The following is a 72,089-nucleotide window of genomic DNA, read 5'->3' as shown; positions in this document are numbered from 1 at the left end:
TTTTGTGAGATAATTAGATTCATAAAACATTAGAGTTATGTGTCCATGAATATTCTCAATCTTTAAGATAGATTCATGGAACACTCACAAAGTGTTTCATTTGACAAACAACCACTTAATGTATCTCTTCTTCCAAAATTACTAATTGGATCTGCATTTTGTGAGAATCCAAGTATTTGAATTTGGATTAAAATTGAAAATTGGACTACATCCAAACCAAATCACACCACTAGAACCAATTACAGAATCTAGCTAACAACAGCCCGGTCATGAACTTTAAACGTCTCTTTGCCATGATTGAAATTTAAAGTATAAAGCAATGTTCTCGAAAACTTTAAGTGCTGCCGGTGGACGAAGAGCATATGTGAAGAATTTGACCTTCATACAACCATGCACAATTATAGTTTCTCGTTTTGAATCCTGCATGCTTTAGTAAGGAAGGATGACCTAATTAATTACTAGTAACCCTTTGGAACATTTACAATCGGCAGCCGTGGTTAGACGATATCCACGTTACAAGATTGACCATATCAAGCTGACAAATATTGAAGACCACCTGACTTTGATACAAGTTTTAAGGATCTTTGAAGGTACATATGGATCATATGCTTTGTGCCTGCAGTGTATGTGTTTGTGATTAATGGTATACCTGAAATGCATTATTAGTTTATTTGTGCTCTTCTTTAGATGCTTTGGCATATATTCCTTGAAAAAAAGGAAAGCGAAAAGAAAAGTAAAAGATGCTTTTAGCACTTGCAATCTCTTGTGTCTGAATTTGGAGCATTAAAATTGTTTGTGCAAATCCTATCTTTGTTGGGGAATGTATAGCTGTTTGAAACTGTCAAAAATGAGCTCTCTTAGAATCAACATAACGTTAGTCTAATGATTTTAGAACCATCAATGATTGATGAACCACTTCAAGGGGAATTTGTTCTGAGAAACTTCTCATATAAAGTATCATAGATGGGCTGAAAAACCTAAAGAGGTAAACACTTCGAAAGAGAAAAGAAAAATTTATAGAAAGGCCTCTAACTTTTAGTAATACAACAGAAACATGCTCAAGCACAGGTGTGGTTGATGAATCTAATGTCAAACTAAGGCTCAACCCAATTAAGCCCAGATAGAGCTCAGCAAATATGATAAATGAGACCGGCTCAAAGCAATGCTTTGAACTTGAGTATTAAACTAGCCAAGCTCAAGTTGCCTTACTCGCTTCTTAGCTCAATTAGGCTTGTAAAAGGCTATATATAGGTTTCTTGTTTACAACCTTTACTTTACCTTGTAGTACATCTTTTTAGAACACAAATGAAACTTCATCAGAAATAGCTTGGCTCTGGCGAGTCAAGCTCCAAAGTTGTTCACCTAGGTCAGGCAAAGCTCAAGATACAAAACTCAAGTTGGGTTCAAACTGCAAAACATGAGCTTGCCTCATGTGAATGCCAATTCAAACACGAGCATGTTTGTGCTATTCCATTTGATGCAAGACTGCAGGAGAGTAGGTATCCCAAACATTTTATTAAAGAAAAAGAGTTGTACAAATAAAATTACAAAACAAGGATAAAACCAGTATTGTTAATATAAAACGCACTACATATATCATTTACAACCTATCCAATTAAAAGTATAGGGTAATCACAGGATATACTGAAGCAAAAAATGGTGAACAGCTTCGTGCAATAGAAACAAAATGAAACAAGATTCTAGTTATACAAACCCAAGGCAAGTGATTGTATGCCATGCGTCAATTAGTTCATCGATGAAGCATTGTTAGCCCCATTACACATCAGAAATGTTAATCTACTATATATATTGATTCAGTATTCTCATTTCTCAATAGATACAATCATCTATATGGCTGCAAGATCCTTCATAAAGAATCTCATTTTAAGGTCTGCTAATAGCAACACCAATGATCTTCCTTTCTCCAATCATGAGCGTAATCATGTGAAAGAATATATCATGACTATCCAAACCTGCCCAGCATTCGGTCATCAAGCTAAATTTGAGTCATATCAACATTTTCTCTAGTTTTCCAATTCTAATTTAAAATGATATTAACAGATGATTTCCAAGCAGCATATTTGAATCGAACAATTGATAAGTTTGCCTACGGTGGATAAGTTTCCAACGTTTGCTTAGTCATCCTCTCTTGAAGGGAGGTTAAATTCTACCTCTTAAACTCCTAAGAGACCGAAGAGTGTGAAATGAACTTCCTAGTTATATCGAAAAAAGTATTAGAAGAGAACTTGCATTCCAGAAGGAGTTGGCAAATGTGCTCCTTATAGTTGCAGTAGAGAGTAGACCTACTAGGGAACTAGAAGCCAAGCCTTTTCATGTGCTCTTGGCAAGGAAGTCTATTCTCACACACCATATGGAGTGGGCACTTGTATTTTGGAGGGCAGGGGTTATTACAAATGTCATCTCTTTGATTGGTATGAGCCTCAAAAAATTGGTCTCAAATGTCATTCATAGAAATGAAAAGAACATTATTTCCTTTCTATTGAAAGGATTCTTGTTTACCATTATTTTCAAGTGGGAATTTGGAGCCGTTCATAGATAATTTGCCTCATGTCCCCATTCTAGTTCATCTCTATCAAGTATTGGCTCATATGGAATACAATAGTATTAAGTTAGAGAAAACATGCATAAGGTTATTATCTTGCACTAATTTCATTAAGACGTTGACATTTCATTGATAAATCCAAACATTTACTTGCCTCCAAATATGTAGTTTCCACTCAACCTGGTCTTTGAAGAGAGTTCAATATTTTATCATATGCTTTCAATGTCTTGAATAACTTTTTTTTTCTCTTACAAGTTCAAAATCATAATTATCACTAAAGAGATAGTTGTTCCTAATGATATAATTGTAGTCTGTTTGTTTACAACAGATTTATATAGAAAAATTCTTCATGCATACCTATACAAACAGCTTTTTCAACCTGCCAAGTGGTTGGATATTTGGGATGGCAATGAGATTATCACATGTTCTTGTGAACAGTGGAATCTCAAGATAGTCGGTAGGAATGGATGCTTTCTTCCACCATAGTATCTTTCATCTATATAATAGGGGCCTTGGATTTATCAGCTATTGAACGAGGACTTACCTTTGATTTCTGTTGGGGTCTCGTCAACATGCATTGACAAATTTTCATAGCAAAAATAAAAAGATACAAGGATAAAAGAAATCCCTGACTGATACCTCTATAGGTTTTGATATAATCGCCTACAATACAATTGCTTAATATCGATAAAGGCATGGTGGCAATAAGTTGTGTGTTGAAACTGTCCTAATGTAGACCTTTAGACACGTGCAGCCCCCAAACATGTCCATCCAATAAGAGTTGAGCAAGCAGCAATCAATTCTACATATGACTCTTTCATGCAGGGGCGGAGCCAGGATTTTCTTCAAGGGCGGGCCGGCAATCCGATCTCTGGATTCAGGTAGGGCCAAACTGAATTTTAATACAAAAAATACATTACGTAATTAAAAGATATTATTTTTTTCAATGTAAAAAACAAAATTTTCATTGGCTGGGGTGGGGCCATGGCCTAGGCGGGCCCCCCTCCCTTCGCCCCTGCTTTCATGTCTAGACTTGTTATTTGACCAGGTGAAGTTCTTTCTGCATTCATCTAGCATTTTAAGACTTTAGTCATAAATGAATAAATTAAAAATGGAGCAAAGTCTTTGATTGAAAAGCCAACCAATCTTATCTTTCACGTTCCTTAGAGAGTTGAAGTTGCTCATGAGAGCACACGATAATGAGATATTACTCGTAATTTGTCAGAATTCAATAAACTGTCAAACCATTTTCATAGGGTTGAGAATGAAATAAGCACCAATCATAATAAATTTAACATTATCAGCTTTCCGCTCCAAACCACATATGATACCAAAGGAAACATGTTTAAGATGCCAACATTTAATGGAAAAGGGGCATCGAGCCAAAACAATTTTACCTGAATATCAACTGTTGACCATGTTTATAAACCCATCCACATGTGAGTGTTGTATTTTAAGGCAATTAAAATTTATTTCTAATAACATAGAATTAAACAGAAAAAGAAGGTTAGGTTTTTCAACATGCAACATATGTCTAAGGGTTCACCTGACTTCATTGCAAACCAAACCCCTCATGTTCCCCGTAGGCTACCTACATAAGCTCGACTAATTTGTAAACAAGTCAAAATTGAAGCTTAATTGAAAACTCAAGATTACAAAATAGTTGAGTTCAAGTTACATGAACTCAACTCGATTAAACTCAACCTAGCTCATTTAATCCAGGTTAGCTTTTTTTTTTTTTGTAACATTCACACTTAAAACCAAGGAAGGAAATCAAGTCAAATGCAAAACTACTAAACAAGATTAAACGAGTCGAGCTCGAGTCGGGACTTAGTCTATTGAATTGAGCTCGAGCTAACCCTGTAGAACATGTCTCAAGCTCGCCTAGGCTGAACAATATATGAGTCAAGTTGAGCTGAGCAAGCTCAAGCTTGACTGGACTCTTACAGCTCCAGTTCCACATGAAGAACTACATAAAGTATCATTAATATTAATTTCCATTGACAAAGGAAAAGTCTCCTGTTATCACCCCAAATTTTTCAAAAAGGGGCTATTGTTTTAGTATTTGGATCCAAATTTGAGACCCCAAAACAAATTTGCAACTATCCGATTTAAAATGAAGTTTTAAACCCAAGTTTAGATCCAAATCAAGTATTCCAAGCTCAAAATCTAAAATCAAGTTCAAAACGACAAAGTTTGGTGCTATGAGCACCACGTGTGCATGCACAAAACTTTGCTTTTTTTCGCTCACACATCGAGATGTATTTTTGAACCTTAACCCACGTACGAAAACACGTCGGCGGCCAATTGAGTTGAATCTGGATTCAAAATGAGGCGGAGCCACTCAAAGACGAAATCAGATGCCCATTTATAACCAAACCTATTTTAAAAAAAAATGTTTTATGCTTTGGACCTAAACAACCATTTTTAGATTTTACTTGATTTTATTTAAATTAAAAAAAAATTGCGTCGACGGACGCAAGCGCGCATTCGCATGTCGCGTTATGTGCAAGCGCGCTTTCGCTCGCTCGCGTTTGCGTGCGAGCTCGCATTCGCGCGCTCGCGTGAGCATGCTATTGTGCAGCATGCCAGCCGCTGTGAACGCCAGGCACACCGAGAACCTCCCCCTTTCATTGTTATGAATAAAACTGCCCTTCAAGGAGGCGGTTTTGGTATTTTGGGTGGGCAATAGCCCTGCCCACACCCCAAAAGGGTGTTTGCAGGGTTAAAGGCCAATCTCACTTAGTCAAAACCTATTTTTCTTAAAAAAAAATGAAAATAATTCAAAACTATGTGAAATTCGGATGAAAATGTTAGAAAATTAAAAAAAAAAATTAAATTTTGAGTTTTGGCTCCAAAACCCTCTATAAATACCCCTACAATCCTCCCTCTTGGGCAAGAGTTGGCCCTTGGGAGAAACTCTAGTGCATTCTTACTTGAAAACTTAGAGTTTCTCTTGAGCTCTCTCTCTCTATCCTTCTTCCTCTTTCCATTTCTCTCCAACTTGGAGCAAGCTACAACTCTTCAAGAGAGCACCAAAGATATTTTGGAGGACTCATCTTCATCATCTTGGAGCTTCATTCAAGGTGAGTTCAAGATTATTTCAAGCATGGCTGTTCATTTTCCCTAAGTCATCTCTCATTTAAAGGTATGTAATCATCATCCCTCTCATTTCTCTCTTATTTTCTTTTTATTTTCTTCATCTCCCAATGGCTATATGAGATAGTTTTTACCTTTTATTTTAAAGTCAATAGGCTACGCTCGAGTGCACCGGGAGCATAAGAGGAAAGGTTATTTCATTTTATTATTAAATCATGTTCTTTCTTTTCTTGAATATATTATTCTTGTGGTTTTTCTTTCTATTCATGAATATATTCTTGTTGTTATTGCTATTTCTTTTCTTGAATATAGTCTTGTTATTGTTCTCTTATTTCCTTCTATTATTCTCTCTCTTCCTCTCTCCATGGCCAAAGGAGATTACACTCAATCTCTATTTTAGAGACAAGAGACTATACTCAAGTGCACCGAGAGCATGAGAAGATGAGATGATATTTCATTTTCATGCTTGAGTCATGCTATTTCGTTTATCGAAATTAGTCTTGCATTGCTTCCCCTCTTTTTTTCTTCCTCATTTCCCCATGGCTAAAGGAGATAGCTCTCAATTTTTATTTTAAAGTCAAGAGACTATGCTCAAATGCACCGAGAGCATAAGAAGATGAGATGATATTTCTTTTCATAGTTAAATCATGTTCTCCTTCTTAATTGAATCTCTCTACTTCTTTTTCTTTCCTTGAATATTGTCAACATATTATCCATGCATAGTTGTTTGGTTTTCTGTTTATATGTGAATATATAGTGAGAATGAGAGTATGATTTAGGAATCTTTATCTTTATATTAATTTTTGAGGTTGGGACTTGTTCAACCTGGAGAAAACCCTTACGAAATTTGTACATTTTAATATGCTTTTGCATATCATTTTGCCCGATAGTTTTCTTTTTAATTATCCGATTAGAAACCCTAATGAGCACATTATCGCGTGGTTTGGTGTAAGAAACATATTCTCTTGCAACCAATTGAATAATAACATTTTATGTTTATATAAATCATATTTCCAAAACATTTTCAAAAGAAACCTTCTAATATGGCTTTGGAGACTTATCTTAGACTCTTGCATGAGTCCAAGCTCCCCTTCGACCTACATCAAACTTGAAGTCGGATGTTTTAACTTATTTTTAATCTCATGAAGACATACATGTATATACATGCTATATACATATGTGTGCACATGATGATTTTTATCGTTCTCTCTCTATGTTTATATATTTCATTTTACAAATTTTCGTATCAATATAAATGCATATGTATATATGAATCTCTCACTTTCTCTCTCTAAAATCTTTTTCTCTTTTCAAGTCAAATGCCTTCATCTACAAATTTTATATATATATATATATATATATATATATATATATATATATATATATATATATATATATATCCATTTCTTTTCCTTTAAAATCTTTTTTTCTATTCAAGTCAATGTTATTTTTACAATTTTTCATATATGTGTATATGTGATACTATATACACATGTATGTGCATCTTCTCTATCTCCTTCTCTTTTTTCCTTTCTTTTGAAAGTTTTATTTTCTTTCTCTACTTAAATTCAAACCTCATTTTCATAAAACTACATATATATATCTGTACATATTAGATATACATATATATACATATGTATATGAGTATGAATGCATATCTCTTTTTCTTTAAAATCTTTGATTTTGTGATTTTCATGACCTCACTCTCTCTCATTCTCCATATTTTCTTATGATCAAGCATCTCATCTTTTGTATTCTTTTGGACATTTTTCTTCTCCAAGATCATTTTCATTTACCGACTTCACTAAGACCACAACTCAAGTAGTGACCTGGATCCATACTTGATGGTCTACAATCTCAATCCAATTTTAAAAACTTTTCTTTCTTTGTAAAAATATTTATGTTAACTATAAAACAAAAATCTTAGTTGTATGTTGTGGTAGGAATGTCTTTATATATATGTTGTGATGGGAATGTTTTGCTTTCTTTCAATCATATAGGATCAATGCCACTTCCACTTAATATCACAAGTAAGCACAGTCACATCTCTAAAAGAAGTTAAATAAGATGAGATGGAGCTCTAAGTAGGTGGTAACCGAATTAGAGCAAAACCTCAAATTTACTTAAAGTCTTAAGAGAACACCAAAGTGATTCCCAAAATGATTCCCTAAGCTTTTCAAATGATATTTACAAAGATTTCCCAACTCTCGTTTTCCTCAAAATGTTTCACATTCTCAAACAATTCTTCAAGAACATTTTCAAAAGTTTGAAACATCAAACCTTCAATATTTTTCTATACCGCATATAGAAAGGATGTTTAAGCCTAAATGAAATGCATCAATAATAAACATAGCTCTTAGATTGATTACCTCCAGTAAAGACACCGGGAGCGGTCAATCCTCGTACCGACGGGCGAGTCCCTTTCTTCCTCATTTTCAAAACAAAAATTCATTTTTCTAGAGCACTCCAAATACCAAAATTTTTGGGGATGCGAACACCCCCTTCACCTACTCTCGCTATAGATGTCTATCCTCTCCATTATTAGTATGTTCTTTGTTGTTAATATGTGGAGTGTATCTAGTGAGCACGTTGACTCTTTTCCCTTGTGTTTGCTAACTGGATGTTGTGGTGGCTGCTAGCAACAATGTTTTGAACCTTAGCCAATGATCTTTTTTTTATTGTTGCTGATGACATATGTAACTCCTTGGATTGAGACTCTTTGCTTCATGCAATGCTTGCTTTTAAGAATATCTATGAGAGTCATGTTTGGCATTTAGTTTCTTATATCATTATCTCTAAAAGCCCCAACGGTGAAAATAAGTGGAGCATTCAACTCTTCCATCAATTAATCAAGGGCATAGCAAGATGTAGATGAGCTAAAAGGATTCAACCATGCTTTGGGCCAAGAAGGATGATACAGAGAGTTCTGATCATTCTTCATTGACCTTCTATCATGGTGGTTATGTCATTCATTGATAAAGATAACTCTAGAGGTTGTGGCTTTGCTTCTAATAACTTTTGCTTGGTGGGAGGGTTCTCATGTGATTGACCCATCTTCACAATTCATTCTTTCTCCATTGAGATGAGTTGTTTCATGAGGTTAAATCTTTATCGTTTTTGTAGCATTATCATTCTATGCATCGTTGTTAAAGGGTGGTGTTTCCGATTGCTCAAGCTTCTCCAAACTGCTACAGTGATCATTATTTGGAAAGGGCATCTCCTTAGTTTGCTTACACTCCTTAAGCTAACATCGTTTTGGAATAACTTCTATCCAAGGTGCTGCACATTTAGAACAAAATCTAATGTGCAAACTCTTTTTTCACTGTAAGATCACCAAAGGAAAGGCTGGTCATAAATTTAGAGAGTTTGCTTTCCATAGATGTAAAGTCTTTGGGAACAAATATTGGACCGGAAAGAAAAAGAAAAAGTCAAGTGAAAGCACCAAAGATGAAACCCAATTAGCGCTTTCTTTCTATATGAAAATCATCATTCTCTGTCTGATATGTGTTTTCACTCATGAAGGATTAATCCACAAATGACTAGGATTGGGTACAAATCAAGACGAGAAAAGAAAAAAAATATATAAAAAAAAAAGCACTCATTCACATTCTTTGTATACTCACCATGCGTGGGCTGGTGTTTTGTGCAATCATGTCATTTCACGAGAAAAGCCTCCATGCTGATCTTTTTAAGTGCATGCTTTGTAGTGAACCTATTGGGACAACATTATACCTTCCTCCATTTCAGTTTCCACTTTGCTAACTGGTTTGAAGTTGAGGGGAACCTCAACACAAATTCTAGCATGTTTTGTCTACATCATTCTAATATTCCATTGATAAAGGGATCCATAGCTACAAGGTTCCCTTTCAAGGACTTCACTGCCACTTTGAACAGCTGCATGTTCCAAAGGAGGGTTGCTAGATTAGGCAACTGAATTAAGACGACAACATTGAAGATCGCCTCAACCTCCATTTTTTTGGGATGGGTTCAATCTATCAATGGTGAAGGTTGTTCTTGCAACTCTCTAAGTTCTCTATCTTAGCACTATAAATATGTCATATGAATGGATGAAACATAAGAGGTACATGCTTTCCACATTTTCTACAATATGTTTATAGTGAATTTGTTTCTACGGTGATTTAATCTGGGTCATGAAAGAAACATCTTAGTAGGGACCACTTGATAGGTTCTTTCTTCTCTTTGAAAGACTCTTTGGAGATTAATCTTTGATGCTTTGATCCAAATCTCATCACATCTAGTTCTTTATGGTCCCTACTGCGGTGGAGAACGGCCTAGACTAATTGGCATTCCTTCTCGATGGAAACGGAACCATGTGAGCCCAAGGATTCTATAGTGGACTCTTCTTCAATCTCCATATCTTTGTTGATCTTGTTTGGAAATGTATGTGGGGATTCCACTGGTCTTCACGCGGTTACCGACCAGCCACCACCGAGGCCTAAATACTCGCTAAACAGTAGTGAGAAGGGCGCCACCACTTTGCATCCCTAGCTTCTCACGTCCTCTTGCCATTGTCATAATCTGTTCTCCTTTGAATTTTGGACACTGGTTTGTAAAATATTTATCTAGAACATTTAGAGTATCAGAAGGAGAAAACATAGTGCTGGCTAGAAGACTTATAGGTAGATTAAACATGGTTCAAGTTTGGACATATCCTAACCGCTTGCATTCTTATGCCCATGGGAAATTGAATTTGTGTGAACATTTTGTTAGCCTTTTTGTATCGTAATTTAGACCTATGCTCCTATTTCTTTAGTTGTCCTTGGCTTGAGTTGCTTGCATAGTGCACATTCGCTATTGAACTTTACGCAAGGAAATTTGGTTTTTCTTACGTCCAAACAGACTTTTAAAGAGCATGCTATTATTTGCACCATATACATCAGAAAGAAAGATGAGCATAAGTACCACTAAGACCGTTTATGTGAAGAACAAAAATTATAATCAGGCCACTTAGATTCATGTCGAGAATATGTTGAACAAAATATGCCCATGTTACACATTTCTTAATACTAATGTAGTACCAAGTGTATTTTAGTCCAAATCGTTTTCATGAAGAACATTGATTCTTCACTCTCAACTTGGATGTTATAAGAACCGTTAATCCATTTGCAATTTCAAAGAATGCATTTAAACTGAAATTTTGATTTATTTAATCCTATCAAATCGCTCCTAAGAACATGTCTATAACGTTGACTGCACAAAATTACTTTGATAATTTAATTTAGAAGTTTGATTTTTGCTATTGACCTAAGCAATTTAAGTTATAATCCTCCATATATAATTGGAGTTATCTGATATTGAGTCGCCAAGATATATAGCATATCCTGGTAAATCTATATATATACATGTATATATTATAAGAACTGTTAATCCATTTGCAATTTTAAAGAATGCATTTAAACTGAAATTTTGATTTATTTAATCCTATCAAATCGCTCCTAAGAACATGTCTATAACGTTGACTGCACAAAATTACTTTGATAATTTAATTTAGAAGTTTGATTTTTGCTATTGACCTAAGCAATTTAAGATATAATCCTCCATATATATTTGGAGTTATCTGATATTGAGTCGCCAAGATATATAGCACATCCTGGTCAATCTATATATATATATATATATATATATATATATATATATATATATATATATATATATATATATATATATATATATATATATATATATATATATATATCATTTTACTGAGTTACCAGGATCTGCTATATATCTTGGCAACTCAATATCAGATCCTGGTATATATATATATATATATATATATATATATATATATATATATATACCAGGATCTGATATTGAGTCGCCAAGATATATAGCAGATCCTGGTAACTCAGTAAAATGCCTCTACAAAATATGCTACCGAAATTTATCATTTTTAAGTTTCATGTGAAAAATTAACTACATGAATGTAATCTAAGTGGTTCCTCCGAAATGCAATTTAAATGGTTAGGCTTAGATGAAGAACACTTAGATTGCTTTTTATTAGTTGCAAGGCATTTGTAAATTTTATCAATTTAAAAATCAATGCACACAAGAATAGTGTTTTATAAGTTATGAGAAGTTATCTTGAAGGAGGACTTGCCATGAAAGGAGTAGAGGATTGAAATAGAGGTTGCATTGGTCGCCTTGCATATGCAAGGATGAGGCCCCTTGGGTCATCCTCATTAGAAGAAAAAACCCCTTACCATAGCTTGAGGACTATTAAGAACCCAAAAAAGGGGTCATGATTTTTTAAAGGTGTTAGGCAGAGCTGGCCTCATGTCCAGGATCAGGTTCGCTGGTCTATTGGGAGTGACACTATTCGATTTTTGTTGGACAAATGGGGAGAATCCCCTCTTGTAACCAAGATGTGCCCACTGGAAAGGTTGCAATTTGAGTTCTCCTTAAAATTGTTTATTAAGCAGGTCGCTAACTCTGATTTGCCCATTATTGATATCTTCAAAGACTCTCTCTCACACATGGGTATGGTGAGGCCCAACCTAGAGCCTCATCAAGACCTGCTGCTATGGCAAAAGTTCCGGATCTTCAATATCAACACCTTGGAAGTTTGGGAAGTGATGAGAGTGAAGGATGTTGAGGAAACTGGTTTGGCACCCATAGGCCAGCCCAGGACACAGTGGTTTGTTTGGTTGGCTTGTATTGGTAGACTCCTAACTTTTGACAGGCAAAAGAAGAATGGTACATCTCTGATGTGTTTTTGCCTCAAGGATGAGAAGATTGCCCACCATGCCCTCATCTCTTGCCCGCATTCTTCTAGGGTGTGGGAATTCGTGGCAAGGAAGTTCAATAGAAGGCTCTCTCACCAGTGCACAGTTGTTATAGAGCTCATTTATTGGTTCTTGTGCAGCTCTAATAGGGGTTGGCTGATGAGGTGTTGAAATCTAGTCTCCACCTTATTCTTTGGAGAATGTGGTGTAGATACAATGGCATAACCCATAAGAAAAAAAAGTTTTTCTCCAGACCAGGATACCCAGACCGTTTGGAGAGTTTGTGTCGATAGTTTTTTCGCTGCAATGAGGAACTCTGCTGATTATTGAAAGGAAGTACAGATTTGGCTTGCCACTGGATTGATACCTGACAAGTGACCTTCCATATCGCAAGGTCAAATGTGTCTGCTAATGGTAAAAGATTGATTGCATACATGATCAAAGACTCAAGTGGGAAAAGTCTAAGACAAGGTGCAGAGTGGTGTGAAGATAGTCGTATGGTTCCTGAATATTTGGTCCTAATTCAGACCTTGGTAGCAGATGGTTTGGAGAGGATAGAAAGCTTGCTGCTAATTTCCATCAACAGGGCTTGGTTAAGCAGGCTTCGGGCTGCTATGGTTGGAAGACGTCCTCTAAATAGAGTGTGGACATGCTCCACAGATTTCAGATTATGCAACAAAACCCTGCTCTGCTCACTATGCACTACCTTTGCTAATGCAAAAGCTAGATAATCAATCTTCCTTCACATTTTTGGCGTCTCTCGTGTTCTGCTTTGTTTTCGGCTCCTTTTTTGCTCTCTTGTTTTGTTGGGTAGCCGATTCTTTTGTCATAAACATTGGCTGTTGGAATGAAGAGGTTAAAGGCGCCTCTCTCCCACAGGTTGTTTCGGAAGATACGAGCAGTTATCTAAAGTGTCACCCCTTCAATTGTCAATATTCAACGCATATAGAGTCTGATTTTCACACGCGGTTTCATCTTTACATTAAAAAATGTATATGCTCACGTAGACTCCTATGTTACGTTACACACCAGATACTTTTATTTTGTTAGCAAGGTGGTGTTACGCAGAACCGAATCAGGACATACCCCCGATTCGGGCTCTTTACTTTCAATCTTGTCGTTTAAATATACCTATTTGCAAGCATACGGATCTCTTGCAGTTCCTATCTATAAGGCAATAATCAATAAGCAGGTAAGTGTAAATTCAAAAATTTAAAATACTTTTACTAGCATTTGTAGGCATAATCCGCAGCTAAAAGAGCAGACATCCTTTAAATATCTTGGGGCAGTGAAATAGCATGTTTAGTAATTACAGCATCTCTCTCTCAAAGTAAACAAAGATAATTCACAAACAGAACCAAACACAAGAACAAAATAAAGGTAAGCCACATAATCAGCAAAGTAGCACTTTTCAACCTGTGTTTCTCATGCCAGCAGCTATTCCATTTATGGTGATGAGCAAGGCATCCCGAAGCTTGTTATTGTCTTCATCTTTTCTTAATCTTCTCAGTATTTCAACTTGCAGCATGTTGAGTGGGTTTAGGTAATGCAGCCTGCTCTCGATCAGACGCCTGAGGATACGGTTGTTTTCAGATAGTTTCTCGTGACCACTCACCACAAGAATATATTTCTCTGTGTTGTATAGTTCTTTCCTTAGCTGAGCACCAAGCTCCTGCCTGGAAGGAGAAACCAAAACCTCATCATAATGTTTAGCTATGGGGATGTCAGCTTTGGCTAGAACCATCTCAATTAGATCAATGGTGGATTGGAAGAATGGCCATTCCTGATACATAGCGTGCAACTCATCCCTGTGGCCCTTCTCACACACCCCCTGCAGGCCTGACCCGACACCTAACCATGCTGGCAAGACAAACCTTGTCTGAGTCCAAGCAAACACCCACGGTATGGCACGCAGTTGAGTAATTGCCATAGAGTTCTTCCTCCTTGTTGGTCGGCTTCCAATGTTCAGGTATCCCAGCTCTGCCTGAGGTGTTGCTTCCTGGAAATAAGGAAGGAACTCTTTGTTCTCATACACCGTGGATCGGTAATGCTGGCAGCTGATCTTTGAAATCTCTTCCATCAAGCTTCTCCACTTCTCCTCACGAGGCGGAAGAGGTGGCCGTAAAGTTGCAAGCAACACAGCTGTTGTGTAAATCTCTAGTTGCCTAACCGCAGCTTGTGGTAGGCCAAATTTTGCTTGGACCATTTCACCTTGCTCAGTTGAACGAAGAGTACCCTGTGCATGACATAAAACTTTTAATTATCACTGCTAAATCCTCAGTTTGCCACATGACAGAACACTGCTGTCAAGCAATTGAGGAAGAGCTGCAGACCACTGAAGGCAGCAAAGCAAATGGTTTAACTGTTTAACAATCACAAACTTTGCATTTCCTCAGGGCATCACACAACTAATGGAGTTTTCATCAATACTGCAAGTAAATAGGAAATATAAGGAGCACTCAAGCTCTCAACATCTCTCAATGCAGGAAGTTGATGGTAAAACATCCATCACAATCCCAGTTTTATACTTCAAATGAAAATAAGGAAATAAAAATGACAATGACAGTTTGATGTACAAGGTCACTTTCTAATTTTGACAATAAATTGTAAAAGCATTTATGTCAGACCATCAAGTGAATGGAACAAAACTTGGATGCAAGCGAAAGAGACTGGCGATTGTACAAGGGCACTTTAACCCAAAAATATCAAGAGAAAAGGAGGAGAGGAAAATGAGGGATGAGAGGCAACAAAATATTCACCTACCATTACTGATCCAGGAGGCTGAGATTGGATAGCAAGGTATGTTGGGCCACCACCCCTACCAATACTTCCTCCACGCCCATGGAATAGCGTGACTTTGATACCATACTCATTGCAAGCTGCCACTACATCTTCCTGAGCTTTGTACAGCTCCCAAGCAGCAGTAAAGCGTCCGGCATCTTTCCCAGAGTCTGAGTAGCCAACCATTACCTACATGATAATTTTGCAAATTCAACAGATACATGTAAATGAGAATAAAGGAATCATCAACTGGAGAATAACAAGTACTCTCTTAGTAATACCTCCTGGTGCCCATTATGGTTTTGAATGATGTGCTCTCTGTACCAATCAATGGACAATAATTTCCTGATAACTGATCCAGCTCCACGGAGATCCTTGACAGTCTCAAACAATGGCACAACTCGCAATCTGCATGCTCATTATTATGTAAAAATTTGATTCCTAACTGAAAAGATAGAGGCTAAACAATCATATATACCATCAGGTAAATGTATCTTACGTTCCCCCAGGACACATTCGGCCTAGCTCACCACTGACAGCAAGTCTTGCGTCCTTCTGCAATAGCTCAACTGCCAATACATCACTAGCCTGCCAAAAAAGACATTTTATAAGCATATATGGCCTACTTGCAACCTTCAGTTCAAGTAAAATGAGCAAATAGTGGTTTACTGTTTATTGCTTAAACAATCACAGAAATATCTGAGAAAATGGATATAGCAAACGTTACGAACATTGGAAGCCATTGAAATCACATATGCTCCAAGGTAATCACTTCCAAGCTCAGCTGCAACACGGAATGTGTCCAGCACCTCCCTCACATCAGATGGAACCTGACAACATAGCATAAATGCATTTACTCATCATTCAAGTGCTTCTCACAGGAAAATCCTAAATAGAAAGCCGAAGAGACTGACAATCTCAGATATCATGAACTAAAAAGTCACAGTATTTCAAGGTCTCTCAATTAGGAGCCCTTGTGATTCTGTGCAACTGGGACAAGTTCAGTTCAATATGACACGAAATGTGGTTGGAGACTTGGAGAATCTAGGCACCATTAAACATCTTGTAGAGAAGACCAAATCATACTTGAAGACAAGCATCCATAAGAGGGTTGAAAACCTTTCCTGACATATCATTATGTTAGAGGATTGTGAAGGTGCCAAATTGAGAAGATGTAGACAATCAAATTCCTTAACAATGTCAAAAAAGAACAAACTTAAAAACAGTTCACCTCAATGCTTTGGGGAACAAGGGGCCTCTTCCCTTTGAGCTCGCTGCTGAGGAACTCCAGCTTCCTATCTTCATCCCACTCACTGTAAGTCCCTATATCTAGATATTCTGTGATTGCATCCAGTGTTTCAGCATGCCTACCAGATTCCTGAAAAGAAAAAAAAGGAGACCAGATAAGCACACTAGGTGAGACCAGACAAGGACACCACAGTCACGGATTATACTGTCGAATACATATATCTATGAAACCTGACGTAGATCGAGCTTCATAAGTGTCATCCCGAACGTAGCAACTCTCCGGATAAGATCAGCCAGTCTTCCATCTGCCAATGCCACAGATCCACAAGATTGCTGCAATAACAAATATGCTATGTCACAAGCAAGCCATGTTAGAACATGCAGCCAACTATACCTTAAGAGTAAAAAAGACTACCAGAGATTCATGGCAAAGAAGAAGTGGTTCAAGAAGCTGCTCAGATGTCTCGTAGTAATCAGAAGGATCAAAATCGCAAGGAAGACCATCAAGTAGAAGCTCAAGCCGCCTTCGAGTCTTGATAAGCTAGAAGTTTTCAACACAATCATTTCAATATCGTTGCTTAGACAGCTTACACAAGATGACTACAAAATCATGACATCTGAAAGAGACTGAAACAATTTAAACAAGTATACATGGAAGCAATAGACATCCAACCTTCTCTTTCACGTCTCCAAGAACAACCCTATACGGAGCAATTCCAGGACGTTGAGGCAAACTAGGTTCCAGGAGCTTTTGGAAGCTGGATTTTCCAACTTGCGATTCTGCAAACAGTTTTCTCCGTGCAATAAGCTGACTTGAGCTGAAAGAAGTAGACTTGCTGGAAGATACTGGGTTCACTGGCTCAGTTCCAGCATTCTGAACAGAAATGGCAGAAGCCAAGGAATTGCTGCCTGCAGACATGTGGTCATTGCTCATTTTGGCTGACATACCAATAGGACCTTTGTTGAAAACAAGTGATTTTGGAGAGACTTCACCAGCCTAATACCATACATCGAAGATACAGAAGGTACAAAATCAGTATCTGAACTGAACCATTAATAACACAAAAAATAGCGTCTTACCCAAAGTGAACATTTGAAATAAGTGCCTTGGATTTGCTATATTCATACCTGGGATTCTGAAATTTTGCTGTCAGTGTGTGGAAATTCCAGGATGGGAAGTTGAGAATCACCATCATTGCATTCTGCACAAGTGGAACCGTTGTTCAAACTTCAAACATTAACTCCTGAAACCCAAGGTTCTCATAGTGCGCAATCTTATGTATATATTGCATGATTTCTGTACCACCTCAAACAGAAATGCTTTTTAAGCAACTATTTTTGTTTGAATTTATCTTGGATTCAGGAAGTTCAATCCTGCCATTTTAATTAGAAAAGAGTAACATATTTGATACCCTATCAGCTTAAATCAACTTAATACACATCTGTTGTCATGGATATAAGATGGATTAAGAAACATATATATATATATATAAAAACTTGTATTCCAGTTGAAGGAAACTAACATGGAAAAAGTACTAATGCCATTAACTACTTTGACCTTTGTACTTGGAGAAAATCAATTGCATTTGATGTAGACAAACTTGGGCAAATACTAGCATAAAATGAAGGCTATACTCGGAAGGAAATCTGGTTACACTTGAGAATGACAACAGACCTGTACATGAAGGCAAATCTGCACCAGCAGGAAGCTGCATTGGCAAAGCTGGATTTGGTTGATCAATAACCTTCATATGACCCCAACTCTCATGATTTCTGTCTTCTTGGGATTTTCCTAGGAACGACACACAGAATACAAAGGACTTACTAAGGTTGTAAATGTAAGTTGCAGCGTCAGCAAATGAACAAGAAGTATCTTAATCTAACTTCAGTAAATTTGCTAGCATGTTCACACTTCACACGAAATGGAATGTTACACAAATTGGTTATCAGTATTTTCCAATAACATGAGGCTTTCCATGAGAAAAAATAAATCAACACGGTGACTAGCTCGTCTTTAAAAGTTTGAAAGATAAAAGTGAGTGTCCTCTATAGCAGTCAATTTTTCATCCTCAAATGGAAGAAAACCTGAGTGGGAGAAAAATGAACAGTTCTTTTCCTTTCTTTTCCCTTTCCTTTCTTAATAATCTAGTGATCCACAACCACATACAAGTGTGGTGCATGGTGCTGCTGGTCCACAATAGTGGTGAAAAATTCATCACGGACCATGGATAGTTTCATAAACCTAGAGCAGCCCAAAGCAGATTTAGATTTCTAAGAAGACTTAGGGAATTATGATGTCGAAAAATAGGTTCCTTGAGACCTACTAGGGATCTAAATCATGTGTGTGCTTTAAAATGCACCCAAGCCACATCTGTTTTTCCCTTTTTTCTTTTTTTTTTCCTCCCTTTTTTGCCTTTTTCATCTCCTTATTTTTGTTTCCTTCCTCTCTCTCTCTTTTCCAAACTTTCAGCATTTTTTTTTTCTCTTTCGCTCCCTCTCTCCTTTTAGAAAGGAGGACAACAAAAGGATCAGCATTTTGTTGTCCCTTTTAAAGGACGGCCAGTCTGTTGTCCTAAAAAGGACAATCAAACTGCTTATATAGGTTATACATTTAAAAAACATCATTTTATTCAATTTAAAATTTAAAAAATAAACCACATATTCTATTCCATGTGCCCTTAAAGTGCACCGACCCAATTGAAATCAAAAGGATGTCAGTATGCTCTTTTGGGGGTAACAAGTGATTGGCTACACAAGAAGGAGCTCCGACTGTTTACTACAACCCATCAAAAGATTTGAATCCACTTGTAGGATCAATCTTACTCAAGCATGGTCACAAAGGATCTTCAGCTCATCCAAGATATCATAAACAAGACAAGCATTGTTCCATACTAATTTGTTCGTAATCTGTCAACATCTTTGCCTCACTTAATGCGGAATCATCTTGACTTTTGAGTATGTTGAAAGGGAAGGAAACAAATGGGACACCTAGCTAGCTATGAAGCATTTGGAATCTATACGAAGGAGCTAACTTTTTTCCTATGCAATTGGCAGGCCGATGTTTTTCAAAAAAAAGGCCACATAAGTCCAAGCAGCACAAAGTAAAAGCAAGCTCCACTTCCAAACCTAAGACCACCTATAGACCAAACACTAGGACCTTCAAACCAAGGCCTTTTCATGTCTAGACCAAAATTGCTTTGCTCCAAGACTAAGAGCTTTAAGTTGAACCGTTACATAATCACTTAAACTTCTAAGGACTGAAAAAGACCACCTTAAACATCCTAAACCTATAAACCAAAAGCCATATCTCAAAGCGTAAACTAAATTCCACACTACTACCCAAAATTTCACCAACAGAACATCAGCTGGCTCGGTCTTCTAGTGGCCACCATGGAGCTCTCATTCATCAGTTCAGAGTAAGCCAAACATCTGCAGACTGCAAAAGCATTGATTGGGCAGTGAGATGGGTATAGAACAGTATAGGAATCAGCTTAAAGCAGTAGCAATTCACTCGGTATCCATAACTCCGTATACCTTCATTGCTTTTGACCTCAGTAGATGGCTTGTAGTTGTGTTTGTTATGACCAAGAGTATAGGGATCAGCTCTTAGGCTAAGTGAGGCATGTTATCCTGTGTTCACCTTCGGGATGGAATAAGCCTAATGGGATCACAGGTCCCAAAATTATTGTGTTGCTGGGGACGTGCATAGACTTGAGGGCAGGTCTAGCGGAAGCATGGTGGTTTTTATATGGGCCACATTAGGCTTGCATTTGCGGGATAGCCCTTGATAAGGGTCAGAGTCAAGGAATATGCAATTGTCGTGGATTGCACCGCATCAGCTTGGCTAGGCCAAGCCATGGGCATATTCTCATCAAGCCATCCCAGCACTTGTTCAAATATTCTTCCAACCTACTTCCATGATATGTTCATTTAGTGCTTTAGTACAGCTTGTTGTGTAACTTGTATTTGGCACTTACTTTGCATTTGTACTCTAGAAGGGCCCAGATAGCTAGCTTGTTGAGGAGAACTTTCTAAAGTTGGCTCATTAGTGTGTGACCCATATAAGGCACACACCATTATATGGGGTCTAATGGCATCTCTTGAAGGAACTTATTTACTGCCATTGTACAGCACTTATATTACACGATACAGGCTATGTCCTATGTCACATAGGTACGGGTACTGGTGCGGGTACGGGTACCGGTGTGGGTATGGGTACGGACCATTTCTAAAAAACTTGGGTGCGGAGGTACGGCCGTACACACACGCACATATATATATATATATATATATATACAAAAAATTTCAAACAGAATAACATATTCACATATATATATATCAAAAAATTACAAATAGAACCCCATATACATATTCAGCCATTACAACTTATATCTAAAAAGCACCTAGCAAGACAGAACCAAAAGACGAGAATGAGAATGTTAAATAAAATGCAGATTTAAGAGGTCATGATAAAGGTCAGAACCATGCCAAAGCACAAATATGCACTAAGTAGCACAGGGATAAAATGTCATGTAATCAAATGCCACAATCACAACACAAAGATTCACATAGATGGACTTGCAGAGAGGGACATCTAAAGGGTCTATTAGCAAATGTAACCATACACCAACACAGTGAAAGGGGACACTACAACTACAAAAAAAAAAGGAACAATACGACGAAAGGGGAAACAAGACAGCGAAAGAAAAATGGACAGCGGAACAAGGGAACAACAAATAGAGAACCAATATTATCGTTAAATCTTTTTTGCGACAATATGTCATGATAAAGCCAGGATGATGAAAGAAAATGGACAGCGGCATGCCAATCGAAAGAAAAATCACCACAACGAGAAAGGGGCGAACGCCAGCAAAGAAACGCCTCCAATCGACCCCACAAACTTCTTCTTCTTCTTCTTCTTCTTATTTTTCTTCTTCTTCTTCTTTTTCTTCTTCTTCTTCTTTCTTCTCTGAAACTCAGTACGACCCAAAACTCAGTTTGTTGTCTTCCCTTCGCCGCTCACCGTACGCCGTTCGCCGCCTGCCGTCGCCGTTGCCGCCTGCCAGTCTTTTGGTGAAGGTTGAAGACCAAGGTGAAGGGAAGACGAAGAACGATGGTGGTTTAACTTTAAGGGTTAATAATTTTAACGTGAAATACGTAAAAAATGTTTAAAAGTAAAAAACGATAAAATTCAAAATCGGACAGATGTAGACTCAGTCAACTTTGACTGAGTCTAAAAAAGGTCGAACATGTCCTTGGGTGCGTTGACCGAACCCAGTGCGGTCAACGCAGCACCCATGCCGCACCCATGGGCGTACCGATACTGGTACTGGTGTCATACCGGTACCGTGCAGGTAGTCCTCCCTTGGAAGAGTACCTGTGTGACTTAGGCTATGTCACATAGCTACGGGTACGGGCAATGTTATCTGTATCGTACGATACGGATACGTACGGATACGTATCGTACGATACGTATCGTCCGTATCAACAAAAGCGATACGATACGAGTTATACGCACGATACGCGTACGTATCGCACGCGTATCGCCCGTATCGTACGATACGGGCGATACACCCCCGTATCGTACGATACAGGGTTAAAATGAAAAAGGCGCACGACGGCCCCTTTTTTGCGTCTTTTTTTTAAAACCTATGCTCCTCTCTCTCTCTTCTATTGTTTCTAAACACTGCAAGAGACGTGGGAGGGAGAGATTTCCTCCATTTGCATCAAGAAGAAGCTTTATTTCTTGTTGTGGGGAGTCTCGGGATGATGGGAAGCTTGGAGAAAGAGGGTTTCTTGGTTTCTAACACCAAGAAGGTAAGAAATAACTCATTTTTGCTGTTGAATTGTTCATTTCTCTTATTTCTCTTATTTCCATCATGAAGATGATGATGGAAATGACGATTGACGAGGATTGTTGTTGAAACTTGAATGAATCATGATTGATAACTATATGTTTTCACTTTTGAACTTATGAATTGTGATGTAATCGAATTCTCTTCAGCTGCTTATTATGTTATTTTGAATGTCTAATTTCTTATTCTGGAATGTGTTGTTCATACTTCATAGTTCATAGTTCATACTTCATAATCATATACATGAATGATGAATGCTCCTTTAAATATATTTTTCTTGATTTTTTCTGATTTTTACTTGTTTTTTCGGTTTTTTTTTAATTTTTATGATTTTTTGGAATTTTTTATGATTTTTTAATATTTTTTAAAAATTTTAAAATTAATTTTACGATACGTTACGATACGTTTCGATACGGCGTATAGGTCGGTCCGACCGATACGCGATACGCTACGCCAGTGATAACATTGGGTACGGGTGCGCCGGTACGGTTACTGGTTCAATCTATTTTCAAAAAACTTGGGTACGAGGATATATATATAGATATATATATATATAAAATAAAATAACATTTCAAACAAAATAACATATTCATGATTCAAAATTTATAGTTTCTAAAGAAGAAACTATTGAACAAAATATGAAAACACAACAAAAACACAACTCTATATGTGTTTCCTGAGTGTAAATGGTGTAAAAAACAAAACTCAAATCCTAAATTTTGGATAGGAAAGGACTCGGTCAACTTTGATTGAGTCCTAAATCGGATGGGTACGGTCCTGGGTACGTTGACCATATCCGTACTGATTAACCAGTACCCAAGAGGTACCCGGGATAGTACAGTACCAGCACCGGTGTCGTACCTGACCGGTACGGGGTATGCTGCCTTTACAGCAGTACCCATGTGACAAAGGACAATAATACAGAGGTGTATCATGTATCCTAGGCATATCCTATAGTATAGATTTTTCAAACCTATACTATATGTGAGTATCGTGTGATACAAATAACACTACTTAGGTGTGTTTTGTATGATGGTGTATATATGTGAACAAAATTGGTAGAATAATAGGTTGAATGGCCACAAGCTGGCATGAAGGGGCGATCTTGGTGCATGATGCTGATCCAAATTGCATGGATGAATGTGTTCCTCAATCATTTATTGGTAATTCTTGTAACTAGTCATACTGTCACACTCTTGGGAGGGATCCTCTGTAAATTCAATGGGAATCAAGGCGGCGCATTGGCCAGATCAGTCTTGGCTCTTGTAAAATTTGTAATTAGGAGTGCAACATTTGCAACTGCTAGCCAATTCCTAGTAGGGCGCTTAGGAGTCCCGTTACAGATACATTGTGGACCATAGTTGGCAAACCCATGAACTGAACTTGGATTACTTGACTACTAGGTCACAAGTTAGCTAGTTGACATGGCAACTCATTTGGATCAGGTCATAAATTTTTATAGTGTACTTTTACTGCAAATTGATGAAGAAGTTGAATATATCTATAAAATAACAAGCACCCATCAAGTAAATACAATGGAATAGCTATAGTTTGTGACCACAAGTACAACTACAATATAATAAGTAACAAAAGGATGCACTAGATTAGTTTATTTTTAATAAACAACTGTAGATTAGTTCTCAATGCTGAGTAACAGGTAGAATCTCTCAATGAAACAATCTAAAAACTGACGATCCCGAGTCAATTCAGCCCATTCGGCTAATTAAGCCACTTCAGAACAGTGTCTTCCCAGATTTGGTTGCATATGTGTTCGTATTTGATTTGTAACCCAGACCCATGGCAATGCAAGTCAGCTGCAGAAATTCCTCAATCAACTTGCTGGGTTTGTCAACTATGTTGTTGATTTATGCGCCAACGAACGCAGATGTTTTGGTGATCCTCTTGCCTAGGATGGTCATGCTAGCTAACCCAATGGGTGAGGCTGTCTTGCCAGATCCAAGACAATATTATTGAGCCCAATGCAAAGTGACTCGAGTTTAGCCCTTTCACCAAAGGTGTATAAGAAAATAACATGAAATCTAATGACAGATGTCACATGAATTGAAAAAAAAAAATCAAGAATTAACTCTGCTTCCATGTTTCACTAGCATAGCTTGCAAAAAAGGTGTCAAACCTCTGTTCAGAACCTCATATGCAAGCTTTGTCAATTGCGGGCTGCACCTATTCATGGAGAGCTCAAATCTAAGGCTATCAATTTCTCGTATATATAGATCAACCACCATCCACCTTGATAAGAAGGCGACATCTCTTGTGACCTGCAAGGGGGAGGACAATTTTAACAGATAAAGAAATCAAAGTTGGTACAACAACCATGCGAAGCATAACCTGTAACAGACTATCTAGCTGGTGACAATCCACAATTGGGTACCCATAAAATTTTAGATGCTGCCAAAAACACTTTGCTGCAAGAGTTGCATGGTACTAAAAGTCTAAAAACAACTTCAGGATGAGTTCTGGAGTCGAATACAAGAGCCAATTGAAGTGCATTTTCACAGTCATGGACAGAAAACTCGAAAACAACTAAATGTAAATTTGATACATTAACCAACACAGCCTCACCTTTGATGTTACATTAGGATTTCCATCCCTATCACCACCCATCCATGAGCCAAACCGAATTGGTGTGCTAGTTAATGGAAGTGAGCGGCCTGTGTGCTGCGGGATCCAACATCATTGGAACTTCCAGAAAGAGGAAAAATTAATGATATTAGGGCATCAGAAAAAGGGAGTCACAAACCTTTTTCAAAGAACTGCTAACACGACGAAGGTAATGAGGAACAGCCTTCCAAAGGGATTGCTCGACTATGTGCAGTCCTAAGAAAAAGAAAGACAAAAATAGATAAATGGTTTTAAAGCAAAGAAATTCAGGCATTGAAGTTGCCATCAAGTATCTATACCAGCCCTGGCTTCATCTACTGGAGTAGGCTTCTGACGCCTCAACTCATCTGTCAGCCACAACGAGGTTATCTCCCTTACCTAAAATGAAAGTAATTTGCAGCCATTAAATTATGTGTGTGTGTGTGTCAAAAAAATCAAATGCTAGCATATAAGTTGGATGAATGAATACCAGATCTTCAATCAGCATTTCTCGATCTTCATGGCTTAGATCCGGCCGATCATTAAATTCCAACAAATGCTTAAAAAAAAAAATTACAATGTGAATGCTTTCTAGATAAAGGGTGTAGTGCACAAAGCATGGCACCAAAAAGTTTGGTTTTTTGATGGATATGCGCAAGTGTATCACATAATTCAAAGTCAAAAAGATAAAATATAGATTCTTAGAATGATCAAACAGCCAGTGTCTTTAGAACTTATTGAGGGGGCAAAATATCATGAAATTGCCTGTGTGACAGTGTGGTTTATTTTGCGTTTGTGAGTGTGTCTATCTGTGATAGCAAGGATGTTGCAGGGGAAAAAACAACTGGAGACTCTCAAGAATGTACAAACTGGGATGAAGAAAGAACAAATAGCTCATGTTATACGTTTTAACTTGAAACCATGCTGAGCAAATTTGGCCCAGCATTACTGAAATAAATATCGGAGTTGCAATATGACTCAAAAGTAGTGGAAAGTGGAATCACTGTTAATGGATGTAAATCATTTAATTTATTTTTAAATTGACATTTTCTGTGTCACCATCTAGAGTTTAACAAAATCCAATCGACTGGTTTAGGAAACTTTTGATTAAAAGACATTGACATCCCTGAAATGCATCCAGCACCAGCAACTCGGGATATCAATAGTCTAAGGAAACTTTTTGACCTTCCTAACAAAAATTGCCCATACCACACCCCATTTCCTCTTCATCCACCATGTTTCTGTCCGCTCATAAGGACCAAACTACAAGGCAGACATGGCCATGTAAAATATCCCAAATTGTTAATATAGCGGAGCAAGAATTTAAAACACTTCCACAAACTAACAAGGAAAACAAGAAGCTAATATATTATTGATATGAGTTTTCTGTTAATGACATGATTGGACCAGACATAGAACACAGCTTGATTACACAAAAATAGCTAATTTCCTCGAAAGGGTATATAATAGAGATAATGTTTCCTGATAAGGAGCATGACTATTGCATTCTGAGACCCGAATTATTACTGATACCAGTCATTGCTTTGTCTGAGACATATATAATATAAGGCAGTGGGTTTCTGTTGTCACTCTTTTAAGTTTTTAACCCAATTTTACATGGTATCATATGGAATCACATGTGAAGAAAATGTTGCACCACGATGCAATCATGCATGTTTCAAATGCTTTTAGGAATTTTTTTTTTTTAAAAAAAAAAGGAGCAACCATTTGCAAGATTATGTAAAAGACAGGCAGTGACAACTATCGACATGTTTGTCTCAGACAAGATCATTAACTAAAACTATGCTTTTCTTATGTCTATCATTCTCATTACGTGCTGACTTCTTACATAAAGCTTTCTTTCACCCTCTCCAAACATTTGGGATGCATAAATCTTACTCAACAAGAAACAGATGCAGGTAACCTAGCTGCATTTAGGGTTACGCAGACATCTGAATCCCCCACTGAATAACAAATAAACTAAAATATTAAAAGGTCAAAGGAAATAGAAGAAAGGAATAGAAGCATGAAAACTCACAGCAATTCTAATGTGTTTGTATTGAAGCGTTCTCCGGTTAATTTGAGTCGGATGTGCAGTGAGGACAATTTCAACCTCCTGCACAATTGACATGGTAAACCCAAATTGTTACCACTGCTTCGTAATCCTACAAAATTACCATAACTAACCTGCTTGCAGACAGTGTTATAGAGCTCTTCTTGAGGAACACCACTTTGAATAAGTTTGTTGAATATGTCATCACATGATTTTGACAAATACATAGTGTGGCGAGCCCTTTGTAATCTGCATTAGGAAAACAAACATGACAGGTGAAGACAAATGAAGCTTCGTTACAGCTCTCAAGTACCATGACAGCGACAAAACCAAAACTAATAAAAAACTTTATCAGCTACTCTACTAGTGCTAGTAGCATATAGGTGGCGCCACATACATACAGAGAACGATTGATGACGATGGCTTACATGGAAATGATTGTTTCATCGCCTTGAGGTAAACAGGGTAATAAGACGAGATGAATGACTACAAAACTTAATGTATCGCGTTGCTCTTTCGCTGCTAAAACTTTCCCAGAGAACAGTGCTGTGATTATTCAAATGAAATAACTAGCAAAGTATCACAATCTGATAATAGGTTAAGCCAACAGAACTGGTACCATTTGGGCACCCATCAATGAACACGAAGACTGCCTTTGCCGAAGATTCAATGGCACGAAGACCAACTAAAAACAGATGGCTGTCTCTTAAAGCATAATTCAAGCTATCGCAGTAGTAGTACTATCGTGAAGGAAAGATGACGCAAGAAGGAGAGGGGGAAACCTGTGATGCGTCTCGGCGATCCCAATGAGATTGAGATATTGGCTGAAAGCTCGAGCCAGAGTGAGGGCCTCCTCCAACGTCAACATGGATATCTCAGAGGCCAACTGGTTCTCCAGCAACTCCGCCATGTTCTCTATTCCGGCCATTCTCATATTGCAGGCGCTCTGGCACACTCAAGCCAATTGAAAACCACGACCACCATAACAATGAGAGGATCACCGATTCACCATCACTACCACCATGAGAAAAGAAACAGAGAGAGAAACAAGAAAAGAAAAAAGAGAGAGAGAAGGGCAAAGCGAGTAAGCGACCAAACAACCTGAGCGAGGACCCGCTGGCGCTCTATCTTCTCGAGGAACGCCTGGCCGACCTCCCGATGCAGGACGTCCTTAAGGAGGTTCCCCAGCAGTCGGCAGTCATCATCGAACGTTTGGAACGTTATCTCCTCAGCTATGTCGTCCGTCGTGTCCGTCATACTCTGTATCTCTCTTTCTCCCTCTCTTCCTGGCCCTTCCTGAAGTAGAGCAAGGAAGGAATGAAGAGGAAGGAGGAGGGAGGGGGGCTTGGGTCCTTAACTTTCGCGTCTTCGTCGGGTTGTTAACCAAAGAATTGAAAGGCGCGTGGCGGTTGAACCGGTGACTCCTCCGATCTCACTGTCACACCATCTCTCCCTCTCTCCTTGCCTTTTCTCGTGGGGACAGTTGGACCTCTCTCACTCGCGCATGGAGAGAGTACAGTGAGTGGCCAAATGATTCTTCCTCCCCGTCCTGTTGCTGTGACCATGATCACGTACAAACTTCGTATGCTCACAGAAAAGCAAACTTCGTATGCTCATAGAAAAAGAAAAAGCCCACCATGAATCAGACATCCTTCTCTCTACCTCTCCCCTCTATCGTTATCTTCTGCAAATCTTCTTTTTGTATACTAAGTCAAACAACAGACCCCAATCTAAAAATGCTTCATCATTTCTGGGTCGAACTGAGTTGCTCGGTTTCATTCATCTTCACGTGTCGAAGGGCCGTCTCTCCTTCCATCACACATAAACACAAAAACGAAAAAGGATGTTCATCCGTGACCACCCTTTTTTTTTCTCATATCAACTTCCGGTGGTTAAAACGGGGACAATTCAAAACGTTCAAACATGTGAAGATACCTGTCTATGGAATTCTTGCTAAAGAATAGGCCCTTAAAATGAAATTTCAATTGATGCAATTCAGGAAGATGGTAAGTTTACAGGCATTTGAAAAAAATATATATTTGGACAAGTAGATGCCCTCTAAATAGTAAGTCATCTGCTAAAGAAAACATTATGTTATTGAAACATATCACAAGACCATTATGTTTTTGTTTCAAAAACCAGTGTAGTTATGTTTAGCGTTTGATTACTAACATCCAATCTTTCATAATCACATTATGTTTCATCGAAGAAGCATGTGAAGGTTCTGCAGAATATCAGTTTTAGGAACACGATGTTCTTTTTATCCAATGCTCTCAAAATGTTTAAGAGGTTATCTGTAAGCTGGATGGAATGCATATCACAAAAATATGGTGTTTTTCATTTTTTTAAAACCTAGTTTTTTTTTGTTTGGATAAGAAAACATTGAGTTCCAGATAATGCTCTTAAAAACTATATGAAACCGTTAAATGTTAACTATAAGATATTATTCTATACTATTACTGTTTAAGAATAAAATAAATAATAACGAGCTAAAAAGTGCCATGGTGAAGCCCAAAGTCACCATAGTTTACAAGTCGAAGCTGTGAAGTATATATATAAGCTATCTCAAATATTGAGATGATAAAAAAACAAACGAGTATGTGAATCAAACATCCATGTGTTAAAATGCGTTAAACTTTCTGGCATAGGCAACCGTTAAACTTTATGATATAGACAACCATGATACATTCACGGGAAAAAATCACCATAACATGATTTACAAAAAGTTGTTTTACTTTCAATAATAATAAAGAAAATAAGATAAACAGTTTTACGTTTCTAAAGCAACTTAAAGGAAAGGAAAAGGTTGTTACTCTTCTTCTATGACTTCCACTCACCGGGATTCGCGCACCTCCCAAAGCAAGTCATCAAGCGGTTTTTGGTCACCCGAATATAATGGAGAATCGCACACCTCCCAAAGCAAGTCATCAAGCGATTTTTGGTTAGAAGATTTTTCAGATGAAACGAACAGGGGAACTTGAAAAACACATCGTTATCAGGGGAGGGGAATTAAGGGATGGTGGCCGCCGGCGGTTTCCATGTTTGGCCGGATAATAAATGACATGATGCCGATGGCGGTTGATGATGCCGTTGGTGAAAGCGGCTGCCTGGCCATTCACATTGAAGGTCACAAGATATGCGGAGAATGATGCTCTCGGTCAGCGACTCAGCGGGCCGCAATATCTATCAGGAGCGGCGTCGGCTGCTTGCCGGCACAGTGGCACTCCCCACTACACGGCCGTGCATAAGCGACACGTTTCGTGAGGTTGAAGATGTACCGTTCTTTACAATTAATCTGAGATTGTTTTCCAATTTTCCTTGAGAATATTTTGATGGCTAAACATACTTAGTTAGTAAAAAACCACAAACTGCATTAAACCATCTCTGCACCATGAAGTGTCGTTAATGTTCATCCCGCAGGATGCTTTTAGCTAGTGGCTTGTCAAATATTTTGTCAACTAGCAACATCTGGCATTAGGCGGATTTTAATTCATATATATATATACATATATATATATATATATATATATATATATATATATATATATATATATAGGTATGAAGTTATTTTTGTCCATAATTGGTTGGCAATCTATATGCAGTGAATTCTAAAATATCTTTGTTTTGATCAAACCAAATAGAGCACTTTCCACCAATATCCTGGTTGTTTTCCAACTGAAGAATCAGGCTTTGACCAGAGCAACAATGTTATCTTATCTTATATATATATATATATATATATAGATAGAGAGAGAGAGAGAGAGAGAGAGAGAGAGAGATGCTAGATACTTATTTGTGGTGATAAGTTTGAAAATTAAAAAAAACAATAACCCATATCAAATGAGCTTGCTCGAGTTTAATTAAATCGAGCATGTAACTTGAACTTTACTCATTGAGAATCTCGTGATTTTAGTAGAGTTTCAGGTCAACTTGTTTAAGTGTGATTTGTTTAAGTGATTATTGCACTATAATTTAGAACATTGGATTCTTCTAACGTAAACGAGTCGAGCCTCACCGAGTGAGCTCGAGTCAAATTCAAGTTGGTTCAACTCATACCTACTTGTCATTTTTCATTCTTCCTTCTGCAACCTTGGCACTTGATCGAATCGGGTTCATGTAACTTTCCAGTCCTCCTGCTTCCTCTTGCTTCTTTCTTTTTAAAATTTTTCTTTCTGTCATCCTCGGCCATGCTACTGCCCATTTCATCTTTTTCTCATACCTCCTCTCTTTTCTCCTAACCCCCTTTATGCTTGAATAATCCAATGTTCTAAATTAAATTGGAAAGATCACACTTGAATGGACTAAAGAAGTGGTTTTCTCCTCAAACATTGAATACTACATAAAGATGAATAGAAATCTATCCGGCCCTCCGACATACATATTTCTTTATTAGTGTTTATGTGTATCTTCGTAAGCATGAATTTACAAAAGGCCTTAAAAATTAAGTTATGAAATATCATGACGCTTATCCATTTACAAGCTACCAAAGAAAACAAGTCAACAACATAAAAAAATAATTTCAAATGAAATTTTCCACTTGTCAAAGTTATTATATGTCATTAAGAGCACGCAAGGTTGGTTTGAAATCCAACTTCCTATATTCTCTTACTTAGCCTAACGATGTGCATTCCAAAAATTAATTCCACATATGTATCTCAAATTTAATATCAATGGATGGCCTATGTATCTAAATGCACCTCTAAATTATTGTTTTTTGATTAAAAATTTAAAATGAGACAATGCCTTAAGTGAAATTCAAAGTAAAAATGTAAACGATCAGATACAAAACATGAAACTACACGCTTGATGTATTTAAGTAAGAGAAATTCCCAAATGATTCACATGATCATTTATCTCATTTAATGTTGCCGATACATAGTAAATAATTGACATCCATTATGATACTAATGACAAAATCGTTTTTGTACACAATGCCATTGTCATAATAGATATTGCTTTAATTTCTAATAGATAACCATTATAAGATCTAAAATTAAGTAACAAGTCTGATAATATAATTGTCGCAACATTGGGCATACTTGTAAGAAAATAAACTCATATGTTGTTTAAAAATAAAATAGACCAATATTGTAAAAAGTGTAGTGTAATGCGTATAGGTCGGGTTGACCTATACACAGTATCGTAATGTATAACAAACGTAGTGTTAATTTTTAATTTAAAAATATTAAAAATAAAACAAAATAGAAAAAAATCATTAAAATCCAAAAATCTGAAAAAATAAAATAAAATCAGAAAAAAAAGAAAAATGTATTCAATACTAAAAAAATATCATACATAAGGAATATTCATGTACATCAAGAACACATTCGAAAATAAAAAATCAGAGATTCAAATAACATAATAAGCATGCATCACAATTTTAAACTTGAAAATTTTATAAAATCTTAGGACTTAGATTACATCAAATTCTTAAGTTTAAAACATAGAGTTATCATCTTTCATGATTCAAAGATAATCCTTGTCATTTGCATCATTATCTTCATCATTATCTTCATTTTCTTCATTAATCTGTCACGTCTCTCCGAGTCTTTACAAAAAAGAAGAGAGAGAGAAAGAGAGATAGGAGTGTTTAAACTTTAAAACATAACTGAAACTTTAAAACATAACTGAAAAAATGGCCATCGAACCCTTTTTTGCATTTTTCCTCGTATTATACAATACAGGCAATACGCTTATCGTGTAAGCCTGCTTCAGAATGGAGAGGAGAGGAGATAGATATCAAGGTGATGCAAGCTGCAAAGAAATTGATTGAACTAGTAAAGGAGATAAAACAAAATTCATAAGTGGTTTTCACTCAGTATCGTGCAGGAAAACACCTGCGCGGGAAATCAACTCGCCCTAACAGTGGACTCCCACTCTTCAAAAACTCATGTATCTGATGGATAACATTTCGGGAGAGATGTGCCGCAATGAAATCTTCACCAATGGGAGAATGGACAAACTAGGTTGGAGGACTGTGGGCACCCGGCACTGACCATCGATGATTCCTGCCAGCCTGCACCCGACACTAACCACGGATGTTTGTAAAGACGGATAGGGCATCTGGATCGTTGGCATGGACAATAGAAGCCACCGAAGCTCTATGAGTGAGCTGCATAATTCCGCAGTCTTCAGCTGAGATGTCAAGAATCAGAGAGCCATCACAACACCGGTCCGTCCAGAATTTCGAAGCCTGACCATCATAAACTTTCTATTTCACGCTGTTCCTCACCTTCATCCATCCTTGGCACATAGCTTTCCAGCAAGGGGACATTGATCCTCCATCTTTTACAGTCCCTAACCCTTGGTCCTTAAGCCTAATTATCTCAGCCCATAAGGAAAACGCCAACTAGACTTTACCTGGCAGACAAGCCAAAGCTGCATCATTAACCTCTTGAATTCGCTTGATTCCAAGGCCTCCCTCAGACCTGAGCCCACTTGACAAGGTGCAAGTGCTTTTCTCCATTGCATTCACCCCACCGGAACCTACAGATTAGCTGCTTAATCTGTTTTATAGCATTAATTGGCAGTTTGAGGACCATGAACCAATATTGCAGTATGGTGGAAAGTACATACCTTATCAAGCTGATGCGTCCCACTAAGGGCACGGTGCTTCCAAACTAAAAGTCGTTTGTCAAAGCTACCCAGACTAAGGTGACCCCAATCATTAATCTTTTGGATCCAAGGTTCCGCAAAACTCAACTTTCTCAGTGCATTTTGAAGGAACTCCCAAGAAATCCTGTCATAAACTTTACTCAAATTAGTTTTAAGACACACCATTTTTTTTCCTTCTTCATGTTCATGGAGAGGAGCACCTCATGAGCTAGGAGAAAGCATTATTGGATGCTGCGCCCTAGCAGAAAAGCATGCTGATTAGCATCTACAATGCGGCAGAGGATAGGCCGCATTCTACACACCATAATTCGACTAATGAATTTGACAGTGCTGTTACTAAGAGAGAGAGAGGCTTGAAGTTCTGGATTCATTTCATGTGGGGATTTGGGGACAATGACAGTATGTGATCGGCTGGCCTTACGAAGAAGCCTACCCGATGCAAAGAAACTACGGATCCCCAAGGTTACACCGTTTTTGCACCATGCGCAGCAAGCCCGGTAGAATCCGTTTGGGAACCCATCAAGTCCAGGAGCTAACTCTGCATCCGCCTCCATAACCGTCCATTGATTCTCCTCATCTGTAATGGACTGTAAAAGGCTATTGTTCTCAGTGACAAATGGTCCATCTATCATATCATGTGACAGCTGGCCTGATCCATTAGACACACCAAGAATCCCCTCGAAAAGGTCAGTGCACTTGTCTAAAATAGCCTGGGGGTCCTCATACAAATGATCGCAAACTTCCACTCTGCTTACGCTTTCCTCTCATATTGTTGACCAGATCATGAAAGAATCTGGTATTAGCATCTCCTGCTTTAACCCACTTCACGAGTGTCTTCTTTGTTCAAAATTCCTCCTCCATGAAGAGCAGCCGGTTGAATTCATCCCCGCAAGCCGCCTCAACCAAGATGAGGTTGAAGTTTCCTCTTTTTTTGAGCACTTGAAAAGCAACCATCCGCTGTCTAACTGCCTCAATTTGTTGTGCTAGACGTCTTCCATGCAGCTTTTTATTGCTACTTAGCACTTTCTCGGTTGCTTCCAACCTCTTCATAAGTCTCATCATGGGGCATCCCCAAGTAGCTTCAGACCAAACAAGCTCAATATATTTGATGTAGTCCTCGTCCCTAAGCCAGCAATAGTAGAATTAAACACATAGTTCCTGAGGAGTCTTTGACTTGACCTTCTAGATTGAAACACCAGAGTGCAGTGGTCAAATGTCGTCTGTGGGAGAAAGGATACACTGACCACAAGTTCAGATCCCTCCAAACGGTCCTTCTAAATGAAACACCAATCAATACGAGATACTCTGTTCTTCTGTCTAATATTCGTAACAATTAGCCTCAATCAAGGCTACCTCCTGACTGTCCTAGATGACCAGGATCCGGTCCCAAGGACCATCGCAATCGACATTGGAGATCATGCCCTTATGGGTGCAGCTTAAAAGCGAATCTTGACAAGGACTCTTTACTAAAACGAGGGTTCAAGAACAATGACATGAGCATGCAGGTCATGTAGCAACATAAGAATATTGACCACGTTATCTTTCTCCTTCAGTTTCCTATGTTTTGATAGAATCGATTTCTCGGTTAGCTGAACAATTAAAAGAATAGATGATTGTTGATCCCAGTGACAACTAGCAAGTCAATGAAGAAAATATTACCATCCAATATCCTATTGATTTTAGCATTTTATCTAATGTCAGCTGCCCGGCTTTTCCTGTAATTCTTTTGTATGCCGTAGTAGTATGTTTCTTCTTTGTTTTCTCTTCTTTTTCAGGAATTAAACCCACTGATAGAACTGGAATATTATCACAACAAGGAGGAGAGGCTGTCTATCCTCTTCCACGCATTAAATCTATAATAGTACATCCTAAGCTAAATTTAGCAACCATACTTTTTTCAGTTACACGAGTAGCAGCAGTCTAAATTATTTAGTATTTCTCCATTATCCTATTTTTTTGTCAAGTGGTGACTCTGAACCCATCTTACAGAGCATATCCACTAGTGGTAATTCAAGAAACAAGGCATCATCAATCATAAGGGAGGGGAGGAAACAACTTTTCATTGTTCTACAAAGTGCAACAAGTTCAACAGGTGAATGTTGTCTTCTTTCTCTGCTGTTTTATGGTTGGTTCTAAATTCATGTTTTTCATAAGTTAAAATTTTAATATCTTTCTTCTTGCATCTTCTTGTTAATTCATACTCATAGTGGTGATGATCACATATATAGATTGCGCAACTATGTTTGACAAACACACATGTTAAATCTAAACTTGTTTTATTTGATTTCTAATAATTGCTTCCTTAAAAGTTGTGGAGGAATTTCTTTCGCTGATCCATGATACTAAAAGGTTGACCTTACCAATGTGTGTCTGAATCTGGCATTGCTTGGTTCAAATTTTAAGTGGCTATCCATTTTCTGTATATGTTTTCTCACCTTTGTCTAAGCTGCACCTTCATGATTTGGTGCTTTGTGGCCATGCACTCTAGTTATATCTGCTATTTTGCAGCCGCTGATTTGAAAGAAAAGCTGTCCTCATTAGGTTCGTCAAGGGTTTTGGCTGAACATGAGCTTCAGACTCAACTTTGAGAGTGGCACACAAATGGGTAGTTGATTGCAAGCAAGCCACCACTACTGGACATTAGCTGTATTGTCACCAATGGCAATGTTTGTCAAGTTCCATCTTTATGTGTAGCTGATGTTTGAGAAGATGGTTGGTCCTAGACATGAAAATTTAACATTTTATCCATTTATACCAAGCAGCTTCTGTGGCTGATCTTATCAATTACTTATGACATGCAGATGAATTGATTCATCTACAAAAAGAATTTGCACATGAATACAATGTTATTCAGAAAGTTCAAGTTCAAACTGATAAACATCCAAATTACTTGTCAGTTTAAGCTGCATAGTGCTTTTTTTATCTGATTAATTCATGCAATTAGGTGCATGTCATTTGTTTTCTCATTAGTGCTGACGTAATGCTACTCTACTCTAGTTCAATCCTCTTAACTTGGTAGGGCCTCAAATATATAATGTAAGTTTAACTTGAAATATGTGTAGATTTAATAGTTGGAATCATATCTAACCATTACGTATATCAACTGATTTACATCCAAATGTAAACATGAGCCAACCGATCCTGAAAGGTTTGAGATCATATTTATCCACCTGTGATCCATATTGAAGCTTTATGACCTTTTAGACTGGAAATTAAGTTTTGTATCTATCATCTATGTGGTTATGTCCCTTTAGTTTTTGGCTAACATGGTAGAATATATTATTGCCATGTTAACTATTGAATTTTCTTTTGACATTGTTTGTTGCTGCATTTCAAAATTTCTACAGAATAATGGTATTTGTTTCACAATTTTGATTTTTTCCTTTTTTATTATTATGCTTGAGTTATAACCGGCTGAAATGGTTCAAATTTGATTATTTCGATATGTTTGAATCTTATTGTCTATTTTAAATTTCAAATTTTTTGTGTTAGCTTATTGAGAATATGATAAAAAATATTCAAGATTATTTAAAAAAAAAAACAAGTTATTGATCAAGACGGAGAAAACCAAGAGGGAGAAAACCAAAATGCTGGTTGTTCTAGTCCAAAAGCTCTTGATGTTTTTTTTTTACTCGGATTCTCCACCTTTTAAGTGTTCAAAAATTCAAATTGTAGAAAGCATCGTGCATGATCCATGGGTGCGACATTCTATGTAAGAGATATCAGTAAATAAGAAAGATGAAGTTAGGCGAGCATATATTAATCATGGGTCATATTAGCACAAGCTTCATAGATATCTAGTGTCAGGTCTTTCAAATCATCGTTGTAAATTTCAAGCTTTATAGTTTTAAATATTTTCATGGTTAAAATATTCTCCCAAGACAAATAGTGCATCTTTGTTTTTCATGTTATCTTTTTAGTACCGCAAATTCAAATGACAGTTCATTTATTATTAAAGGATTTAGAGCTTGGAAGAGGGTAGGTGATAGTGAGAAAACATATGCAGTTCGTAGTCATGAGGGGTCAAGTCAAAATTCACCCTATAATATGAATATATAAGCATTTAATGACTTAAGTTGTCAAAGCAAATACATAGATAAAATAATTGAAAAGCAAAGTTCAGAGGTTGTTCATAACAACCGTTTGAGATTGAAGGCATTTATAGATGCAGTTCGTTAGTTGGCATTTCAAGCTTGTAGTTTTAGAGGCCATAACGAAAGTTCAAGTTCATTGAATCAAAGTACCTTTATTGAGTTTATCAAAACTTTAGCTAGTTATAATGATAGAGTTGCATAAGTTTTGGATAATGTCCCAAACAATGCTAAATATATATCACCAAGAATTCAGAAAGAAATTTTACATGTTTTTGCAAACAAAGTGAGAGCTCAAATTATAGAAAAAAAATTGGTGATGCTAAATATTGCATTACTATTGATGAAGTACGAGATCAGTCCAAAAGAGAGCAAATAGTTGTTGTTCTTAGATTTGTTAATAAGCAAAGTCAAGTTCAAGAGAGATTTTTAGATGTTGTGTTTGTGAGGAATACTACAACAGTTACTTTGAAGAATGCAATTTCTACTTTGTTGTCTCAACATAATTTTAGTATTCAAGATATACGAGGTCAAGAGTATGATAGTGCTAGTAATATGCGAGGTAAATGTAATAGATCGCAAGTATTAATTTTGAAAAAATGTCCTTATACATATTATGTTTATTGTTTTGCTCATAGATTATAACTTGCACTTGTTACAGCTTTAAAAAAAGTTGTCGATGTTCATAACTTTTTTAAACAATCAACATATATAACTAATGTTGTTAACGCAAACAGTAAACATAATGATGAATTGTATGAAGCTCGAACAAATGAAATTGCATTTAGAATTGCTATAGATGAACTTGAAACAAAAAATAGACTTAATCAAATTGGATCACTGCAGTGACCTGGTCATAGTAGATGAGGATCTCATGTGTGTAATTTGATAAAAATATTCGATGCAACATGTGTAGTATTAGAAAATTTGAGAGACAATGGATCAACATATCAAATATGGGGTAAAGGTAATTTAGCTTACAACATGATTACATCATTTGACTTTGTATTTATTTTGCACTTGGTATAAGAAATTTTAAGATAAAGTGACACATGATATCCCTATTAAAGATATGGATGTCCAATATTTTGTTAGAGGATCACGTTATCGTTGTGAACATAATTTTATTATAGTAAGACATCATTATCATGTTGATATTTTTGTTGCTGCCATTGATTCCCAGTTAGTAGAGTTGAATAGTAGATTCAATGAGAATCAACATTCAACTCTGGAGATCAATATGAGTCATTTATTGTACAAGATGCATACACTCTTATAAAAAAAATTTTGTCTTGAAGGTTTTCTAGACTCAAATTTTATAGGTTTAAGAATGATATTTGTCATCATCCAAGTTTTCAAATTTTAAATATACTATCAAATGTCTCTCAAGCATTGATACGTAATAGAAAAAGTGAATGATATCATTACATATACAAGTTGCTTAGTCTCATTCTAACGCTTCATGCTTTCGTTGCAACCATAGAAAGGACATTCTTTGCTATAAAACTTATTAAAACAAGGTTGCGTAACAAAATAGAGGATGAATTCCTTGCAGATTGTCTACTTTTGTATTGAGAAACAAATTGTTCAAATGTTTTGATTCAAATAATATTATTGATGTCTTTTATAAGATGAAAAGTAGTAGAAGCACAACTGCAATAGGTAAAGTATTCAGTTGCATCCTTTTTATGTTATTTTTATTTGAGTCATTATTTGGTTTCAATAATAAATGATGTAGTTTTTATTTACATTTTGTTGTGCAGGTGAATGAATGATGATATGTAACTATTTTCAATAAAAACAAAGGTGAAAATTGATTGTGTTACCTAGAAGGAATACAAAATTACTTGTTATAGGTAACATTCATATTTTTGTTTTGGAATTTATAGATGTACTTATTTGCTACATTTTGGGGTGTATTATTTGTATGTCTACCTTATACTCACACCTACATCACTACAATAGAAATAGAGCACAAACATATCGCACTTTGTGCTAATGACACATGCAATTATTAAAATGTGTCGTAGGACATGTCGCACTTTATGTTCATGACATGAACAATTGTATACTATATATGTTCACTTCTACTACACTATGATTTGCAAATACTTTGGAAAGTGTGTGAGTATATATATATATATATCGTTTAGTTCAGTCTTAAGGTTTATTATATTCTGCAAAATAAGGAGTCTTTATGCCCCCTCTCCCCCGTTGAGCACTTGCAAAAACCCTAGGCTACCGCCTCAAAGCCTCTCTCTGCACGGGAAGGAATGTGTTGTGCTTGCATACCACACTAAACAGTAACAAAAAATGGGTCTAGATAAAATAAAACAAAAGATCCAAATGGCTGAGTGAAATGATCCAAAGCCCTAACTAAGCCTACTTTGCTCGTGAAGGGCTTAACATTTCCCACCTTTGCCCTTTAGTCATGCAAGAGGACCTCTCAACTTACTCCCTCTATTCATATTTATAACTATGTTGGTGTACCTTTTGGGCCACTGTCATTCTCCCTAGGTTGAAAAGAATGCTTCTCGACAAATTCAAGACATCATTATATGCAAAATGATTAGAAATATTGAAGATATTTGATATGTTACAATGACATGGCAAATCAATCAAGTATACTTTTGGAAAAGATTGAAATGGTCCCTTTGAGAGTATGATTTTTTTTTTTGTGGTAACAAAGTAAACCCCTACAGCTTTCACTCGTTTCCCTACAATTCGACATCTTAGTTGCTTAGCATGAAACAATGATCTCCATCATCATTGTCAATGTGATTGGAGAGTTTCATGACTTTGCAATACAGAAATGATCTCCTTATAAGACAGCATTAGAGGTTCGAGCATAATTGTTACAACTGGCTCAAAACCTGCTCCCAATTCGTTCAACAGCAAAAAATACCTTCATATGCTCACTTGCAGGTTTCCCAAAGACTAGTCATAGTGGAACTCGATTAGGCAGCCATCTCACTTTCGAGCTCTATACCATAAAGGAAAAGGTAGGCCAATTGACATATGATTTGTGAGTCATCATTTATGGTAATGAATGGCCTATACAGCCTACACAGATTAGGATCAGATACATGATCTAAATAAATTTGAATTCGAAAAAATAAACAAATCTTATCTCTATCAGTTGTTACATAATCATCTAGCATTGTGAATATGCTCCTTTCCGGTGAGTAGGAGAAAATCCAACTGCTAAGTGAAAGTCAAAGCTTACCCCTCCTCCCCCCTCCCCTCCCCCCCGGTGCCCCCCACAAAAAAATTGCATATGTATAATCTCATTTCACAACACTAAAAATTGATGCCACTAGAAAGTAGTTGCCTACCAGCCCCCATCATGACTATGCACCAATTCTCACGCTCTTCTTTGCTTGAATTATGCATAATGGCTTCTGATTACAATGGATAAATGATGAATCTTCTCCTTGATCGATGCAGTGCACATCCACTTAATGTTTGAGGTCTTTAATCTACGTGCTTTCAATGCAAATGTACGCCAACAAAGTGAAAAAAATTCAATGCAAGAAAAGTTTTTCTTTGTTCTTTTGATGAAAATCTTTTCTAACAATCAAATGGGCATCGGTAGTCCCAAGTAAGATCTGTTTGAAATATTAATTGCATTTCCTAGTATCTTGATCAACTCACTCTTGTTAGCTACCGCAGAGGGAAAGGGAGTTCGGGGGCTATCTTTTTATGTTACTGATCTCTCAAAACACGCCTTTTTATACTACCTTGGATCTTAGATCCGAGGCTAGCAAATGCAACCTTACGGCCCATTTGATAGCCATGGATCTCAGATTCAACTCAAATCTAGTTGAGAAATCCATGATATTATCAAACAATGATTTTAGCATCCATGGATTTCATAACCAAAACCCTCCGCCGCTGCAAAGGTTTCGAGTTTGAAACCCTCGGCCATCATTGAGGGCTTAAGAGGGTTGAAACCCTTTCCTTTTGGCTGTAAAAGCCCTCTGGCCAAGAAAAGAGGGATTCAAAACAGTTGTCCGGCCACCGCTCCTCCCACCGATCAGCTTCCCCGCTGGTCGGATGGCTGTACATGAGAAACAAAGAAAAAAAAAAACAATGAAATGAAAAGCTAATGAAAGTCAAAACCAAACATGGCTTCCTTAGCGTCAGATTTTAATAACTTCTGATCTTAGTTCCGAGCATTCAAAATCAACCCTTACATCTAAGAACCAAGGGCATCAACACAACCAATAGCCTTGGTTCTTAGATTCAAGATTGTATAAAAAGGTGTACTTTAATAGGTCCTCAGTTTAAGCAAACTAAGATCTCAATAGCATGGATTTTAAATTCATTCTACATGTTAAAAACCATTAGATATGAGTAGTCTGATCTTAAATCCGTAGATCTGAGATCTTAAGATCTTAGATCACCCTGAATTTGAGATCCGCAATAAAACAAACACAACCTTAATAAAAAACTTTGCGAGTCTAAGTCAGTAGAACATACACGATTATATTTAATTTTTTTAAACTTTGGAGAGTGATAAATACTTCTCAAGGTGACATCTTTTGACTTGTTGTCGCGATGGGTGTTAGTTAGTCATGGGCAAAAGCTTGTACCTCTATTCAGAAAAGTTGAAATTGTGAGGTCAATTTATGAGTTCAAGTAGGTTTGCAAGTTAAAATTTCAAAAATCACAATGCAACACTTAGCGATAAATAAATACTTCTTAACTTTTTGTTGTTATTAAAAATCCACACATAAGTTTTGCAACACTAATTAAAAAAAGAAATAACATTTTCGGTTATGTTTTATAACATCAAAAATCGAAGTACGTGGACCTTTTACCTCCTGATAAGGACACAGCTGTGGACCTCGGTGACAAGGGAGGAGATGGGAGTCAACATCTAAATTTCTCGCTTCCTAACAAATCATGACCTGTTTCGCAGCTTCCGCCCAAAGCGGGATTGACATATAATTAATAAGGTAAAACATATGGAGCGCACGACCATCTGCCATCCCGGCGCCTTGTAGCAGTACAAGAAAGCGGCAAAATGTTTTTGGTTTCTATTTGGGAAGCTGGCGTTAGGCTCACACTTCTGTTCAAACTTTATTAAATGCAGTTAATTGAAATTAGAAGCTGCTTTCCTGTGTGGGGTGAAGATCAGAAGGGTTGGTTGATTTTCAAGGGAGAACTGAGAAGGATATTGAAGGTCCCTCTGTGGGGGTTTGCAGAAAGAAAGCTCAAAGATGAAAGAAGGTTGGCTTAAGTGGTTCAGGAGCAGGCGGCTACGCCTAATTCTCATGTCCTTCATCTGCACCACCCTTGTCATTTGGGCATGGGAGAAGACATCCGGCGTTGCTCCAGAAATTCTAATGGAAATGCTATCTCCAAGTTAGTTTTTCTCGTTCCATTCTTTTGTTTCTTTTGTTCCACAAATAAACTACCTTCTGAATTTCACACCACGTACCGACTTCTCTTTCTCTCTCTCTCTCTCTCTCTTGCGTTTGTGTTGCAGAGGACACAAACCTGTTGGGTGAGGCTCCGTTTGTGGAGGAAAAGGGGGTCGACCTGAACACAAGTTCAGAATCGTCTATTTGGGGTGTGAATTCTACTGTTTCAGAGAAGAACAGAGATCTGGACTTTGATGATGATAGCGGTCAATCCCGGGTCTCTGCACGGGAAACTGCACAGAAAGAGCCAGTGACAAAGAGCAAACAAAACAGTCAAGGTGGCACCCTTTTCTTTCTTAGCTAACATTCTTCTAATCCTCAGATGCTTGATTGGGTCTCATTCATCGTTGTCCGGTGATGGAACAGATTGCGACTATAGGAAAGGGAAATGGGTACTGGACAAAAAAAAGCCCCTCTATTCTGGCTTTGGTTGCAAGCGGTGGCTGTCACCGATGTGGGCGTGCCGGCTAACTCAACGACTGGATTTCGCTTACGAGTCCTTAAGATGGCAGCCAAAGAGTTGCGAACTGCCAAATTTTGAAGCGGACTCCTTCTTGAGGAAGTTCGTGCCCTTCTCCTTCAGTTTCTTTAGCTCACGATTATTGTGTTTGGTTAACTCAAATCTCTAGTTTTCACCTTTCGTATGAATGTTCTGGAAGTTCTGATATGCTATAATGCTAGCAAGCGAGGTTTTAGATGTTTAATCCTTTCCCCTAGAGATAAATGTCGCATCATTTGACGTGCTAGTAACAATGTTTCAAGACTTCAGTTGATTTCACTTAGTGTATTTGCAAAGGCATCTACATTGAGCTCATGGTGATCCTAATTGAGCATCTGAGCGTTTTCTCGCTTCTCTGCTTAAATGAAATGTAGGAGGAACAGCCACGGTCCATTTTAGTCCACAATTTGTGATAATTTCTGCTGTATTCCCTTTGATTGTGCTAATAAATGTGGTTCAGGATGGCCAACAAGACGATTGCAATGGTGGGTGATTCTCTGGGTAGGCAGCAATTTCAATCCCTCATGTGCATGATCACCAGAGGTGAGGAGAGATCAGATGTTGAAGATGTTGGCTGGGAATATGGGCTGATCATACCCCGTGGAGCAATACGCCCTGAAGGTTGGGCTTATCGCTTCCCAGATACTAACACTACCGTTCTCTTTTACTGGTCAGCTAGCCTTTGCGAACTGGAACCCCTTAAGCAGCAGAAATCTAAGCGTCAAACTGACTTGGCCATGCATCTAGATCGACCAGTTAAGTTTCTAAGGCAGTATCTTCATCGGTTTGATGTTTTAATTCTTAACACTGGACACCATTGGAACAGTGGCAAATTGCAAGCTAATCGGTGGATCATGTACATGAACGGTACGCCAATTGCGAACAATAGCTTAACAGAAATAGCTTATGCTAAGAACCTTACAGTTCATAGTGTTGTTAAATGGCTTGATTCACAACTCCCACATCACCCACAGCTGAAAGCCTTCTTTAGAACCCTCTCTCCCAGGCACTTCTTCAATGGGGAGTGGAATACGGGCGGGACCTGTGACAATACAGTTCCTTTATCTGGAGGAAGCAGGGTCCTGCAAACGAAGTCTAGTGATCCAGTTGCTGAGAGTGCCGTCAGAGGAACAAGAGTCAGGCTCTTTGACATTACTGGCTTGTCATCCCTTAGAGATGAGGGTCACATATCTAGATATAGCATAAAAGCCACTCCAGGAGTGCAGGATTGCCTGCATTGGTGTCTCCCAGGTATTCCGGATGCATGGAATGAAATCTTTGCTACATTGATATAAATTTAAATTCTTCTGACGTTCTTTTAGAAGCTCTGAAAAGGTGTATTCACATATAAAGCTATATATTGTATATATCGTTCATGGACCAAGCACTAGCGCCAGAATGAAGTTCGTCATGTTAGAGCTTCTTGTTGGGAAATCTGAGCTTCTTGTGGTTTCCTTTTACTGAGGTTACATTTTCTGGGCCATTTCTCCATGCCCATTGAGGGCTTGTGGGCATCAAGCTGCTATCTTCTGAAGGTTAAAACAGTGCTTGTTGTGACTAGATTGATGATTTCTGATTCTCAACTGAAGCTCACCTCTGACAGATGTTACTGCCTAGAAGATGCATTTTTGGGCGCCATATGAATTTCCACTCAACAGATTTGCCAACGTCCTCTTGGCAATTTTCTTTCAAGTCTTTTCTTGCCAGAAGAGGTTGATTGCTGATAGAGAGGAGAACTTCTCATATGGCTGCCGATGACATCTGGAGCATATTATACATGTCTAGGTCTTCTTGCTCTTCTCTAATGTTGGCATAACAGCATTTTGTAATTGATTAATATGTGTGTTTTCATTTTTTAATGGATTAAATCTACATATCTTTGCTCTCTAGTTTATCATCTTATTTGAAAGCATCTAATGCCAATTGGTGGATGCATCTCATACAAGCTGTTGTATTTGGTCTTTAAGCTGAATTTCAAATATGTTGAACCAGATATGCTTTCTCTTGTAGCTTGAAGAATACTAAATGCTTAAGTCAGTTAAAGTAAATGAGGGGGTTCCATAATGGAATAATGAATGTCCGAACGTCTTCCCCTTCGTACAAATTTTGCTTGTTCGACAGTAAGTGTCATATGATATAGAGCATTTTATGTTGAGTTGCCAAGGGAGTTGTCCCAAGTTGACTTCTCTTTCTTTCTTAGGTCACAACTCGACATCAGAAAGCATGTGATATCCAAAGATCGTTTTTGTCTTCTTTATTCTCCTCTAGCGTCTGGGTATTTCATTGTCTGCTTTTATGATAAGAAAAATGAGTAGCTCAGATTTAATCCTGCTCTTCTTGTGTACTTCTTCTTTCTAGGGAAAGGCTTCCAATTAGGTATTTGCTGTTCTCCAATTTGAAGGTGCATTGGCATTTTCTTAGTTGCAGATTGAAATTGAGTGGGCAAACCATGACATAACTTGGTGACCTTTGCATACCAGAATTTGTGATCTTGTCCTGACTTTACCCGCTCTCTGCTGATGTATCCAAGTCGTTTTGGTATCTTTAAGCAGTTATTTTTACTTTTCCCTTCATAACTGAGCATTGAGAAAATTATCAATATCAGCTGTGTTTGAGGTTGTAACAGCAATAACTGAGCTGCAAGAAGAGTTCTATGCACCTTTCTTAGGGATTGATGAACTTAAGGCCTTAACGTTGAAGGAGGCCAAGAATTCAACCCAGCGGCAGCCTGCAAGGTAAAGATAAAATGGAGGAGGAGGAGAGGAGGCAGAAAACCAGGAGAAGAAAGTACAAGGGATTAACATAAATATCGTCTGTTTGGTGGGAGGGGTTCCTCCACAGAATTCTTCTAATTCTCAAATCTCAACGCCCTGCCAAGCCTCTCTTCGGAGCAACTCGGTTTTGATCTTCACTCCAAGGTGGAACTCAAACTCCACACGAATTTCTGTGAAATTGTGGACAACAGGAACAAACTCAGCCTTTGAAGAGAAGCATTTCATCCACATAATGAATATACCAGCTCCAAATCCAGCAGCCTTAAGGGCTAAAACCTCAAAAATCTTAACAGTAAACATCGGTTTTTAAGACAGATTCCATGTTAATGCCCTGTGATATCACCTGATGATGGTATAATGGAAGGTCCACGGCTTGAGAACTGGTAGAGCCAGAGAACCAAGAATAAGAAGAAAAGCTAGGGGAAGGGCTAGTTCCCATCAAGAAAGCCTTGATAACTTTAATTTCTGAAACCGAATTTCATTAATAAGCACCGACAGAGATTATTGGTTGGATGCAACCTATGTAAAGGCTCGGATCTTCAATGCAGTTTCTAAGTTCCAATCGATTGTGTATAGACTTGGCTGGATTCATTTCAAAGCAAAAATTGGTTGGACGTATGGCTAACACGGACCGATGGAGTCGATAATCTCATGGGCTACAACGATTCAGTTTTGAATGGTCTGTCCTTGACGCGGTAGCAGCTTCGTTTGAGAAACAAAAAGACTCAAGATGCCTGGTATTTGTCCACCGAGATTTCTTTAATAAGCTTATACAATCACCAGAAAGGTTATGCAAGTAGAGTCTTCAATTCGAAAAGAAAAAAGCGAGTATCTAGGGTTCAAAATTTCACTTGATATTGTCAATACTACATTATTTTGCGTTTCTTGAAAAATAAATGTCAAAAAGCATTTCTGATATCCGCATTGAAAATATCTCTAAACGCCTCATAAAGATTTAAAATTTTCTGCTACGGGAACCTCTCTTCATCAGGCAAGGTGACCGCTCTAGAAACATGCATGGAAATCACTGGGAAAGGGAAAATAAAAGTAACCTTTCAAGAGGGAAAACACCAGTGAGCCCAAACCATCAAGACTTGTGAGTACTCAGTACAGCACTATGGAACAGTTCAAGCTGCAGACTATCAGTGTTGATAAGTGGTGTAGGGTCTTCAACATAAAATAAGCATCCCAACTATTATAGATATGTGATTATTAATTGCGGAACTTCTCCATTTATCAACCTTCAATGATCAGTGCTTCTCCCAATCAATAATGGACAAGGCAACCTCTGGGTCTGACTCTGATTTTTCTTTTTATCTCTAGAACTTCTGGCTTTGGACTTATCTTTCTCCTAATTTAATGTTCAATAGTGAAGAACAGATGAGAGTTGCAGATCTTGAATTGTTGAGCAGAAGGTTGTCAAGGGCTTGATACTTTAGCTTTGCAGCCTAGCTCAAAATAGGCTGCAAATCTAAGGTTTCGAGCTGTTGGCAACTTGGTCCAAGTGTAACCTCTAACCATGCAGAGTTGGATGAATCTATCTTCCACAGGCATAAAAATTCAAGAAGGCGAGGCTACGTAACTTGAGTTTGGCACGGTTAGAGGCTTCTATTCTCGCTATATATTTACTTTGTGGTCTCACTTATCTAAGAAGATGCATTTACTCTGTCTCTGTGGGGAGGATTTACTGTCATTGAAAAGAAACTGTCAACCATCGGAGAATTGTGCCTTAATGGAGAGTTGCAGAGAAGATAAGATGAAGAAAAGATCTCCACAGGGGCATTAGTCACTCGAGTTTCAACCGCCAAATATGAAATAAGTAGTTCCAAAACAAGACCCATTTCCACATGTTTTTATCCACCTGTGCTCGGAACATCATCGCCTGAATCATCTCAAATACCGCCAAATGTGGCCATTCACAGTTCTGACATACCGACAAGAATATGGACCTCACGTACGTAGATCTGAATCAGCAGGAGCCCATTTCAAAACAAATTGACTTATAAATCATGGAATGAACTAGGCCATTTCAAAACAAATTGACTTATAAATCATGGAATGAACTAGGCCATTTCAAAACAAATTGACTTATAAATCATGGAATAACCCAGATCATTTCAAAACAAATTGACTTGTAAATCATGGAATGAACTAGGTCATATGCAATTCGAGGGGTATGGTTCAAACAGGTGGGTTGAGATGTGTAATATGTGGCACGTCTTCGATTCAACCTGGAAGGAGATCTACATGCAAGTTGAAGCATGTGTAGGAGTGGAGGCAGGGGGGCCAGCACGAGCCATGGCCTCCCCTCATGTTTTTAAAAGTTAAAAAATTGCATAAAAATTTTAATCTAACCTATAGAAAAAATTTGAAAAACTTCGCCCCTGACCATGTGAAGATTTTGATACCACACAGCTCTAGACCCTACGGCAAGGAGGGAAGGGGGCAGGGGTTCAGCTCTGACTCAAGCGGTAGCATTAATCCTCCTGCTCACCTGAACTAGGACAGGTGCTGTTTAACCGATCACATTAGATCATATTATCCATCCACCTTGATAGTAATCAACAGTCTGCAACAAAAGCAAGGGGTCGTTATTTGAGCACCATTGTTGGTGGTGTACTCATCTGGGGCCAAGAAAAATTACTGTCAGTGGGCCAAGAAACGTTTTATCTTCTGCTTGAACTGAGCAGAAGTTACAGTGCTTGCTGTTAGACTACCAACACAGTAATATACATGTGAGCTCTACCAAGTACGTTGAGAGCCACCCAACAGTATTCAGTCCGTTCTGAGTGCCTAGATTCTGCCTCTAGTGGGCCTCAGTGAATGGATAGAACAGAAGGCAAAGAGGCTAAATTCCTCTTGAAATGCCGTAAGGGTTTGAGGCGCTGGTTCGGCCAGCAGGAGGCCAGTCTTTGGTGAAGATGGACATATACCAGGACCATGGGGAGCCAGAGAGAATGCCACTCACTTCAAAGTGGCTTCCCCTATATATAGAAAATTTAAAAGAAAAAAATCCCTTCAAGTTGAAGATAGGTTTGTGGTCATCAACTAGTCTCTAGGTAGCAAAAGGGTGAGCTAGTAGTGACTTCATTAGGCGCGTACTTCAGTACTGAGTGGCTAAATATAGGGTGGTGATTGCATATTATGTTAAAAAGAGCTAACAAATCGTTTAATTAAAAAGGCATTTGAGATGTTGTGTCGCTTCACACATAGTTTAAAGAAGAAAAAAAAGGTCGTGTTTAGATGATACTCTCTCAAAAAAGGTGTTTACTAAAATCAGTAACTATTTTTTTAAAAATTGGTTTGGGTGTATGGATGACACATCCAAAATACTTTTTTTTTTTTTGAATAACTTGATGATAGGGTTAAGGTTATGCAATTACTTTTGAAAGCCAGGTCTGTTCAAAACTCAATTTGAAAAAAAGTTGGTTTTGGTGTCACCCAATCCTTCTAAAAACAGAGGTTTTGGAGTGCCATCTAAATGCTACCATAAAGTCTCAGAGATGTAGCATGTCTGGTCGAGCAGGTAGGTTTATTTGATTTCTATGAGTACTATACTTTTAGATGATGCATTCATGGAGATGGGTTCTCTCTCTCTCTCTCTTTTTGTGGCTCGTTGACATGTATATGGCTTATGAACGGTAGCTGGCTATGGCAGCTCATATTCAGGGAGAGGCAGACTACTCCTGTACTCAACTCAAGTAGCTGAACTTTGAAAGTCTAGAAGAGCCCTGTGTTACTGTGTAGGGGAGGAGGAGAGCACGCAGACAAAGGCATCAGGCCGTTTGTCTTAAAAGAGTTGCAGCCATCGCTACCAGCCTTTGAATAATGGCGGTGGCTGTATGGACAGGCATCAGGAGGTGAATGCAAGTAGTCAACTTCTTAGCCAGCATGGTCCCTCTCCTCTCCTCTCCTCTCCTCTGCCAAGGAAACTTTCTCTCTCCACTTTGTCCTCTTCCTGCAGTACAGGTACTGCCAAGTGTTTTAGCTCCATAGAGTCATAGACAACCCTATCGCCCCAATTTTAGTAAACAGATCGACATCCTCTCTCTCTCTAGACTGAAAGATCAGATTTTCTTTTCTTAGGCGTAGTATTTGTTGAGTAATTTAATGGAGGGATTAAATGCAAAGCTAGCTAACGCAGAAGACGAGAAAGGAGAGAAAATGCAAAGCAGAGCAATGCCTAATGATGATGACTGATGAAGCTAGAGGCTGCTGCAGTCTGAGAGAAAAAAGGGCTTTTGCCTTCTGCCTTGCGCCTTCTTTTTCCCCTTTTCTCGTCACCACCTCCATCATCTTTCTTGGTGGTGGTCCAAAGGAGGGAGCGGACAGCGGCCATGCCCAGAAAAAAGGCTTGCCGTTATCTCTTCTCTGCATCTGCCAAGACAAAAGCATTCATTGCTATAAAAACTGACCAAACCAGGCCCTTTTCTGGCCGCGCGTGTTGCATTCCCATCTTCACCACAACAAAAGTGCGAGTACGAGAATACTGTTAGATCTCATTCAATTTCTTTGTATGGTTTTGTGCTTACACATTCAAACCATGGATTCAGGATCTTGGTTGCTGCCAAATGCCAGCCAAAACAAGGTTTTTGAATCACATCTACCAAGGCGCTGCGCCAATCTCTGTTCTCCTTCCTGCTTGACAGTATTGGACCACCTACCAGTTACTTTTTCACTTTCTTTTTCTCTCTAATCTCTTGTTCTTTTCTCTCTCTCAAATTAATAATGACCTCTGTCTGTTTTTGTTTGATTTCACCTCCAAAGATACTTCAAATATGTACCAAAATCATGGACCCATAACGAGGTCGAGATTTGAGACCCCACTGATGAATAGTGGGGGCCTAGAAGTGATCCCTATCATCTTCCTCTATCTTGTCATCCCTTTCAAAATCTCATCATTTCAATTTGTTCTGGTCGCTTTGAATCTCAAAGCCGTCGCAGGACGATTACTGATATCAAATGAAACGGTCCCCAACTCAAAATTCTTTTCGTAAAAAGGCAGGAGGAACTGTTTTCAGAAAACCATCGTCTCAAGTCAGGCTCTTGAGGTTGAAAATCCAATCTCTTTAGGCGAAGAAGTTGATCAGATATGCAAAGTCATTCACAGAAAAGCTTTTGAGTTTCTTGGACTTGGTGGGCATTAAAACAAAGTAGGCAGTGAAGATAAAGGAAGATGATGCTTGCAAGTAGTTAGACGCTTTCATGCCAACGAGATAATGATGTGATAAAAACCAAGTCGTTTGTTCTGGAGTCACTTTTTGGCATCACTCTTTGCCACTCACTTCCCGTGTGTGATCGAGCCCATGTGATCTTGCTTCCTTCAGGACCCACGTTGAGTTGGCCAAAATGCCTCCAACTTTTGCCATCTAAATGATGAGGAAGAAGCTATCACATTCACCGCCTTTTGTGCTATTCTATCAACTCAGCTGTGACACTTGTTGTAAAGCTGATTATGTCTCAATCAAAACGCGAGGTGGACGACGCTGGCTGTCCTCCCAATGGAATTCAAAAATATTTCAGGAAATATCGAGAAATTAGTTTTTTATTCATCTCTTTTATCGATATCATCATCGACACCCTCATCCGATGATCCCCTGTCAATCAATTATCACCAGAATCCAGAAAAAACAGTACATCAAAATCAAGAATAATAACCCGTATCGATAGGAAAACAGAATCAATTTAGAACGAGAAAAAGATTCTACATAAAATAAACTACTAATCCCTGTCAGAAGATTATCAAAAGTTGGATAACTTATAGTTGGTAGCATTTTATACCCTTCTACAATAAGGAACATGCCACTGCATCAATGTACCTTCGATCTGCACCATTAATAAATGCACCAGAGACAGCTAACCTCTCAATCTTCATTAACATCGTTAAACTCAATATAATTGTTGCATAAACTCTAGAGAGAGAATACGTGTCAATCTTCATTAACATCGTTAAACTCAATATAATTGCTGCATAAACCCTAGAGAGAGAAGACATGTTTGTCCTTTCTTCTTTTTTAACCGACGCATTTCGACCAAATTCATCATTATTTAGGGGCGAATAGGCTGTCCATTTGCAGGCCCTCGTGAACTGTGATGACAAGATGCTAACCAGCTCGTGCGAGAAGGAAAGGAGAAAGGTCTCCTACATCTCACCATCTGTAGAAATCTAAAGTTATAAACCATATCGTGCTTCTCTGTAGCAGATTTGGTCTGCCGCTCCTCCTTCCCTTTCCCTGTACACATCCATTCATATATAATATATAATAAGGGGCATTCTTCCTGTTCATGCCGTCTGCTCACCTCAATTCTTTTCCCCTCCCCAACCCCAACACGTTCTCGATGTCTAGTTCGAAGCCATGCAAAATATCCCAACCTCTTTCCTTCTTAATCTTCTCGTGCTGCTTGTTTTTGTTTCTGGTGATTCCTTCTGCTCTGTCACAGGCAGACATCTCTGCTCCCATGGAAACAGGCGAGAGAGACTCTCTTTACTCTGTGATACAATCCTTGGTTGGCAAGTCTTGGAACGGCAGCGACCTCTTCCCGGATCCCTGCGGCTGGACTCCCATTGAAGGCATATCCTGCGACCTCTACGGCGACTTCTGGTATGTCACTGCCATGAGCGTCGGCCCCGTCCATGACAACTCCCTGCAGTGTGCCGAAGCAGCGGCTATCTCCACCACTCTCTTCCGACTGAAGCACCTCAAATCTCTGTCTTTCTTCAGTTGCTTCACCTCGTGGAACCATCCGCAGGCCATCCCCACCACCAACTGGGAATCACTGTCCCATTCCCTCGAAACGCTTGAGTTTCGCCGGAATCCGTGGTTGATGGGTGAGATCCCTGCAAGTCTCGGCGGCCTGAAGAAGCTTAACTCGTTGGTGTTGTCGGAAAACGCTTTGGAAGGGGCGGTGCCGGCAAGTTTGGGTGGTGTGGCAGCTCTGAAAAGGCTGGTGCTTGCACGGAACAAGCTTAGTGGGCAGGTGCCAACTGAGTTGGGGATGTTGAAGGATCTGCTGATACTCGACCTGAGCAACAACAGGCTCTCCGGGGAGTTGCCGTCTACGATTGGTGGGCTCGGCTCTCTTCTCAAGCTGGATTTGAGCAGCAATTCCCTTTCTGGGATGCTGCCGGATCAACTCGGGGGAATGAAAAACTTGACTCTCTTGGACCTCAGGAACAACAGTTTCTCTGGAGGTTTGCCTGCTTCACTTGGGGAGTTGAGCCTTCTCGAGGAGATGCTTGTGGGCAGCAACCCTCTCGTTAATGGCTGCCTTTCTGTGCCTTGGAACAAGCTATGGAGCTTGGTCACTCTCGACGTCTCTGCCTCTAAATGTGTGGGGAGTATTCCTGAATCACTCACAGGGCTAAAGAAACTCAGGTTCCTCGCTCTCAACGACAATAGTTTCATAGGTGGATTGCCATCAAAACTGGCAGAGATGCCTGCTGTGAGTGGTATGTATCTCGATGGGAACAACCTCTCTGGGATGCTGGATTTCCCTCAGGAGTTCTTTCAGAGGTTGGGAAGGAAATTGGTAGTGTGGGGGAACTCCAACCTCTGCTACCCACCAAAGTTGCCGAAGAGTTTTGCGCCTTATGGAGTGCCTCCCTGCAAGGCAGGAACTTTGATGGAAAATTACTCAAAGCATCAGCTTGCGGAGCGCCCAAATCTCCCCGCCAGTAGTGGATCTGGTGTGGCCTTGAGGAAAGGGTGTTGGTATCTTTTGTTCTGGTTTACTGTTCTGATTATGTTAATCTGATGTATGATCAGGAACATTAGAATTAAGAATGTATAGAAAACTATTACAGTAGATTGATATAAGAAATTTTTTTTTTTTTCGTTTCCCTCTTGTGGGCATGCTTGTTTTCGTTTTCAGTAAGTCGATGCTCCATCATGGTTTGAACCTCGAAACTGAAGAGTAATGGCGACGATAGACGTTATTGGTGGATTTTGGGGGCTTGGTGGAAGGAGGAATTTGTTTGCCGGGAAATGTGCAAGGAACACAAGAAGGGCATGGCGGGAGAGGACTGCGTCGGCTCAGCTGTCAGCTCATCTGTGAGCAAGGGGCGAGGGACACGACTGTCCTCATTATTTGGATTCGCTGGTGCCTGCTGCGGGCATTCAATGGCGGTGGTGACTTGTTATGGGTCAAAACGGGAACCTCCTTTTCTGTCTCTCTACCTCTCTCTTTCTCCTGCCTCTCAGGTCCCATGTCCCAAAGCTTTCTCCTTGGCTAGAGCGTTGGACTCGATACTCTTTCAACCTGATTAAATTCTGCTGGTGATTTGGACTTCTACTATCACTTTTGAGTTCAATTTAAGAGATCAATAGTCTGTGCACTTCTTGGGTGTTAAATTATGAAGTTAATAAATCTAGAATTTCATTCTTAGGGCGCTGTTTTTTGGCATAAACTGGTAGGCATATATCTGATAAGCGCAGCTTGCTTATTAAGAATAAGATAAAGAAGGCCTAATGTTGTAAGTAAGCTTAATGGTCAGCTTAAGTTAGTCATCAAATGAAGCAGCTGTATATTCCAGATGCATTATTGGTGATGTTTGGATGATATGTGTGTTGTCAAGAATCCGGCGGCCTTGCTCTTAGGACTTTAAAAAGCAAATGGGACAAGGGTTCTGAGCCGGGCCAGATGGCCATTTGCAGCTTCGGCTAATCGGTGATCCTGCCCCGTCAACTTCAAGTACCAGTCCTGGCACAGCCGATAGTGTGCTCGTTGGCCCATATTTTAGGTCCCGCCAATCTAATTCGGGTATATATATATATATATATATATATATATATATATATATTGCTTAATACGAATCTTAAGTACAACCTCTTAGCTAAGGGCAATGTGCACATGTAGGCATTGGAAGAACTTTATTTTACTCCCCCAAAAGGTGAGCACTCCCTTATTCCATAAATCTGAGAACTGAATCCAACTCAGGTACCGATCAACATACATGCTAGGAGCAGGTGTGCGCCAGAATACAGCAATGGAAGAAGAGAACTGCTACAAGATGTTAGATTAGACGAATCGTAAGATTCACATATAATCATCTCCAAGGTACTGTTCATAAAATGTCACATATATAGTACCTCACATCTTCAACTTATACAACTGAAACAAAGCATGAAATTCAAAATTCAAGCATGGGTAGCTGCAGGCCACCATCTTATATACTGTACCTCACTCAAATCCATATGACATTTATATATGAGAGAGATTTTTAGTGCTTTGCGCTTCTATAAAACAAAGATGGGTGGTTCCCACAGCCCTAGATACGTCTTGCTTTCCATAGGATGCAGATGCATGTTCTCATCAAATATGGCGAGGTACTCCACCGGCTAGATAATGTTTTCATAGGAGGAAACGGACAAGTAACCCATAGCCCATACTTGCCTACTTTCTCAATTATTAATCTCTCCCAAGGCTACTACAACTATACGTGCTTATTTCCGGCATGGCTTGCGCATAAAATTAAATTTTTATGCGGTTAAGTGCTTAAACCATTATAACTAGGGATGTCAATACATCAGATTTGGATTGGATATCGAATAGATCTGCTTCAAAAAAACTCAGGTATAAAAAAAAAAAAATTAACATCCAGTTAAGAAATGAGATTAGATTCAAATATAAGAAATTACATCTAATTGGATTTGGATTCAGATTGAATTTAGTTCTAATCCTATCATTTGAGATTTGGTTCTTACCGTATCAACATATTGTAATGTCGTTTGGGTTTGGGTCAAAAGTTGGATTTGGACTCAAATATGAACTTATGAGTTAAAAGTTGGATTTGGTTTCAAATATGAACTTAACAATCAGATTTCGATCTAATTGAGATGGTAAGTTCAGATTAAGATATATGGTATAGAGGTTTTTCATCATATTTCAATATGAATTCAAATCCGAATATGTGAATGTCCAAAAGAACCAAAACCAACTAGGTAAATGAGCGTTTTCCAGAAACTTCATTAAATATTTGTGAGGGTTTATTGGGCGAGGATTTGCTGCATACCTTGCTGGCGTCTAGGGATGTTCAATGAGTTCAAACAACTCGGGCTCGACTTGTAAGTTATACGAGTCTGATTTCGAGCTTAATTGATAACTCAAGTTTGTAAATGAGTTGAGTTGAGTTGGATGAACTCGACTCGATTAGACTCGTTTAACACTACTTAGAATGGCTTTGAAAAAATGTGAAAGTTTTAAGCATAAAATATGTATTAAGGGAGACGAGCTTAAACTAGTTGAGCTCGAGCTTGGACTCAGTTAAGAGAGTTGAGCACAAGCTCACCTCACAAAGCTCAAGCCGAACTATATGTAACTCGAGTCGAGTTCGAGCTGGCTGAGTTTGAGCTCGGCTCACTCATTGTACATCCCTACTGACGTCAACATATTCTGGGGATCCGGTGGTCAGGAAAGTCACCGGAGGTTTGGGAGGCAGTTGTTTACTTCCAAATGGTGGCAGAATGGCATGAAGGCTCCACTTCATTCGTAGGTTCTGATAGTTGAGAGCGTTGGCAATCAGGATATGCGTGACTGGTTGGACTTAGTTTCTTGCACAAACCTCACATCTTTTTTTTTTTTTTTTGGTATGTTGATTCTGTTAGTGCATATGAAAGGAAGCTCTGTCATCATTCCAATCTCTCGTTTATCTCCTTGTATATCTGTGGAAAGATTTTTCCAGCAACAAACTGTCGTTATCATATCTTTGGATATAGGAGCAACAGGGCAAGAATCTCGTCTTACCATTTTGTTCTGTTACCATTTTTTTTTCATAATTCCCTAATTTCCAGGGACCATAATATGTAAAGGGAGATTGGGCTGTATCTTGTAACTCTTTAAATAGAGTTCGTTGCTACTTGAACAAGATAAGAAAATAAGAGAGAAAAACAGAGCTTCCTCTGGTTAGTGGATGTAGGCTCTTAATGCCGAACCACATAAATAATGAGAGAGATGAAGCATTCAAGGGAGCCAAGTCCACCGAACATCAAAATGGTGCCCTGAAAATTACATCCAGCCCTCTCAATGGTGCAAACTGTTTGAGTTGGACCTGCTTGCTTGTTTCTTAGTGGAAGTTCAAAGGCATGACATATCAACGGAAAAATCAAACTCCAGCCACTACAGATCCCAATTACGATGAATGGGAATCAGAAAATGACATGGTCATGGCGTGGCTGCTCAACTTCATGGAACCATCCATAGCAAATCTGTTCACATATCAAGGCACTGCACACGGAATATGGGAAGCTGTGAAGGAACTTTACACTGAGCAAAATAGCCTTGCTCAAGTATACTAGACACAATGCGAAATTGCCAACCTCATTCTCCATGACCAAGATGTGCAGGTACAGTGGAAGACTCAAGAGCCTATATGATGAACTCCTTCAATATCCACCAGCGACCTCTGATCCTGTCATTTATAAGCAGCGATTTGAAGAAGATCAAATTTTTAAAGTACTCCCTGGATTGAGTAAGGACTATGAGGCCTTAAGGACTCATATCCTCAATACTATAACGCAGCCAAAATTTAATGTTGTTTGTCAAATGATTCAGAAAGAGATGCCAAGGCGAACGGTCATAAGCGTCCCCCCAAAGTGGAAGAAAGTCAAGAAAAAATGGCCTATCTTTCACAATCAGGCCCTACTCAATGCATTTAAAGGAACTACTCAAACACACAGAAAATCCGAGCAAACTTAAGTGCACTCACTGCAAGAAATTAGGTCACATGCATGAACGCTACTGGGAACTTGTGGGGTGACCAGGAAAGGAAAAATGATCTTCTTCAATCTCAGACAAAGATGTCAACCTTGCAAATTTTGTCACCAAAGATAACCTAGAGAATTCCTGGATAGTAGATTCTGGTGCTACTGATCACATGACTAATGATCCCACAAGACTTACCGACCTAAATAGGGACCTTCATTGATCTGTTTTTTCTGCAGATTGGTCTTCTATAGAAGTTGCAGGCATTGGTAAAACAGCATTCTTCGAGAAAAATATTAGTTCAGCTTTACTTGTTCCTAAACTTGTTGTCAATCTCATGTCAATTAGCAAAATTACTTAAGATTATGACTGTTTTGTTGTTTTCTCCAGGAAGGATGTAACGTTTCAGGACGTGAGCACGAAGAAGGTGATTAGTAAGTGCCAACGACTTGGTGATCTCTACACTTTGGATGCCAATAGTTTGAATTTTTTCACGAAATCAAAATCGACTCAAAGGACAAATTATCAAATTTGGCACGCACAATTAGGACACACATGCAATCGGAACTTCAGTCACATCATCCCGTCTCTCACTATAGATAATAATAAGGCTTGTGATGCATGCAAATTCGTCAAGTTCACACGCCTCCCTTTCTAGCCGACTCATGAAAGGTCTACAAATGCTTTTGATCTCATTCACTCGGATATTTGGGGGCCTGCTCCAGAGGACTCTCATACTGGTTTTAAGTTTTATGTCTCTTTTATTGATGATATGATTCGTGTAACCTGGTTTTATTTTTTCAAAAATAAGACGTGCCAAAAATTGTTGAAGAATTTTATGCTCTCATTTTTATTCAACTAAAATTAAAATGCTTTGTTCTGACAATGGTGGTGAATATGTTAATGATGCTTTGAAAAATTTTATGAGGAAGCATGGGATACAGCCTCAATACACTTGTGCTGGGATGCCCCAGCAAAATGGCATTAAGGAAAGAAAAAACCAGCAGCTGTTAAATATTGCATGAGCTCTTATGATGCACATGAATGTGCCACAGATTTTTTAGAGCAAAGCCATTGGGATAAGCATGTTATATATTTAATCAGGTCCCAAACTCTATCATAGAAAGAAAAATTCCTCTTGAACTTCTTCTCAACAAACCTCTATCACTTAAACAGCTCAAGGTGTTTGGGCGCAAATGTTTCATACATGTGAAAAAATATTTGGAAATAAATTTCAGTGACGTGCCATCAAATGTACATTCATGGGCTACTTAAGCAAGAAGAGGGGTTCTCGCTGCTTTGATCCTCTTTCCAAACATATGATTGTATCACGGGATGTAAATTTCTATGAAAATAATTTTTTTTTCTGACAGTAGTTGCAAATAGGAGGAGGTCAGTAACAGAAATTCTTCTAAAAATAATGATGATGGTACTCTGCATCTGCTAGCTGACATCTTCACGAGCCAAACACTTATGTGCTAACCGGAAATCGCTCACTTCCCTAGTAACATCAGCAATCATGAAAACCTCATTTTGAAAGAGGATGACACACCTAACAACATTGAACCTCAACCGGGAGTAAGACGTTCTTCTAGAGTGACACGGCCTCCATCCAAGTTAAGTGACTATTACACTTATCAGCTGAAAGTATTCATTCAGTAGATAAATATCTATCTCTTGAAGCTCTTTCGGATAATTACAAGTCATAAATCTTTGCCACTTATGGTCATCAAGAGCCAAGAAACTTTAATGAAGCTTGTGTAGATTCACAGTGGAAGACAACCATGTAAGAAGAAATCAAAGCTCTTGAAAAGAACCATGCATGGGGCCTTGTTTCTCAACCGGATGGAAAGAAACTAGTGGGATGTAAATGGATTTACAAAATAAAGTTCAAAAGCAATGGGGAAGTGGAGCGATGTAAGGCTCGCCTCGTTGCAAAGGGGTTCACACAAACCGAGGGAATCGATTACAATGAAACTTTTGCCTCGGTAGTAAAAATGAATTTAGTTAGAGCTCTTCTTGCAGGAGCATCTACAAAAAGATGGAATTTTCTTCCATTAGATGTTAAAAATGTTTTTCTCCATTGTGAATTGGAAGAAGAAGTCTATATGGAAGTGCCACAAGGAGTTAGCTGCCGACCTGGACATGTTTGCAAAACTTAGCAAAGCACTATATAGACTGAAACAATCTCCATGTGCCTGGTTTGCTCGTCTAAAGACTGTCCTTATCAAATATGGATTTCAGCCAAGCTCTGCTGCTTACACCATGTTCACATTCACCAGAAATTCCAAGGTAACCATCTTGCTTGTACGTTGATGATATCATAATTACTAGAGACGACTCTGAAATCATGCAGGCTATAAAAATACATTTAAATACCAAATTTGAAATCAAAGATCTTGGATTACTGTGATACTTCCTTGGAATAGAAGTGGCTCACTCATGAGTATTTATATGTCAATGCAAATACACGATTGATCTCTTGGAAGAAACTGGATATCTAGGCGCTAAACCCGTAGACACGCCCTTTGAGATGAACTACAAGCTAAGGAAAGAAGTTGGTGATGTTGTTAAAAACAAAGAAAGTTTCCAAATCCAAAAATTAGTAGGTGAGCTTATATATTTGACAGTCACTCGGTCTGACATTATGTATGCCGTCAGTGTTATTAGCCAATTCATGCACTAGCCAAGATCCAACCATATTGAAGCTGCTCACCGGATTTTAAGGCACTTAAAGGGGATACCGGGAAAGGGAATCCTAATGAGACGCGATCAAACTCTTCACGTTACTGGTTTTTGTGATGCGGACTGGGCTGTAGGGCTGCACACGAGCCGAGTCGAGCTCGAGCTCGCCCAGCTCGAACTCGACTCGGCTCGAAAAGCTCGAGCTCGAACTCGAACTCGAACTCGAGTCGAGTTCCTAACACGAGCTCAAGCTCGACTCGACTATACATAGTCGAGTTCGAGCTCGGCTCGTTTAACTCGTTTAACGTTTAATTATTAAACCAATAGTCGAGCTCAACTCGTTTAACTCGTTTAGTCGAGCTTGACTCGTTTAACGTTTAAGAATTAAACCAATAGTCGAGCTCGACTCGTTTAACTCGTTTACTGAATCAAACCAATTGTATTACTGCTAACAGTTTCATCAAAAAGATATATAAAACCACCTGGCATTAATTATGTTCAGATTGTCAACAATTTTTGAAATACATTATACATACAAGCAATGACTGTATCAAGTTCGAGATCACAGCAAGAACAATCTGAGGGGCATAGTGGAAAATTTCAAGTTCGTGATACATTATACATACAAGCAATGACTGCAAACATACAAGCAATGACTGCAAACACCACCTCATGTTGATCTTTCTCAGACCTGTCAGGTCACCAAATTCATCAGGGAAGCTACTGATGGTTGCACAGTCAGACACATCAAAAAATCTGAGGCTCTTTAGTTTGATAATCTCACATAATCCAGGAGGTAGACGCACCAAATTACTGCAATAGTCAATCTTGAGTTCTGTGAGCTCTGGAAACATGTCTGCAATATTCAGTCCTGAATGGCAATTGGCCTCATCAACGTCACAAAAGAACAGTGATGATTTGCAACAATTAGACTTGGCAGAATACATGGCCAAGTCTCTTAGTAGATCATGCTGAAAAACAAACAGGTCATTGAAGATACCATCCTCAACAGCATCATTCCTACATGAATCACATTTTTATCAGAAATATAAACCAATATGGGGTTTATCGAAGACATGCAGACAATCCAACATTTATCGACCTTGATTTCATACCTCATTTGTATTTTGCATGGCTGATCATTGCAGCCTGACCAATCAAAAGAATGAAGTTCGGAAAACAGTAATAGGGAAGGTTAAATTCAAACCAGTTGGACGGGTAAAGAATTTTGGCAACCTGTTACCATGTTACGACACTTACATATGTGACTACTTGCATAAAACAAGATGGGTTCAAATGCTATGAACTTCCACCATTCACTAAGCAATCAGAAAAAAAAGGAGCAAAACTGAATGCAAATTGTGAAGGGTTCAAAGAAAACAAAGCAAATTTCATAGACAAAAAAATGTTAAGCTAAATGTGATTGTTCTCAAGATAATATTCTAGCAAGAAAAAACTAATTCACTGAAGGCAGGGGTGGATGTCAGCATTTTTTGAATCTCTGGTGAGATTATCTGATATTGAGTAGCTTAAGCTGCAATGTGAAGAGAATGCTGCTGCCATAGAGAAAGAGCTGCCACAGCCAGGGAGAGAGCTGCCGCCACCGGAGATGTTACTGTCACTGCCAGACTGCTCACCAAAGGGAGGGGCGGACACATCGTTTTCTGGTGAGAGTTTTTGAAGTTGAGCAGTTTGAGCTGCAACGAGAAGAGGCAGCAATATTGACGTGTTCACTTCTAAAAAATCACGATACCATGTTTGTCAACAATCACGATACCAGCATCTATCATTCTGGCACGAACATCCATATTAGGGTCAGCCTGCAATTACATTGGCCAAAAAGGTCATATATCATACACGTTCTTCAAAGAAAATAAAACAATGAGAAACTATAGAAATACATTAGTATATAAAATTTTGTTGACAAAAAAATGTCAGAAATAAAATTATGTGTTTCACAATACCAAAGAGGAAAAATAAAACAAAAATTTGTCAAAACATTTGCAGATCTCAACATGAACAACAAGGGAACGGAAGAGAAGTAAAGAAAGGAAAGTTATAGCAATACATTAGTATTAGTCTATTAGAATATGATTAAACAAAAGAAATCAGAAATAAAATGAGGTACTTCACTATATCAAAAAGAAAAGAAAAATAAGTTAAACATTCAGAAGAAGGAAAGACTGGAAAGGCATAACAAAACTAAAACCATGTTCAGGTCAGAAGAACCTACCAGTGCACAGGATATTAAAAATGTCATGACCATAGGAAGATCCATAGTTCTCAAAACATCAGCAGATGAGTATAAAGCCAAGGCTATTCCTTGTCTACCAAGCCAGTTTATATCTGTTCCATCAATGAAAATAAATTTGAAAGGATTTCCTGCCAAAGAAAGTAGTTAAAAAGGTTCACCTATCACATAATTGAAAAGCATAACTGGAACATGATGAACCTGTATAGAATCAAGATTTCATCCAGCGCTGCAGCTAATGCCTCTGCAGCTGCCTCCCTTACATTAAATTTTATATGAGAAAGGGCAGCAAAAAGTCCAGAATAATCAGTCCCAAAATCATAGCCATAACGATCCCAGATATCCTCTGCAACTTCTGCAATTAACTGGAAGAAATGCAACATGTATGTTCAGACAGCACGCCTCATCGATACCTACCACAGACCAAGCAGTACGCCAATACCTATAATCTGAGACAGCAATCTCATGTTGGACATAGGCCAGAAAAAGCACTTCTTTGACTTCATCAACAAGACAAATTCCTTGCATAAAGCTCCAATGTTCCATCGCTCCCCCCTCCAACCATCTCACAATCTAAGGCAGCCACTACGAAGTTGGTGGTTCGAGTGCACAAAGATACAAAGAGAACTGATTCCCACTCCCAAAGAAAACACAGCTCCTTGTTGGAACTAGCCAATGGCTAGTCGGCTGATACAAAGGCAACAGAAAATAGGGAACAAAAATACAAGAAAAGAATAGAAAAATACAGAGGAAAAAAATAAAAATACACATGAAAAAGATCTACACATGTACATGCTTATGTATTCAAAACAATACTATGTGATGGAATACATGTAATTATATATATATATATATATATATATATATATATATATATATATATATTCGAACAAAACCAATGTTTACACTTCTAAGATTCAACAAGGAATAGCAGTCATAGAATCTTTGAAAGTGGAATACAAGATCTACAGCCATGAAGGCAATTCAGTACACAATCTGTGTTCAGAAAATTATCTGGAATTCAGGTGGCCCATCATTTTGGAGCTCGTTTAAGGCTCGATTAACATATCCTTTTGAAGCAAGAAGTTTTCCATCTGAAACAGACACTAGAACAATAAGCAAATGAATAAAACCAGTACACAGAAAAAGATCAAGAAAAACTACAAGAGGCAACTGAAACAGACACTAGAATCACATTAAATCAAGAAAAAGAAGAAAACAAAACAACAAAAAAAAAAGGCATTACCAAGAGGCAACTTGAATCATTCTAATGATATATATTCACTTGATTCATCCTCAACCTGAAAGAAATACATATAGTCAATTAACAAATGATTCACAAAATATTTAATGAATACAATTTATTCAAAATATACTTACTTGTGTTACAACTTCATGCATTGGATCACCATCATTCTTTACCCAATTACCCAAACAAACCACAGCTTCAACTGTTTTTGGCACCAATGAACTATGACTATCATTAACAATTCAACCTCCTGTACTGAAAGCTCTTTCTGAAGCAACAGAAGTTATTGGAATTGACAACAAATCACGTGCCATTTGTAAAAGAATTCGATACTTAGATTCCTTATCCTTCCACCATTGCAAAATATTGAAAGAAAAAGCATCACCATTATTATCATGCTTAATCAATCCGTCCTTCAAATAAGTGTCTATCTCAGATTTGGTGACCTGAAAAGCAACATTCTCAGCTTTACCTAACAAGTTAAAAAATAGATTTATTCCACATTGTGGGGTGTCTCGACTCTCTCGACTTTGAATACTAGCGGAATTAGTTGAAGCAGTAGAAATATTGACATCCACTTCATTTCTTTGAATGTAACTTTGATATACATCTTGTAAAGATTGTTTTACCATTTGCATTTGTTCTTCCCTTTCTTCTCTTGATTGGTAAATTCTTGAAAAGACAAATTCTGATAATGTGAGTTTCACGCGTGGATCTAATATGGATGCAATAATCATTATCAAGTTACAGGATTTCCAATATTTATCAAATTTCTCCTTCATTTTCACTGCCATTGCCTTCATAAACCCACCTTCACTTTCAACTTTTTCCTGCAATATTGCTTGAACTCTCCAAATTTCAAGAAAATATAAGTTTGCTGTTGCATAAGATGCCCAGAAAATAGGGTCGACACTGAATAAAAAACTTGAAGAAAATCACATATCACTGCAATTTTTTCCCAATCCTCGGGTCCAAGCAACCATACCAAACCTGGGTCTTCCATGCTATATCTTGCAAAAGCATCTTTATATAAAAGAGCTCTTTCCAATATAAAATATGTTGAATTCCATCGAGTTGGTACATCTAACACTAACTTCTTTGACGTTGAAAGATCCAACTCTCTAGCTGCAGCTGCAAAACCATGGAGTCTTGAAGGTAAAACTTTGATATATTTAACTGCCTCTCTAATGCTAATGATTTCATCCTTAATGGCACTCAACCCATCTTGTACCATTATATTCAAAATATGTGCACAACATCGCACATGAAAAAATTTACCTCTATGATACAAGTTGATGCCGCTCTTTTCCATGTTTTCTTTTAATTTTCTGACAAGAACATCATTTGATGAAGCGTTGTCAACTGTAATAGATATTATTTTCTTTTTAATCTCCCACTCTGCAAGATGCTTAGCAATTATATTTACTAAAACTAACCCAATATGAGGTGGCTCAATTTTGGTAAAGTTGATGATACATTGTTGCATCTTCCAATCTTTATCAATGAAATGTGCTGTTAATGCCAAATATCCAAGTTGTTGGTTTGATGTCCACATATCTGTAGTCAAAGCAATCTTCTCAACACCCTTGAAGACAATGAGCAATTTCTTCTTTTCATCTTCATATAATTTCATGACATCTCTCTTAACTGTCGTTCTTGAAACTGGCACCCAATTAGGAAAACCAAGCCTAAGAATGAACCTAAACCAACAATTATCCACTATGGAAAAAGCATGTTCTCCGGTTGCCACTAGTTTTGCAATTAACTCTCTTATTGCTTGATCATCAATGTTGGAACCAATTTCCATAAGCTTCTTCGTGACATCTGAAGTAGTCTCAGATTTAAAACTTAAAGTCGTTTGCTTTTTGTTAGCAAAACGTGTCAAATATTTGTGTCTTCTCATTGATGATGTAGAGCCTCCTCCACTTATCGAAAATAGTGCACTGCAGTATTTACATTTTCCTTTTTTTATACCATTTATAACAACCTCGTCAAAATCATTCCATATTGTAGAAGTCTTTGACTTTGACCTTTTTGCACCACTTATACGTACTTCATGAGCATCTATTAAAACCCCTTCATAGTCAGGGTCTTGCGAATCTATAGGAGTTTCATTGGAGGAATGTACTTCGATTGGAACATCATCTGATCTCGGTCTCGAATCACATACTTGTTTGCCCTTATTAATGCTCGAGCTTCCTAAATTTGTCATTCTTCAAACTAGTAATTTTCCCTCCTGCTCAAGCTATTCTCCTATTTGAACATGAAAAGAAACTACTCATCAACAAGCATATTACCAGTTACGTCTAATCAAACAAGAAGATTGTTCAATCATCATAATGAGATACTTGAGGTGGGTAGACTAGAATCTCATTCTGCTCACATGATCACAATCATACAACATGGAAGCAAATGGTATGTTATCTGAAAGCATAAGACATAAACTGAAATAGTGTGACAGACATATATTTAGATGCATCCATGCGACAGAAATTGAGTTCCATATTCAGCAGCTATCTGGCAGCCGAAATGCTTTTACTGGTCTTGCAGGTAGTGGAGTTCCATTTTTTCTTTCGATGGGGATCTTTTCTTTCGATGGGGATCTTTTCCCCCCATTTACTATGTAACAACATGTTTGGCCAAAAAACTAACCAATTTTCTTTATCTAAATGATGTTATGTAAACCAAAATTAGTTGGATCTCGACTCAAACTACATACCACATTAGCCTAGCATACTTGGGAAATTTGCCAGTCAGGGATAATACAGTCTTGAGGTATCCACTATAACCAAAATATAAGCTATCTAAGGATTCACAAACACAAATTGTCACCCATGTCCGAATTTAAAAATCTTACATACTTAAGATTAAGTTTTCAGCATATAAAATTTGCAAAATGCTTCTTAAAATTCAACAGTAACTACTTAAGCAGGAAAAATAAATAAATAAATAAATAACATGTCAATCATGTGCACAACAAGGCCAATCAAAATTTGCACTTCTGGACGAGTAAATTGGCATTTACTGTCGCAAGCATAAAGATAGCTTCAAGTCATTCATTTGTATGGGGCTAGAGGGTGCTTCCTTCATCTTAATTTTTTGTATGTGAAATAACAGGTAACCACATTATTGTATTTTGGTTTAAACAAAAAAAAACTCAAAAATACAACTATCATCCTAAAAAGGGTAAAGCTGAAAATTTCTATGAAATTATAAAGTATCTTATATCGACTCAACCTGGCAGCGAACCTATTACACAATGGGGTTTTGGAAAATTTAACAACAGAAGGCTTCCTTAGGAAAAGAAAAGTCTGCAGAAATTCCCAGTTTATAGAACATTTGAGTCTTAATTTCATCATTCACTTCCATCCACATCAAGTTAGTAGATGTCAGAAGCAAATCATAATCATCCGACACCAGGGAGAAGTAAATCCAATAAAGGGTAATGTCTACTGAATCTTATACTTTCTCACTGATAAGTCTTGCTTGGAACTTGCTTCAACACTCGATTTCCGTGATAAACAAACAAACACACTAAAAGAACATCAAGAACGATCAACTTAAAACCAACGTGTCATGGTATGTGTAATCGCAAGAAACATTAAAATTTTTCACAACACACAGGCAATGTTTCTTTCCTCTGCTACTCAACTTAACAAGCCAACTATACGTTCCAACGGTACGCAAAATCGGCGCACATAAAAAATCTACCGGAACAGTGTAAGAGAAGTAAAATTCCGTGGGTTCACCTTTAACCTTGTTGCAGAAGGGGCATGCTTCGTACTGATAGAGCACGACGTTGCGCGGGGTAAGCTCGAGAGGGAGGCGCTCCTTCGCCTCCGCGTTTCCAGAGACGAAAGTGGCCGCGGCGAGTACACTGACGCAGCCTCGTAGGGCAGCAGGAGCGCAGAGCACAGGCGGGCGGAGAAGAAGCACAGTGAAGCAGGGCGGGAGCACAGGCGGAGAAGGAGGCGAGAGTCGAGAGGCCAGAGAGGGAGAGTCGGAGTCGGAGAGAGAGCGGGAGAACGAAAACAAAGTTAACAAACCCTAGAACGAAAAAAAACCCTTTCCCGTTCGCAAAGTGAGTCGTGACTAGTGAACCGGTTTTTTTAAAACCGGTATGTTAATCGAGCCGAGTCGAGCTTTAACGAGTTTGCAAAGTGAACTCGAGCTCGACTCGATTAGTTAAACAAGTTGACTCTTGAACTCGAGCTAGACTCGTTTAACTAATGAAGCAGCTCGTTTACACTAACGAGTCGAGTTCGAGTAACTCGACTCGTTGTGCACCCCTATTGGGCTGGGACAAAATGATAGATGGTCAAAATCAGGTTACTGCACATTTATTGGAAAAAATTTGATCACATGGTGAAGTAAAAAACAGGCCATAGTTGCCCGATCCAACGCATAGGCTGAGTACCGAGCCATGGCCGTATGTACATATGAATTGATTTGGATTAAACCCCTCGATATAAAGGTCGAAACTCACTCTCCAATGGAACTTATGTGCGACAACGTGGCTGCTATTCATGTTGGTGCAAACCCTGTGTTTTATGAACGAACAAAACATATTGAAGTCGATTGTCATTTCGTTCGAAAAAAAATTCAAGATGGCACCTTTGCAACATCTCATGTCAAAAGCAAAAACCAGCTCGCGGACATCTTCACAAAAAGCCTAGGAAAAGAAAGACACACGATTATTGTGAACAAGTTGGAGTGGATGATTGTGAACAAGTTGGGGTGGACCGATGCCTGCCTACCAACTTGAGGGGTGTTTGTTAGTGCACATGAAAGGAAGCTCTCTTTGTACCCAAAAAAAAAAGGAAGCTCTCTCATCATTTCAATCTCTTGTTCATCTCCTTCCTACATCTTTGGAAAGATATCTCCTAATCAAATCTTTGGATAGAGGAGCAACAGGGCAAGAATGTCGTCTTACCATTTTGATCTGTTACCATTTTTTCCCTGTAATTCCCTAATTTTGAGGGATCATAATCTGACGGGATATGTAAAGGGAGATTGGGCTGTATCTTGTAACTCTTTAAATAGAGTTCGTTGCTACTTGAACAAGATAAGAAAATAAGAGAGAAAAACACTGCTTCCTCTGGTTCGTGGATGTAGGCTCTTAATGCCGAACCACGTAAATATTCAGTTGTTCTTTCTTCCTGCCTTTACTTCCATGAAATTTAACAGATTCCATGTTCGCGAGTGATAATCTTTCTAGATTTGCTGCAGGATTGAAGGATTACGAGATAGATTCAAATATTGAAATTGACGGTAACTGGACCATACTAATATTGGGATGGAGATGCATTGATTTTTGCCGTGCAGATTGTCACTACAAGCTATATTGGTTTGATTGTTCTTTTGAATCAGTTGACGGGTCTTTCAAATCTGATGTTGCTAACGCCTACCTACATAAACATTTTCGAATGCGAAGAGATCAGCTGGTTATGCTTGGGGCTGGACTTCTACCATTATTGTGGGGACCTCCAGTCATGTTAGATAGAACAGAGAAAGTAGGGAAAGTTGAAGCCCTCAAGTTCGTATTCCTTTTAGCACTTTCATTAATTTTGCTGGTCTTCGTGAGGCTTGTCAGATCGCTCAGTGCTTCTATTCCAGTTTACTAATAATAATATGTTTTGCATAGGCAGAGGTGTTTTCCGAACTTTCAAGCATTGGAATTTGTAGCTAGAATTGGAAATATGATGGCTGCCTGATGCTTAAACTAGTGCTTAAGATGAGTAAGGTGGGCCAATTTCTGAGTTCTTGGAATAAATCTGAGAATGGCAGGACGGATCTGACTGTAATCAAACTGCAAAATGATCGTGGAGGACCTTTATGCTGATCCTTCCTTTGGATCTACTGGGTGGACTGTGAGAAAGCAGCAAACTCGTGGGACGTTGGTTCAAGCTTTGAAAAAAAAAAAAAAGAACAGATCCTTTGGAAACCAAAGGCGAGGTTGGTTTGGTTAAAAGAAGGAGATTGTATAAATGACGGGGTTTCCACCGTCTGGCTTTGCAGCGGAAAAGAAGGAGATGGTAACATTGGTTCGTTTTTGAACTTGCAAAAGGAAGAGCAAGAAAGAAATGTATTAAACGTATTATTATTGATGAAGGGACTTTTGAGGACTCTGTCCATATTTTTAATGCTTGTACGCAGCATTATTTGTGGCTTCATAGAATGCCTTCTAGGGCAGATTTGTAGAACAGTTACAAACTGTTTCATTTGCCAAATGGACCATAATTGATCGTGATGGTCTTTGGGGCTCAACTTGTAGAAAGAAATGTTTTTGCTACTCTAGTGCTTGGAGTTGGAAGGTTTCAAGGAATCCAACTTCTCCAGTTTGAAAAGATGTGTTAAAGTGCTGGAAAGAGTTGCCCAAGAGATTTCTGGGAAGTTTGGAGATGGATCCATGGCTAAGTTTTGGATAGAGCCTTGGATGGGTGAAATTTTATGTGATAAATTTGTAGATGTCGCTTATGGAAATTCGGGGTGAAGCTGAATATTTCTGTGAGGAATGCTATCTCAGAATATTCAGATCCTTTGAAATCGGGGACCATTGATGTAACAGATTCAGAGATGCTTAATATTTCCTTGACTCTATCTTCTGTCTTTTGTAAGATTGCTCACGAATTCAGGTTAGGCAGTCATGGTCACGTTTTTGTTTCTGTAATTCATTTTGCTGATTGACTAGTTTCTTTCTATGGGGTTTGTTTTAAAGCTCCCTTAGTTAGAACGCCACCTTGAGCTCAACTCAAACTCCCTCATTAAAACTCGACTTAAACTCAACTCGTTTATAAACGAATTGAGCTCGAGTTCAAATATATGCTTGACATGTTAAACTAGTCGAGTTCGAGTTGTAATAACTCAACACATCTAAACCTAACACGGCTTGACTACACAATAAATATTGAATTTTAATGAAAAGAATAATTAAATGAGTAGCAAGTCAACGAGTTAATCAAATTAAACGAGTAAAAAGAAATAAGACACGCTTAACATAAACGAGTTCATGAGTGGCGTTCGAGTGCTTGTGCAGCTCTATCCCTAGTTGTAAATATTTGTTATTGTATTTGATTCTTTCTCAATGCAAGGAGAGATCCCCTCAAAAGGTTTTAGCTAAAGAGAGAGAAGGAGAGGGAGGGACACATCTGATCCGACTCGGACTTGATCCCACTCGGACTTAGATTTATTGACATCTCTAACCATATCAATCTCCGTGCAGTATGTGATGTACCGATCGTCATGATATTACCACTAAGTATGCATAAATTCATATACCAATTATATATATAAATTTATTCTGATTCTTTGATAAATCTGACAGCAGAGTCAATGGACTTGTGACACGTTTCATAATTCTGGAACAAAAGAAAAACACGAACCTATCGAATCCAAAGGTCGATCAAGTTTGATGAGGATTTTGCAAGTGACGGATCCATATGAAATCTGATTTGTACGTCAGACTCTCTTCTAACATAATTTGAATTACGTATCGGATTTTTTTTTTTTAGCATATAGTTTAAAAACAATTAAATTCATGAAAATCCATCTTCGAAAGATAAATATTACTGAAGAATATATGCACCACCTATAAGATTATGCGAATAGGTTCATTGATCAAACGTGCATATTATAAAAAAGTGAAGAGCGCTTAGAGGTGACATATTAGAACATCGTGAGCCCCCGATCTTGTTGCAACCCTTCCCCTACCTTCAAACTTGTTGTTTCACCGCCCGCGATCACTTTCATGGGTCATTGAGCCACCCTGGTCTGCACCTACATACAATATTCGGGCAATATTTTGTCCCGTGAACATAAGTGGCTAGCACTGCCGTGTCCGAGTGCAGTGTCGG

The 72,089-nt window shown here is 38.3% G+C and overlaps 3 protein-coding genes across 4 annotated transcripts; 2 read left to right on the top strand and 1 right to left on the bottom strand.

Annotated features, from left to right (window-relative positions):
• Window positions 1-13,601: 13,601 nt before the first annotated feature.
• Window positions 13,602-28,751, bottom strand: LOC116262155 (phosphoenolpyruvate carboxylase 4-like). Of its 2 annotated transcripts, XM_031641278.2 has the most exons (20): window positions 28,045-28,751; window positions 27,726-27,889; window positions 27,078-27,192; window positions 26,929-27,006; window positions 25,381-25,449; window positions 25,211-25,289; window positions 25,051-25,127; window positions 24,873-24,968; window positions 24,427-24,568; window positions 18,113-18,229; window positions 17,566-17,639; window positions 17,111-17,434; window positions 16,853-16,978; window positions 16,669-16,770; window positions 16,421-16,567; window positions 15,921-16,019; window positions 15,689-15,777; window positions 15,471-15,597; window positions 15,172-15,378; window positions 13,602-14,644 (listed from the first exon to the last, which is right to left on the bottom strand). In XM_031641278.2, the coding sequence occupies exons 1-20, from the start codon at window positions 28,198-28,200 to the stop codon at window positions 13,820-13,822; spliced, it is 3,213 nt and encodes a 1,070-aa protein (XP_031497138.1). In that variant the 5' UTR covers window positions 28,201-28,751; the 3' UTR covers window positions 13,602-13,819. The 2 variants fall into 2 exon arrangements, with proteins under 2 accessions (XP_031497138.1, XP_031497139.1); XM_031641279.2 differs by lacking the exon at window positions 25,381-25,449.
• Window positions 28,752-42,633: 13,882 nt separating this feature from the next.
• Window positions 42,634-45,578, top strand: LOC116263388 (protein trichome birefringence-like 14). Its single transcript, XM_031643120.2, has 4 exons — window positions 42,634-43,019; window positions 43,144-43,356; window positions 43,445-43,640; window positions 44,038-45,578. The coding sequence occupies exons 1-4, from the start codon at window positions 42,875-42,877 to the stop codon at window positions 44,870-44,872; spliced, it is 1,389 nt and encodes a 462-aa protein (XP_031498980.1). The 5' UTR covers window positions 42,634-42,874; the 3' UTR covers window positions 44,873-45,578.
• A 6,636-nt stretch (window positions 45,579-52,214) lies between these two features.
• Window positions 52,215-54,736, top strand: LOC116261715 (piriformospora indica-insensitive protein 2-like). The gene has a single exon (XM_031640529.2). The coding sequence runs from the start codon at window positions 52,637-52,639 to the stop codon at window positions 54,104-54,106; it is 1,470 nt and encodes a 489-aa protein (XP_031496389.1). The 5' UTR covers window positions 52,215-52,636; the 3' UTR covers window positions 54,107-54,736.
• The last annotated feature ends 17,353 nt before the right edge of the window (window positions 54,737-72,089 follow it).

This window comes from Nymphaea colorata, chromosome 10, assembly GCF_008831285.2.
Source record: "Nymphaea colorata isolate Beijing-Zhang1983 chromosome 10, ASM883128v2, whole genome shotgun sequence".
Lineage (NCBI taxonomy): Eukaryota > Viridiplantae > Streptophyta > Magnoliopsida > Nymphaeales > Nymphaeaceae > Nymphaea > Nymphaea colorata.
This window is presented reverse-complemented; position numbering and strand designations above follow the sequence as displayed.

Coding starts and splice junctions, on each gene's coding strand:
- LOC116262155 (XM_031641278.2), bottom strand. CDS start 28,200: ATGACGGACACGACGGACGACATAGCTGAGGAGATAACGTTCCAAACG. Junction 27,007..27,077: donor ATAACACTGTCTGCAAGCAG/GTTAGTTATGGT, acceptor TCAATTGTGCAG/GAGGTTGAAATTGTCCTCAC. Junction 24,569..24,872: donor ATCCTAATGTAACATCAAAG/GTGAGGCTGTGT, acceptor TCCCCCTTGCAG/GTCACAAGAGATGTCGCCTT.
- LOC116261715 (XM_031640529.2), top strand. CDS start 52,637: ATGCCGTCTGCTCACCTCAATTCTTTTCCCCTCCCCAACCCCAACACG.
- LOC116263388 (XM_031643120.2), top strand. CDS start 42,875: ATGAAAGAAGGTTGGCTTAAGTGGTTCAGGAGCAGGCGGCTACGCCTA. Junction 43,357..43,444: donor GAGCAAACAAAACAGTCAAG/GTGGCACCCTTT, acceptor GTGATGGAACAG/ATTGCGACTATAGGAAAGGG. Junction 43,641..44,037: donor GCGGACTCCTTCTTGAGGAA/GTTCGTGCCCTT, acceptor AATGTGGTTCAG/GATGGCCAACAAGACGATTG.